The sequence below is a fragment of the Bufo gargarizans genome, chromosome 3 (assembly GCF_014858855.1).
Source record: "Bufo gargarizans isolate SCDJY-AF-19 chromosome 3, ASM1485885v1, whole genome shotgun sequence".
NCBI classification, from domain to species: Eukaryota; Metazoa; Chordata; class Amphibia; order Anura; family Bufonidae; genus Bufo; species Bufo gargarizans.
The window spans coordinates 411,188,562-411,260,650 of NC_058082.1; the positions used below are offsets into that span (position 1 = coordinate 411,188,562).

At 43.6% G+C, this 72,089-nt stretch overlaps 1 protein-coding gene across 2 annotated transcripts; it reads left to right on the forward strand.

The window, feature by feature from the left end:
• Positions 1–18,256: 18,256 nt before the first annotated feature.
• C3H1orf116 (chromosome 3 C1orf116 homolog) lies at positions 18,257–56,781 on the forward strand. Of its 2 annotated transcripts, none has more exons than XM_044288364.1 (4): positions 18,257–18,415; positions 42,856–43,011; positions 52,590–52,767; positions 53,948–56,781. In XM_044288364.1, exons 2-4 carry the CDS (start codon positions 42,898–42,900, stop codon positions 55,957–55,959), a joined length of 2,304 nt encoding a protein of 767 aa, XP_044144299.1. In that variant the 5' UTR covers positions 18,257–18,415; positions 42,856–42,897; the 3' UTR covers positions 55,960–56,781. The 2 variants fall into 2 exon arrangements, with proteins under 2 accessions (XP_044144299.1, XP_044144300.1); XM_044288365.1 differs by lacking the exon at positions 18,257–18,415 and adding an exon at positions 18,428–18,700.
• The last annotated feature ends 15,308 nt before the right edge of the window (positions 56,782–72,089 follow it).

Below are 72,089 nucleotides of genomic sequence, written 5' to 3' on the forward strand. Positions count from 1 at the left end.
GATCCAAAAGGCAGGTTAGTAAATTGTCATTATGTGATCACATTCGTCTCAAGTAATCTTTAGTGCCTTATCCAGTTGTGCGGTATATATCTCTGTCACTATCTGCATTCAAATAGAACATTTGATTTACTCACTGTTTTGCTGGGTTCACCGAACTTGCTACGTATGCCTTGGCGTCCTACGTGTTGCAGATTTGTGAGCAGTGGTCCAGGCTCCAGTGATCTCTACAGTGAGTATGTCCTGTATCGGGTTTGGAGATCCTCGGTGAGTGGATATAGATATGCCGATACTGTGGGTAGCTGTGAACGATTTTGTAAATTCAATCGCTTGTGCATAAGCCAAACCTCACTGAGTTGTTATCCCCCGGCGTTCTACGTGTTTGTAAATTCACCGATCCCTCTCCCCGTTATTTTTGGATATTACTGAAGCGCTCCAGTCTTTTAGGTTTTATTCAATAAAGTTGCCTGTTTGTTTCAGAGCTTATGTGCTCAAAATATCAGGGCCTCGGAATTTCTATCTTCTAATAATTGGTAGCGCTTGTTGGTGGAACGCATATGCGCTCTACGGTGCCATATCCGGTGTAAGGAACGCACATGCACTCCATGATGATACCTTCGGCAAGTGGAACGCACAGGAAAAGGGGAGGAGATTTCTTGCCTAAGTTAAAAATAAATCAATTATGGATTGTAAAACTATAAGGACGATTAAGAGAACAGAGACATTATTATGAAAAATATATATATATATAAAAAAAATATACCGTATATGAAAATGTATATATGTTATATAAAAAAAAATGGTATATGTGTTATTCAGAAAATTTTATTTATAGTGAAATGGGTTAAAAGTAAAATAATAACAATAAAAAAATCTAATAAATAATGAATAATATTAGATGAATGAAATACAGTAAAAAATATAGAAAAAAATAAAGATTCTTTCCTTAAATATTGATATAAAAGTATAAATTAAGGGGGGAAAATGACAATAATCAAGGTTATAGTTTTCACAGACAGTTAAGCTATATAAAAATTGGAAATACATGAAAATATCAATATATACAGTATATGTGTGCCTCCATCTACATTCTAAAATCCTAGGACCCGCAGATATAAATATTTCCATGTTACCGAGAAGCCCTTTTCTACAGCGTATTGACCTAGTACACTATAACAGCATTAAATCTATATTGATACTTCATATGAATTCTTAGTAATAGGCCACCTTATCACATCCCGCCATTGGCGCCTGTCACGGATGATCCGCGAGAATATTGAACTGTCCTCCCAATATTATCAATATTACTCTGCCTTATTAAACAGTAATTATTTCCCTAGGCCCCAGAACCTACAATTTGATTATTCAGAGCGTCTCCTTCTGTTGTACCCAGAGAACAACATAGTCCTTTTGTTCAAGTCAGTCAATAGATGCCCAGCAGATAACGCAATTACAGCTGGCTTCCTATGGTTGACAAAAGAACTTCTCTTCCTGAAGAGATATCACAGCTAGGTGTGAAGACTGCACCTGGGGGGGGAGACATTTGGTGTCGCTGCCATAAGGGGTCTGTAAGCCGGCTTGCTGCAGACAGTCCGGCACCAAGGTTTCCCAGATTGCAACATGAATCTGAGATATGATTTTTACCTTTTTAAGAGAGCCCATGCATCTTACGGACGTAAAAATTACATCATCGTGTCACTCAGAATTCACTGGACGTTTACATAGGACAAACATAACTCTAAGATGTACCCAGGTAAAGTTATGGTGTTACCCCATCATAGAACCAGTTATAATAGTAATATTTGGTATCCCTGAACTCCATATTTTGTGGGGAATGTGAATATGTGCTTGTTACTTGTGTACAGCGGAGACATCCCACGATATGGCACATGCCATATTTCAGAACTGACATTCACCTCAGGAATACAGCCTGCCCAGCAGGCGGACTCTCAATTCCCCGCCTTGATTCGGGGACCCTTTATAACAAAGACCTAGAATCTGTGGGCTGTAGGCATATTACACTGGACAAAGGCTTCTTGGACTTTATCCCTGCAACTGACTATTTCACCAACGGGCATCTTTTCTGCGGAAACTAAGTATTTTCTTTCTTTTCTCCCTTTTGTTTATTGGACTATACTTTCCTTGATTATTGTATTAATAATTACTGTGCATCGTGATAATTTGTATTGTATATAGATATATAATAAATGACCTCCAAGTCATTTCTCTAGCCATATGCCTGTTTTCAAACACTGCAAAAACTTACCCTAGCCCAGTGATGGCGAACCTATGGCACGGGTGCCAGAGGCGGCACTCAGAGCCCTCTCTGTGGGCACCCACACTGTGAAAAAAGTCTATGGTGTACCAATATGCCTTAGACTTTTCCTGCCATTTATCAGTGCAGGGTGCACTATGAACAGCACAGGCAGGGCACTGAATGTAGGCAGGCTTTAATAGCTAAATGATAAAGTACATGGAATATATACTATATTGAACTATAGTATTCAGGTTAAATTGCCGTGTCGGCACTTTACGATAAATAAGTGGGTTTTGGGTTGCAGTTTGGGCACTCGGCCTCTAAAAGGTTCGACATCACTGCCCTAGCCTCTCCGAAGGGAAAGCTACTCGGTTGTGTTATCTAGATAGTGGGTTCCTCGCTCCCATAAATTGTGAGGTGGTGGCAGTTAAACTACCCTGTGTGTAGTTCCGGTCGCAGTTCGTCGCACGCTTACTTGCGGTCAATCGGAGGTCCACTCCCTGCGCTTTCAGCCTATCGACTGTACGGACTCAAGTTAGACTGTCGGTGTGCTGAAAGTGGCTGGGAGGCCTGTTTGCGGATTGACCACTAGGGGCGCTGTGACGGTTTTGTGACGTATTGTGGCCGCGGCGGTCGCAGTTCGTCACAGCGCCTATTCTTGTATCCTTTCCCGGAATATTGAAGTATAACCCTCAATTTTTTTCCTTTTTTTCTCTTTGAGCCCTGAGCTTACACAGTTCTCAGTCAGGATGGTGTTTGATATTAGAGTTAAGACCCCTATGTTAATGTTAAGAGATATGAACCTAACCATTAGCGACTACAGCACCATATGAAGAGGGTCTTAATAGGGATACCAGAGAGGAAAGCTTCTCAAGGAGAGCTGTGTATATTAGGTAGGAAGAGAAGACAAAACAGACCATCAAAAATACATGAAAGACAACGCATACAACAACAAGTACAATAATATAGAACAACTAGTGGGTTGAACAATCAGAATCATGCCATGAAACCCATAGAGAAGAGCCCTTTTACCAAAGGATTTAGATAAATAACAATATACCACATTAAAGAAATGTGAAACATCAGAAAAAGGCCAAGACATCAGGGACCAGGCCAGATAGCAGCCAAATGATGCGTTCATATGCTGGGCATGAAAACTCACACCTTGGCATAAGTTTTACAGTGGGAAAATGGTAAAAGAATAGCTCAACAGTATAGGTAACAGTTAAAGCAAACCATAAATTATACTGTATGAAGGGCACATACATAATGCCCCATACATGTGCCCCTTATACAGTATCAAGTCCCCCTACATGTGATGCTCATACAGTATAATGCCCCCTACATGTATTATACTTTGAGGTGCGCATATAAGGGCTATTATACAGTATAATGCCCCATCATACAATAATACGCCTTAGGTGTCCTCGACATAGGGCATCATCACCCAGCCCATGTTGGCACGAGTAATGGAGAACATCTGTCACTGCAGAGGATATGCACAGCAGGGGCAAGGATGTCACTTTCTCAAGCCTACTGGCACCAAACCACTAGTCGCAGAGTGAATGGTGGAGCAGCCATGCGGCGTCACCATTGTATTCAACTGTGTCCATCTCCCAAGGACATGGATGCAGTTAAAATGGATGATTACTGCCAATAATATCCACCTCCCTGGGACAGCAGGAGGTCTCATGTTCACTGGATCCTCGCACAATGGCCAAAACCAACACTACTCTTTTAAAACGTTCAGAAGGGGTTGGATCGTGAGCCAGGAGAGATCCTGAAACAGCTGGACCTGGAAATCCACACGGTGCAATAAAAAAGGCGTTTGCCATTATCTCTTCTTTCAGTGTAAAGTCCATTATGCAGCATTTGTTATTTCGTGGGCAGCTCACTTCAGCAAGTGGCAATTATCATGTAGAGAAAGTTAATAGAAGGCACTTACTAATGTATTGTTATTATCCATATTGCTTCCTTTGCTGGCTGTGTTCATTTTTCTATCACATTATACACTGCTCATTTCCATGGTTACAGACCACCCTGCAATCCAGCTGTACAAGAGGTTGAGGCTTCTGGCTGTGGAATTCTCCCTTGGGGGGCCTGGAGACAGCTCAACCACAGATTGTGGGAGCCTCTCAACAGGGAAACCCAAAACTTGCTGCTGGCTCCTGTAGTAATCCATGGGCCGAGCGTCCTCTCCATTTCCCTGCTGGCCACGCCCTCTGCTGGTGCTGGGAGCCGATGTACAGCGAGAACCACCGCTCTGTACACGGCTCTCACTGATCCTGGGAGGTCCTCCCACTCTGCGCTGAAGATCTGCTGCTCCCTCTTCTGCCGCGTCGGCGCCCCACCTCTGGGGGAGGAGTATAAGTGCTCCGTACCCTTCTAGCTCTTTTGCGGGGAGAGCAGGCAACTCCTCCTCCTGGGGCAGGCTGGTAACTGGAACTCTGTCGCTTCTCCCCCGCCGGCCTCTTCTCTCAACTTCAGGCTCCCTCTCCTCTTCGGCCTCTGGCAGCGATGGCTTCCTCAGCGGCGAAGACTGTGGTGGCACAGGCATACTCCTCGGCGATCCAGGCGACGGCTGTAGTGGCATCTGGAGGCAGCTTCTCAGCCAGTCTTCTCCGCCGGCAGCCTCCGCTCTCTCAACAAGCTGTCTCAGCAGGTCTTCCATCCTGGTCCAGTGCCGATAAAATCATCTTCAACATCTTCAGAAACCTGGAAATCTCCCCGAGCAACGGATAGCAACCAATCAGATGATCAGCTTGACCCGCTGTATTTCTTCTACTGCCAGCCACCAGACCCAACACAAACTGGAACAAACTGGATCTTCAAATTACCTCAGGTAATACCTGTAAAATAAAGGCGGGAAGACAAACCACCAAAACGAAAAGGGGGGGAAATAGGGAGAACAAATGTAACATCCCGATCCCGAAGTATGTTACTAAACTCTCTTTCCCTGCTACAACATGTTAAGTGTAATTTTATTGTCCGTCTATATAATAATATTGTTATTAATGTCATTTAATGTATTTCTAGGCCTGTTTTATATTATGCTGTAACTTCCCTGTACACCAGCAGGTGGCAGCAATGTGTGATCAGGTCCACAGCCAGTTTAGTATTGCTAGACTGGAATAGTTCATTCCAGTTTTAGCTCCCCCTCCTCTGTGAGCAGAAGTGGGCTGGTCCCATGTCCTGTCTCATGGGGAGGAGAAGGAAGTTAAGTTAGTGTACCAGCTACCCCCGCTTGGGGAAGGCTGTGTTAGTAGGAGCTTCCAGAAACAGGGATCCCAAGACAGGATCTTGCCTCGGCTGGGGCCAAAGATCACTCTTCCCAGCCTGAGCCATCAGCCTAGGCTGGTTGACAAGCAGGCAGCCACCTCCAGCCTCCAGGAAGAAGCATTCCCTGCGAGCCAAGCTGTGAGTACATATCCAGATTCATCCTCAGCTAGTCAGGCCCATTACAAGCAGAAGACAGACAGAGCAGAAGATAAATACCTGCCAGATTCTCCAGGCACATAGTATAGAAGCAGAAGAGATACTGATCCCTGCCATACATTGCCAATACCTGCTGGGACCCAAGACTATTGCTGTAACTTGTATGGATTTAAAGCTGCCATTAAGTAAAGACAAGTTGGATTATATCTCCAGTCTGGATCTCATTTACTGCTACCAAAGTTCCTCCGTTACTCCTATTAACAACACTCATTTTATTGCAAGTGAGCCAGGATCCAGGAGTCCAGCTGTACTAAGGTAGGAGACACCGTTGACACTACCATATCTGCTATACAGAGCCATTATCCCCCTCTGGCATTCCTCACCTGGTATGTGAGCTATAACATCTTAACCACCTCCCGACCGCCTAACGCGCCGATGCGTCCGGGAGGTGGTTGATTTGTTCCTCCTGGACGCATCGGCGCGTCATCTCGCGAGACGCGAGATTTCGTCACAGCCGGCCCGCGCATGCGCATTGCGGGCCGGCATTTCGTAGCAAAGTATTTCGTCAGCAACCTGCTGGCCACGATCATTGGCTGGCAGGTTGCTGATTTTTTAAAAAACCAATCAGCAGCCATTTAACCCATCATATTAGTAAATATGATGGGGTTATATGGCTGCTGTGCTCCTCTGCTCCTTCTTTTGGTCGGTTGGTTCCAGCAGAGGAGCAGAGGAGCACACATCACTGTGAGTACCCACTACAACACACTTAGCCCCCAGATCACCCCTATTAACCCTTTGATCACCCTTTCTTGCCCCTGTCAATCACTAGTGAAAGGAAAAAAGTGATCAGTGCAAACTGTCACTTTTTTTTTTCACTGGTATTGACCGTTAGGTTTTAGGTATAGTTTAGGCCCCTTGGTTAGGTAGTTTAGGGATCATTTAGCTCCCAGCCCACCGCACCGCAGTCCGTTATTCGCTGATTAGCGTATCGCTAATCAGCATTTGTACTTTTATAGTATCTGGAAGTGATCAAAACTGATCACGGTCAGATCTATAATTGTATTAGTGTCACTTTAGTTCTCCCTCCACCCAAAACGCAGTGTTTGCCCGATCAGGCCTGATCGGTCGCCCACACGTGCGTTCGCCCACGCCCGCCCCACCGCAGTGACCCCCAAAAATTTTTTTTTGATCGCTGCACATTCACTTTACACGCACTGCGGCGATAAAAAAAATCTGTTTTGATATTTTTTATCAACCGCAGCGGCCTCCGGTACTTCGCTAGCCTCCCCTTTGTAAGACAGGCTTGCTTTTTTTTTCTTGGGTAGTCTCAGGGAATACCCATAAATTTAGTTGCCCACATGTCAAACAGGGGGTATTCTTCTGAAGAGGCCTACAGGCTTCTGACCCAGTCGGATGAGGAGTGGGAACCCTCATCTGATGAATCTAGCGGGTCAGAATACGAACCTGTAGAAAGCAGTGGCTCTCTGACCCAAAGTTCGGACGAGGAGGCTGAGGTCCCTGATAGCACCAGGCGTACCCGGCCCCGTGTCGCTAGACCGCAGGTTGCGCAGGATCCGCTTCAAGAGCAGCAGAGTGGGGCTGGTGCTGTCGGATTACGTGGTGAGGCATACACCAGCAGCCCAGCCCTTCCTGGACCTAGTACCAGCACTGCCGTAGAACATGGTGAAGTAGCGAGCACCAGAAGGGCAGTTAAAGCTGGTACGGTGGCACGTGCAGTAGTGACCCCGTTGCAGCCACCGCAAAGACGTGCCCGTAGAGCCCCTAGAATCCCAGATGTGCTGGCAAACCCTGATTGGCAGTCCCCAACTTCAGCCGCACCTGTAGTTCCCCCTTTCACCGCCCAGTCTGGAGTTCGGGTTGAGACAGCTCAGATCGGTTCGGCCCTGGGATTTTTTGAGCTGTTCTTGACTGCGGAGCTCTTAGACTTAGTTGTGGCAGAGACAAACCGGTATGCCACACAATTTATAACCGCTAACCCGGGAAGCTTTTATGCCCAGCCTTTCCGGTGGAAACCAGTCCAAGTTTCCGAAATTAAAACTTTTTTGGGCCTCCTCCTCAACATGGGTCTAACTAAAAAGCACGAATTGCAGTCATATTGGTCCACGAACCCAATTCATCACATGCCCATGTTCTCTGCTGCTATGTCCAGGACACGATTTGAGACCATCCTGCGTTTCCTGCACTTTAGTGATAACAGCACCTCCCGTCCCAGAGGCCACCCTGCTTTTGACCGGCTCCACAAAATTCGGCCCCTCATAGACCATTTCAACCTGAAATTTGCAGATATGTATACCCCAGAGCAAAACATCTGCGTAGACGCGTCCCTTATACATTTTACCGGGCGCCTTGGCTTCAAACAATACATCCCAAGCAAGCGCGCCCGGTATGGGGTCAAATTGTATAAGCTCTGTGAAAGGGCCACAGGCTATACACACAAATTTTGTGTCTATGAGGGAAAAGATCAGACCCTGGAGCCGGTCGGTTGCCCTGACTACCTGGGGAGCAGTGGGAAGATAGTCTGGGACTTGGTGTCACCCTTATTCGGCAAGGGGTACCATCTTTATGTGGACAATTTTTACACAAGTGTGGCCCTCTTTAGGCATTTGTTTCTAGAACGGATTGGCGCCTGTGGTACCGCGCGAACTAGTCGCGCGGGCTTCCCCCAACGGCTCGTTAGCACCCGTCTTGCAAGGGGGCAGAGGGCCGCACTGTGTAACGAAGAACTGCTCGCGGTGAAATGGAGAGACAAGCGTGACGTATACATGCTCTCCTCCATTCACGCAGACACGACAATCAAAATTGAGCGAGCAACCCGTGTCATTGAAAAACCCCTCTCAGTCCACGACTATAACCTTCACATGGGAGGGGTGGACTTCAATGACCAGATGTTGTCTCCGTATTTAGTTTCCCGCAGAACCAGACGCTGGTATAAGAAGGTGCCTGTATATTTAATTCAATTGGCTCTGTATAATAGTTTTGTTCTCTACAGTAAGGCTGGGAGAACTGGATCCTTCCTCAAATTTCAGGAAGAGATCATCGAGAACCTCCTGTACCCAGGAGGTTCCGTGGCCCCATCCACCAGTGTAGTTAGCCGTCTACACGAGCGACATTTCCCCAATGTCGTTGCTGGTACCTCAACCCACCCGTCACCCCGAAAAAGATGTCGTGTCTGTAGCAGGAGTGGAATAAGGCGTGACACCCGCTATTTCTGTCCTGACTGTCCTGACCACCCTGCCCTATGCTTAGGGGAGTGTGTCCGGAAGTATCACACACAGGTACACCTAGCATAGGGATCATCTCACCAGGACAGGCACACAGGGCTATTAGGGCCCATTCACTCACTGCTGCTGCAAACGTCTCCTTTCACCTGGGACAAAGTGCATAACGCACTTCGCCACATCTTTGGGCGATTTGCGCTTTGCACATTGACCCATGGGGAAGGAGAGGTTTGTTCTATAAAGGTAAAAAAAAACAAAAAAAACAAAAAAAAAACACCAGTAAGCAAACACGTTAATGTTTAGTTCAAAAAGTTAAAGTTTACATGTTCTGTTCCAAAGTTAATAAAATGATTGCGTTGCGGCCTGGTTTTTTCTTTTTCTTTTCTTTTTTTACCTTCCAGGTGGACCAACCGATCTACTAGCTGCAGCACTGATGTGCATTCTGACAGAAGCATTGCGCTGCTGTCAGATTACACGCAAGTCGGTGTTTGCGGCGCTGCAAGACGAGATTTTCTCCTCTACAGTAACAGATACGTTTGCCGAGGCATACGAGCTGAGGAGGAGGCGGCGTTTCTATGCTTTGGCAAACACTTTGTATATATATAAAAAAATAAAAAATCCCGGCAATGATTTATTCATCCACATCGATTGATGTGAATGGAGAAATCTGGTTTGCCAGGGCATACGAGCTAAGTGGGTATGGATGTTGGGCGGAGCTCCTATGTCCTGGCAGACGCCTTTCCCCTCCTTTTTTTTTTTTGGCAGAGATTTTTTCATCCACATTGATCGATGCGAATGAAGAAATCTGTGCCGTTCATTTTTTTCTTTCAGCCCAGAGGCTGAACGGAAAAAAAAATCTCATTACCTGTATGCTCAATATAAGGAGAATAGCAGAAACTCCTAATGCTGGCCATACATGTAATGATTGCGGAGACCCTCAAATGCCAGGGCAGTACAAACACCCCACAACTGACCCCATTTTGGAAAGAAGACACCCCAAGGTATTCCGTGAGGGGCATATTGAGTCCATGAAAGATTTTAATTTTTGTCCTAAGTTAGCGGAAAGTGAGACTTTGTGAGAAAAAAAAAATAAAAAATCAATTTCCGCTAACTTATGCGAAAAAAATAATAATTCTATGAACTTGCCAGGCCCCTCATTGGATACCTTGGGGTGTCTTCTTTCCAAAGTGGGGTCACATGTGGGGTATTTATACTGCCCTGGCTTTTTAGGGGCCCTAAAGCGTGAGAAGAAGTCTGGGATCCAAATGTCTAAAAATGCCCTCCTAAAAGGAATTTGGGCCCCTTTGCGCATCTAGGCTGCAAAAAAGTGTCACACATCTGGTATCGCCGTACTCAGGAGAAGTTGGGAAATGTGTTTTGGGGTGTCATTTTACATATACCATGCTGGGTGAGATAAATATCTTGGTCAAATGCCAACTTTGTATAAAAAAAATGGGAAAAGTTGTCTTTTGCCAGGATATTTCTCTCACCCAGCATGAACTCACTATGCCCATCAGCGAATACCTTAGGGTGTCTACTTTCCGAAATGGGTCATTTGTGGGGTTTTTCTACTGTTTGGGCATTGTAGAACCTCAGGAATCATGACAGGTGCTCAGAAAATCAGAGCTGTTTCAAAAAGCGGAAATTCACATTTTTGTACCATAGTGTGTAAACGCTATAACTTTTACCCAAACCATTTTTTTTTTTTGCCCAAACATTTTTTTTTTTATCAAAGACATGTAGAACAATAAATTTGGCGAAAAATTTATATATGGATGTCGTTTTTTGCAAAATTTTACAGCTGAAAGTGAAAAATGTCATTTTTTTGCCAAAAAATCGTTACATTTTGATTAATAACAAAAAAAGTAAAAATGTCAGCAGCAATAAAATACCACCAAATGAAAGCTCTATTAGTGAGAAGAAAAGGAGGTAAAATTCATTTGGGTGGTAAGTTGCATGACCGAGCGATAAACGTTGAAAGGAGTGTAGTGCCAAAGTGTAAAAAGTGCTCTGGTCATGAAGGGGGTTTCAGCTAGCGGGGCTGAAGTGGTTAAAGGGCCCTGCTACAGTACCTGCGCAAGCTGCAGTTGGCGTCACAAACTACTCATAAATATATATATACATATCCTGACCCACTGCATCATTGGCCACCGTACCAGTGTCCTGCTCATTGCACGAATATATTCACATACATTGAGGTGTCATTGCCCCCAGGCGCTTTATTTTTGTACACATTTTTGGCTGAAAAAAGGCCAGCTCCAGATGTTAGTTGAAAGTCTGTGGGAAACATAAAATGGGGGACATTTATCAAGACTGGTGTTCCCATACTTAGTCTTTACCTCCCTGTAATGGTGTGAGATGCGCCAATTTTAGTAAGAGTCAGATGTGTAACGCCCGAAAGTGGCATTATCACTTCTTCACCCCGCTACTGTCTTTAATGGGCTAATATAATGTAATCTATGCATTTTATTTCAGGTCCTATATACTGTGCATTTATAATGTTTGCAACTGTTATGTTAACGTGTAATGTGCCTGGTTCACCAGCAGGTGGCAGCATACACGACATACAGTTAAGTAGAATGGAGCTTTCCATTCCATTCTAACCCCTCCTCTGTGGAGGAGTGGGCGAGTCCCACTTCCTGCAGGAAGGGTGGGGACCAGTGAGAGTCAGTCTAGCTTACCCCCTGCTAAGGGAAGGGTGTGCAGGGGCATGTCTCTGCTGGATGTGCCCGAACCAGTCAGAGCACCCTTAGCTCTGCTGGCCATGGAGGCCAAAGCTTAAAGCCCCTGAAGCCAGGAGCATAGTTCCCTGGCATAACTTAAGAGTCAGACTACAGAGAGAAGGTGCAGCAGACAGAAGAATCTGAGTTATACAGTCAGCCTGTCAGTACAGGAGAGCCAGAGAGAAACAGATGTAGCAGAGACGAGTTTGCTTGACAGTTTTCATGCTAAAGCCTGCTGGGACCTAGACAAAGCTTGAAGATTGTTTCTGATGAACGTTTACCAAATTAAAGCTGCTGTTAGACTTCATCATCACAAGGTTTGCACTCAATTTTTCTTCCAATCCCTCAATTATTCCCCCTATTTATTGCTTCAGGGCCAAAGCCTGGGGTCCAGCTGTATCCAGGTAGGAGCACCGTGACACACATAAATTGGACATTTTAGGCCGCACTATACCACTCAGCATTTCCTATATCTGGGTCGCATTATAGAGGGCCCTAGGGGTAGGCGCCGGTTGCAGATGCCTGGCGTAGATTTCTGCTATAACTTGCACCACTTTCTGGTGAAAGTTATAGTAAATGCGGTGGGTGGTGCAAAGCCCCGCCCCTGCAGCTAAGCCTCTGCCCCTTTTCTCAGAACTTCGGAAAAGTGCTGAGAAGCTTAACAAGTCACAAATAAGGCTGCACATATGGCATGCACCATAATTTGCGACTTTTTAAGCCATCCATAATAATGGTGTAAAAGTGTTTAATAAATGTCCTCCAGAATGTTAAAGCAATCACACTTTTCAATCCCCTTATCTTTAGGGGGAAAAACCCTGAAAAAAACTTATGCTAAGGCCGGGTTCACATCACCGTTCATTTTTCCGTTTCCAGCAGAGAAATGTATTGGAAAACGTCTGAAAAAGATGCCATAACAGCAGCATACTGCAATAAAAAAAAAATGCCACTGACCCAAAAAAACACCCCGCAAATAAAGTCTGGGGTGTACTGTTTCATAATTCCCACAGACTTACAGCATCTGAAACAGTTGGCAAAATCCCTCAGAAATAAAATGTGTTAAACCAGCCTCAGGCCTCCCTCACATGTTCAGTGGTTCATCCATAGAGATGTCCATGAAGGATCCATGTTTAGTCCCTCCGTGTGTCATCTGTATGCCACGTACGTTGCTCAGCTGAAAATCTATTTCAAGAGCATTTTCTAACAATAATCCATGAAACATGGACGAAACATGGACGAAACATGGATGCCATCTGGGTTGTGTCCATGTGTTTTCACAGACCCATAGACTATAGTGGTGTGAGGGATCTGTTAACACAGACAAATATGGGGCATGCTTCCATGGTGTAACCCCGCACTCCTGGACCATGGTAAATAACCAGATTAAATGCATGCTTTTTTTTTTAGGGCACTTGCATATTTTTGTTGCCATTTTTAGGCTTTTTTGGGACATTTTTCAAAACTGGAGTAAAGGAAAACTGGCTTAGTTGCCCATAGCAACCAATCAGATTCCACTTTTCATTTTTCAGAGCTCCTTTGGAAAATGAAAGACGGAATCTGATTTGTTGCTATGTTCAACTAAGGGCTCATGAACATGAACGTATGTTCTTTCCGTGTCCGTTCTTTTTTTTTTTGCAGACCATATGCGGAACCATTCATTCCAATGGCTCTGCAAAAAAAGTTACCCCATGTGCATTCCGTTTTTGTTACCCCGTGTCCATTCCGCAAATAAATAGAACATGTCCAATTATTGTCCGCATCACAGATAAGCAGAGGACTGTTCTATTAGGGACCAGCTGTTCCATTCCGCAAAAATACAGAATGCACATGGATGTCATCCGTATTTTTTTTGCGGACTGCAAAACACATACGGTCGTGTGCATGAGCCTTAAGCCAGTTTTACTTTACACTAGTTTGATAAATCTCCTTCATTGTGTTTGACCAATTGCGTCAGTTGTTTTCCCCTGTACAGAAGATGTCGAAATGTCTGATTAAATGCCAAGAACTGTAGCATGCTGAGTTTTTGGGGGAAAAAACACACACAAAAGACAAAAAAACACCTAATTAACAAAATTGCCAGTACCAATACCAACTAAAACTCTTCTGTGACCTGCGGTCTCATATTTTACTATAGAACCTAAGCTAACATCTGTGGCTGAAGTTTTTACCACAAAAAACACCACTAATAAAAACCCAAAGGTGCAGTAAAACACCAGCAAAAACCTATGTGTGAACCCCAGGGCCTTCTTTAATATTGATTGGACCATGGGCAAGAATTTACTTGGGCCCCCTGGATCCCTCCTTCCCACGCCCTCCACCACAACACACACCCCGTAGAGTAGTAAACTTTAATAATGATGAGTGGCCACTAGAGGTGTTCCTTGGCAGTAATGTAAATACTGCCTTTTTTTCCTGAAAAGGCAGTGTTTGCAATACAAAGCTTGCAGAGACATGCTATAGACACCAGAACTACGACGTTTATCTGTTTTGGTTCTGGTGACTATAGTGTTCCTTAAGGCTACTTTCACACTAGCGTTCGGGTTTCCGTTCGTGAGCTCCGTTTGAAGGAGCTCACGAGCGGACCCGAACGCAGCCGTCCAGCCCTGATGCAGTCTGAATGGAGGCGGATCCGCTCAGACTGCATCAGTCTGGCGGCGTTCAGCCTCCGCTCCGCTCGCCTCCGCACGGACAGGCGGACAGCTGAACGCTGCTTGCAGCGTTCGGGTGGCCGCCTGGCCGTTCGGAGGCGTGCGGATCCGTCCAGACTTTCAATGTAAGTCAATGGGGACGGATCCGTTTGAAGATGCCACAATGTGGCTCAATCTTCAAGCGGATCCGTCCCCCATTGACTTTACATTGAAAGTCTGGACGGATCCGTACTAGGCTATTTTCACACTTAGCTTTTTTTTGCTAATATAATGCAGACGGATCCGTTCTGAACGGAGCCTCCGTCTGCATTATTATGGGCGGATCCGTTCAGAACGGATCCGCCCGAACGCTAGTGTGAAAGTAGCCTAATATAGAGGGGAAAAAAAGAATCAGCACAAAAGTATCAAATAAAATGGCTGTATCAGTATTCTAAAAATTATTAAAGCACAACTTCTGACACAAATATATAGTATTTTGCAGATTACTTTTTTTACAATGTGTAGATGGTACTGTACTACTAACCCCTCCATCCACCCCTACATACAGGGTAATACAGCGCCACATACCTCTTACATCCAGTGACGTCTCTTTGATGTAGATGTTCTCTTTCCTCATCTTCTCCTTTCAGACCTCCAGACCAGACCACCATTTTTCAGCCATTTCTCGTCTCTGCAGTTTGATAAACAAAATCTTAGTTTACTACTTTTCCATCATTCTCCCATCTTCTGGACAAATCATCCTACCACCCCCAATACTGTGCCACTGTGCTCCCCAATACTATACTGCAGAAACAGATAAACCCCCTGATAATAGTAGTACCATGCAGATAGTGCCCTTCAATAATTATTGGTACACGGTGCCTTAAAATAACTGCACCCAGCAAATAGTGCCCCTGACTCTAATAGTGTAAACACAAATTCCCCCCAAATAAAAGTGGTAAGCTGATACTGTGCCAAGGTGCCCCCACAGTAATAGTGCTCCCAAAAGTCCCACCAATAGGAATAATTATCTGCTAGAGCACACATGGTAGTAATAGTGCTCCTACAGTGCCCCCAACATGTCCCCACTGTGCCCCAGAAGTAATAATGCTCCCATAGTGCCCATACTAGTAATCATGTTCCCTATAGACCCCCAGTAGTAATAAAGCCCATCATAATGCCCCCCAGTAGCAATAATTCTCTTTCTAATGTGCCAGTGTAAAAAATACCCCCTTTAATGCCCCCAGTTGAGCTAATGTCCCCATAGTTCCCCCATAATGTGTCAGTACAAAATACCCTTATATAGTGCCCCCAGTAAATGCCCCCATAATGCTCCTCTCCCCCCCTTCTTCCTAGTGTCCCCATAATGTACCAGTCTGAAATGCCTCATATATAGTGCCCCAGTAGGTGCCCTCAGTTTCCCCCATAATTTGCAAGTATAAAATACCCCATCTTAGTGCTCCCCATAGATGAGCCCATAGTACTTCTCTCTCCCCTTCCCCATAGTACCCACGATAATGTGCCCCAGTATAAAATGCCTCTTTACAGAGCCCCCAATATAAAATACCCCTTCTTTGTGGCCTCAGTAGAAGCCCCTATAGAGTTCCTCTCCCCCTTCCCCCATATAAAATACCCCTTCTATGTGGCCTCAGTAGATGCCCCCATAGTGCCCCCTATAATGTGCCAGTAAGAAGTGCCCCCATAGATGCCCTCATAGTGCCACCCAATAATGTGCCAGTAAGAAGTGCCCCATAGATGCCCCCACAGTGCCCCCCAATAATGTGGCAGTAAGATGTGCCCCCATAGATGCTACCCGATAATGTGTCAGTAACAAGTGCCCCCATAGATGTCCCCCAATCATGTGCCAATAACAAATGCCCCCATAGATGCCCCCAAATCATGTGCCAGTAACAAGTGCCCCCATAGATGCCCCTCAATCATGTGCCAGTAACAAGTGCCCCCATAGATGCCCCCAATCATGTGCCAGTAACAAGTGCCCCATAGATTCCCCCCAATTATGTGCCAGTAACAAGTACGCCCATAGATGCCCCCCAATTATGTGCCAGTAACAAGTACGCCCATAGATGCCCCCAATCATGTGCCGGTAACAAGTACCCCCATAGATGCCCCCAATCATGTGCCAGTAACAAGTGCCCCATAGATGCCCCCAATCATGTGCCAGTAACAAGTGCCCCAATAGATGCCCCCAATTATGTGCCAGTAACAAGTGCCCCATAGATGCCCACAATCATGTGCCAGTAACAAGTGCCCCCATAGATCCCCCCAATCATGTGCTAGTAACAAGTGCCCCCAATCATGTGCCAATAACAAGTGCCCCATAGATGCCCCCTAACCATGTGCCAGTAACAAGTGCCCCCATAGATGCCCCCCAATCATGTGCCAGTAAGTAGTACCATATAAAAAAATAAACACTTGTACTTACCTCCATCAGGCTGGCGGCAGCAATGCGATACAGGCCTCTTCCGGCCTGTGTCCCGCGCTGTACGGCCTCTGATAGGCTTGCAGCCTATCAGAGGAACAGGAAAGGGAGACGCCTCTCCCTCCCCTGCACCGCCGCAGCACATCTATCTGTATCGCTGTCCTGAGGACGGCGATACAGATGACTATGGAGATAAGCTCTTCCATTGTGGAAGCGCTCATTTCCCTCTGCCCTGCTGCCGCCCCCTACTTGTCACAAGGGCCGCACCACCTGGGACCATCGCATCACTTTGCCTAATTGGCGGTGTGGCCCTGCTAGCGCCCACTGGAATTTTGCGCCCGGGGAAAACGCCCCTACCCCCCCACGCTACGCCACTGGCCAGTGGGGCTCAAGAGGCAGCTGCCTTGGGCCCCCCAGGAGCATCTGGGGCCAGGGCAGCTGCCCCTTTTGCCCCACATTAAAGACGGCCCTGGTGAACCCACCTTAGGACTTATGCACACGAGCATACTTGCTCAGTGTCCATCTTGCAGACAGCAAATTGCGGTCTGCAATGCACAGGCACAGGCCATGTGAACTCAGCTTACAGATGCAGACCTATTGATTTAAATGGGTCCGTGATTCTCAACATACGGCCAAAGATAGATCATGTTCTATCTTATAGGAATAGAAGCCCACGGAAGCGATTCGTAGTGCTCCCATGGGCCTCCGATCCGTGCCTCTGCACCGCAAAAAGATAGCACTTCACCTATCTTCGATCATATCTGCATGATGCGGACCCATTCAGGTCAATGGGTCCGCATCCGTGATACAGAGTGCACACACAAGTACGCTTGTGTGCATGAACCCTTTCATTTCAAGGGGGCTCCACATAGTATGGGGCCCAGCAGTAGGACCCCCACCGAATCTAATATTTATTCCCTATCCTACATATAGGCGATAATTTCAACCAACCGGAATATCCCTTTAAGACCACTTTCACATGATCAGTATCCTGACCCATAGATTTCTGTCACGGATGTGCCGCAGTTCGCGCTGCGGTTGCAGAAACCCAGTTCACATGCATGTGATGCAGACTTTATACGGATTTCACATTAATTTTGGCGCAGTTTCCATGACAATTCCATAGTGTGAACATTTCTTAACATAACTTCAGCTCTAGTTTAAAAATATCTCGGAATATGTGCAGGGAGGAGAGCTGTAATGTAATACACCACCTGTGAATTTTAGGAAGACAGTAAAGCCCACCTAACCTACCATATCCCACCACCTCACGTTCATGTCTGTGCTGAACTAGTGGAGTGGCAGGCGTCTTTATTAGGAGATTGTGGAAATGCTCAGTAACTGCAACGCCTCCTTGAACAGTATTCTAAGCTAGGATCTTCAGTGGCCTATTAAACCAGGTTCTGGGCTGCAAAGAGTTAACACCGTGTGGCATTCCTGATGTACCTGCACATGTAGCAGGTCCAGGCTGGAGTCATTTGATTGGCTGCAGGAACCTGTCTGGCCGCCCCTTCCATGACCAGGCACTGGGAGAGCGAGCAGGTTATATGGAGGGAGGGACAGACAGGTGAGTTTTAACCTGTGTTGTTGAGTTAGGAAGATCTCAGAAAGAACAGCCGGAGTTATAAGAAAGGATTAGATCTCCTGAGGATCCTGTCAAGGAACTTGAAGCCCTTTCTGGTTGAGGTTTTGTGGCTGTGGTAAGTTAATAAGCAACACTCTATCTGGAACCTGTAGGCACAGAATATGGGGGAGACCTTGGATTCTCCTCAGAGTTGTCCAGTCTGACTTATTGGAGAGGAAGATACCAGATTGCTTCATTTCTTAGCAGCAAAAAACATTTTCGAGAAGTGAAAATACAACGTCTCAGCATTTTATACTTCTACTTGAAGGAAGGAGAAAAAGTTCCTCCTGTCTATAGGGCAGACTATGCTTGTGAGAGCAGTCAGGGAGTTAACCTTATCTGTCCTGGAGCAACACTTCAGGTAAGATTTCAGACGGCGTAAAACTTGATAGCGCTTTCTGTACTTTAGTTCATGTGGAAGCCTAAAGTCCATCTCTCTAGATGACTGTAATCTATCGATCTCTGGAAGCAGCCAGCTGGGGACAGCCTCATAGTGTTCATTACTGACAGAAGGCTCAGAAAAGTGTCTCCAGCTGAGAAAGCACTACATTTTTATATGTCCTAATATGAATGTTATCTTTTTATAAGCTTATCAGTTTGCGGTTTCTGTTCCTTTTAATCATATTTCACTATAAATATCCCATTACACCTATAGCATTACAATTATAGGCTATGGTGTCCTTGTAGTCCACTGACGTATGTCGGCGGGAATACACCCTTTCCATTAGAATTCAGAATGCAGTCCTATGGAATGACTTGGAAACCTGTAGGTAGATATTGTGTAACCATATGGCAATAAGATAAATAAGGCGGGCCGCTGGATCCTTATCTTCCAGTAGGCTTGCCCACCAGGTGACTTTATAAGGCCAAGCACGTTTTCTTGAAACTTGATCACACATTATATTGTTAGAGGAGTACGCGAAAATTGTGTAATTATATGGGGAGCCTCTCGGCTACACATTACCATACTAAAATATATATATATAGTTTACATTACTCAATTTTCAGCCATCTGACACGTAATGCGCAGATTTACTAAGGCCTTGTTCACGTTTCCGTGCTCGTTTGACATCTGTGTTTGGTCAGTGTGTCCTTTTTGCCCTCTGTGTGTCCTCCCTATTCCATGGACACTGCTCACCCTGCTGACCCACCGTCCGTCACAAAAATACTGAGATGTGAACAGACATATTAAAATCAATGGGTACGTGTTTCCGTAGACCGTGTCGATGTAGATCTGTCACAGTGGCTCTTCCTGAGTGATACATTTGGTGTATGCTTAGAAACTCTTGTCTATACCACCCATTGTTGGCCTAGTTGACACTTCAGTGGATTTCCATCAGTGTGAGCAAAAATCAGGAGTGAAGCCTACACACAGATACGGTAAAATGGAAAGCTCTGCTCCTGTATTGTGAGCCAAAACCTGATCTATACAATCGCCTATGAAAATCACTGACCAGAACAGTGGGAACTAGGCCTTAGGGCTCATGCACACGACAGTATTTTGCGTTCAGTATACTGGCCGTTTTTTTTTTAGTTCAGTATGCGGTACATAAACTGAAGTGTCTCCATGTGCATTCCGTTTCAGTATTTCCATACCGTGAAAAGATAGAACATGTCCTATTCTTGTCCACAAATCAGGGTGCTTGGCTCCATTCAAGTCAATGGGTCCGCAAAAAAAAAAAACGGAACATGCATCCGTATGTCTTCCGTATCCATTCCGTTTTTGCTGAACCATCTATTGAAAATGTTATGCCCAGCCCAATTTTTTTTCTATGTAATTATTGTATACTTTATGTGGCAAACGGAAACAAAAAACGGAACAACGAATCCATAAAAAACGGACCGCAAAACACTGAAAAAGCCATACGATCATGTAGATGAGCCCTTACTTTGAGCCAGAATTCTGTGCCTCCCTTCTGCTAAGCCACACCTCTTTGATGATCAATTGATTTTGCCAAAAGCTAGATGTGTCAAATTTTGGAAATGAGGGCCATTGTTTCTATAGAGCCTGCCGGGCAGGGTCACAAAGTCCACATTCCATGCAGCTCAGTCAGTTTTGCTACCAATGTACGTATTGGGCCTGAGCTATTTTAAAGTACTTCTGTCACCCCCCCCCCCCTAAAGTTTTTATATATATATATATATATATATATATATATATATATATACACACATTTTTTAGGCTAATTAAAATCCTTATACTGCGATTTTTCAATATATAGTGCTCTTACCCTTTTCTGTTCGCTAGTTTCTTTAAAAACGGCACTTTTATAATATGTAAATTACCTCTCTACCAGCAAGTAGGGCGTCTACTTGCTGGTAGCAGCAGCATCCTCCTTTCAAAAAAACGCCCCCTCCTCCTTCTGATTGACAGGGCCAGCGAGTACTCTCCTCCTCAGAGTGGCCCTGTCTGCAATTCAAATCCCGCGCCTGCACCTTACGGGTCTTCATTCGGCGCAGGAGCTCTGATAGAAGGACGCGCACTGAGGAAGCGAGCGTCCTTCTCTCAGAGCGCCTGCGCCGAATGAGGTGCAGGCGTGGGATTTGAACGCAGACAGGTCCAGCCGGAGGAGGAGAGCACTCACTGGCCCTGTCAATCAGCAGGAGGAGGGGGCGTTTTTTTTTTTTTTGAAAGGAGGATGCGAGAGGTAATTAACATATTATAAAAGTGCGGTTTTTAAAGAAACTAGCCAACAGAAAAGGGTAAGAGCCCTATATATTGAAGAATCGCAGTTTAAGGATTTTAATTAGCCCTAAAAAAAAAAAGAAGACTTTTGGGGGGTGACAGAAGCCCTTTAAGGCTGTAAAGGGCTTCTGTCACCCCCAAAAGTCTTTTTTTTTTATTTTTTATTTTTTTAGGCTAATTAAAATCCTTATACTGCGATTCTTCAATGCGTTATGATCTACTTATTTCCTAAGGTCATGCTCTGACTGCTAGGAGTACCTGCTGTATGGCTTTTATACTACATGTATGTACTTTGTATGTTCTTGTCAGCAGGTATCGTCAAATGCTTATCACAAGGCTTTCAGGCCGCCTGCCGTATGCTTGTGCACAGGCCACGTCACTTGTGGCGCTCTTCTTCATGTTCAGTTATCACCGGGCTTAGCACTGAGCAAACTTACAGGTGGGGAACATAGAAAGGTCATTAAGCCCTGAAAGGAGCTGAGGAGTTAATAACTATTTTACTTAAAGAGGTTATGCTATGATTAATGTAAAAAATGAGAATCAGACATCATATAGTCCATGAGTATCTATTTGTAACAAAGCTGGAGCCAGCCCTGTGCCTCGCATGGATTCAGAGATCTTGCATTCATTGCTCTGCTATATTTTTGTGTGGTGTTTTTTTATTTTTATTTTTAAACTGACCACTCGGGGGTGTGTGTCCTTTTCTGCTGCAGCTCTCTTCCTATCACAGCTCAGAGGGGTGTGTCCTTTCTGCTGCAGCTCTCTTTCTATCACAGCTCAGCAGGGTGTGTCCTTTCTGCTGCAGCTCTCTTCCTATCACAGCTCAGCGGGGTGTGTCCTTTCTGCTGCAGCTCACTCCCTGGAAAAGCTTCTAACAGTAGATAGGGTTGGTAGAAGGTGAAGGGTGGAACTGTGGATGTGTCCTTCTCAGCTATGGTGCTGAGGTGGATGGAGAATATGGAAAAGAAAAAAACAGCAGGTGTTGCTATACAGATTGTATGGAATAACTGAAACATTTTTAATTACATGCAATTACAAAAGCATTCAGATCCAAAGTAGAATATTTTCCATGGCACAACCCCTCTAATACTACAAGAAAATGTAGGCTAGCACATTCATATTCATAGTCACGGGTGCATATCCATCAAGCAAACATGGCTGATAATAAAATGGCTGCACAACATTTCACATACAAACAATAGAGCTGAGAAATGGGGCTCATTCTAAATGATTATTGTTTGTATGTGAAATGTTGTGCAGCCATTTTATTAACAACCCCTTTAATATTAAGGGGCTGAGAATGCAATGGATTTTTTATTTTTATTCAGATGCCCTTTTTAAACCAGTAGTGGCAGCATTATTTGTTGCTATGGGCACAGCCTTCACTGCTCCTTTCCACTGCTTCTCATGGATATCCCTCAAACGTTGCTTTCATGCATCCCAGAGGTGTAACATGGCACTAACAGCAAGATTTGTTAATAGTGCCTCCACCTACATGGTGCATTCATAATTCTGATGTGTTCTCATAGGGCCTCTTGCACACGACCGTATGGTTTTAAACAGATCGTTTTTTATTTATTTTTTTAGTAGTGTTTCGTTTTGCCATTGTGTGTTTGTTTTTTTTTGTTTTTGTTTTTTTTTCCCATTTGGTTGCCGTTTGTGATCTGTTTTTTGCGGATCGGAAATGGAAGCGTACAATAATGTTTAAACAGTAAGTACAGAAAAAAATTGGGCTGGGCATAACATTTTCAATAGATGGTTCTGCAAAAATGGTACGGATACAGAAGACATACTGATGTATTTATTTAATTTATTTTTTGCGGAACCATTGAAATGAATGGTTCCGCAAAAACGAAATGGAAATGGAAAAAATAAAAGTTTGTGTGCAAGAGGCCTAAGGCCTAGTTCACATGAACGTATGGCTTTTATAGTTTTTTGCGGTCCATTTTTCACGGTTCCGTTGTGTTTCCGTTCGGTGTATACAGTAATTACATAGAAAAAATTGGGCTGGGCATAACATTTTCAATAGATGGTTCCGCAAAAAATAAAACGGACAAGGAAGACATACGGATGCATTTCCGGAAACGGAATGCTTACGGAACACATTCTGTTTTTAATGCGGAATCATTGAAATGAATGGTTCCGTGTATAGAACACAAAAAAACGGCCCGTACACTTGCAAAAAAAACGATCGTGTGAACTAGGCCTAAGGCAGAGGGAACTTTGGGCCCCCTTAGGCACTGCCGCCCGTCTCAGTTTTTGCAAGCACAATTTACTTTTTGTTTTTGATGCTTTATGCTATGGTCACCACTTGGTTAAAAGTGGATGGGAAGTTGTGTAGCCTTATGAATTTAAAGGGGGTTTCCAAGATGTTAATTCTCTGGATGGGTTATCAGTATCTGAACAGTGGGGGTCCGACACCTGGGACCTGCACTAATCGACTTTTTGAGAAGGCACCAGCACCTTCTGACAGCTTTTTCTAGGCCAAGTAATGACACATGGCCTAGGTGCATCTCTGTATCATAGAAGTGAATGGGGCTGAGCTGTGATACTAAGTACAGCCGCTATACAATGTACAGCACTGCTTGGTCAGCTGCGAGAAGGCCGCGGTGCTCACAGGGGCGCCAGTGCCTTCTAAAATAGCTGATCTGATGGTGTCACAGGTGTCAGACTCCCACCAACCAAATACTGGTGACAGTTTTAATGACACCGTCTTGCGTACAAGAATAGGCAGTTATATCAATGGCTGTCCATGCCGTTCCACAAATTGCGTAACGTAAAACGCACAACAGTCGTGTGCATGTAGCCTTAGACTGTAGACTACTGCAAAATTGCAATCTGTAACCTGCTTTTAGGCTCAGAAGGAATTTATTGCTGGTGTTCTGGGGCGAGTAGGAAACAGGAGGAAGAGGGATGACCTGCTTTACAGGGTATGTCCCTTTCTCTGAATGTGCGGTTGGAACGTGTAGCACCCAGCAGCACATTCAGTTGCACAACTACCGTGACCCTCAGTTTTGTAGCCTTACTATTTTGTGACTGGATAAGGCGCAATGGCCTTGGTACGTCCATTACCTAGAGTGGTTGAGTAGAGCGCGCCGTCCAGTGTTTGCGGATACAGTCATGTGTTCTGTTGAGTCACAGATAAGGTGCCACACAGTTTATTCCTCTCGATGGGTCTGGAGCTGAAGGGACCGGGCCTCTTCCACAAAATATTATATTTCTGCCTTCATCTAAGAATAATCCACCAGCTAGGCCTTGTAAAAGCTGCTTCATTCAACCTTCACTAAGTAAACCTTTTGTTATCGGGCTAGATTTTTCCAAGTGCTGTATCTCTAAGTTTGAAAGCACATGTAGGTATTTTGCTCAGCTTTTTTCAGCATGCGGTTTTTGGGGCAAAAACACCAGTGTAAACTGAAAGGGGCAGGGCAGAAAAAATTATTTTTTGCCTAGTGGTTTGTGTGTAAAATATATAACTTTTTTTTAAATTTTTTTTTTTGTCTCTGGAATTTACTTAAAAAGAATAAAGAATGCAGCATAACCTCATCCACATGCAAAAAAAAAAAAAAAGCGTCATGGATCTGCAAAAAACGGATCAATTACTATAATACAACCGCATGCATCAGTCATGAATGGATCCGTTTGTATTATCTGTTACATAGCCAAGATGGATCCGTCATGAACTCCATTGAAGGTCAATGGGAGACGGATCAGTTTTCTATTGTGCCAGATTGTATCAGGGAAAACGGATCCGTCCCTATTGACTTCTGTGTGCCAGGACGGATGCGTTTGGCTCAGTTTCGTCAGACGGACACCAAAACGCTGCAGGCAGAGTTTTGGTGTCCGCCTCCAAAGCGGAATGGAGACTGATCTGAGGCAAACTGATGCATTCTGAGCGGATCCTTTTCCATTCAGAATGCATTAGGGCAAAACTGATCAGTTTTGGACCGCTTGTGAGAGCCCATGACAGATCTCACTAACGGAAAGCCAAAACGCGAGTGTTAAAGTAGCCTTAGCTGTTAAGACCATGTGGGCACCACTGTTGATTCCTCATAGTTGGCAAAGTTAAGACTCCTCCACCCTAAGCAAGCTTTTTATACCATTGTACCTAGTCTGGTGTCCTCTGCTGAACTGCAGCTGGTATTCTCTGATGGTGAAAACCTGAACTAGAGATCGAAGATCTCCTGATGGGCTTTCCACTTTTCATTCATAGTACACTATAAGGGCTGTTTCACACGAGCCGATGCCGTGCGTGACATCCGCTGCGTGAATGACAGCCAAGACCCGATGCGGACAGCAGAGGCATGGAGCAGTAACATGACTGATAATGCTCCATGCCTCTCTGTGATCCCTTTACTACGAAATCACAGTGTCAACTTTATCTCACTGTGATTTAGTAGTATTGAGGTCACAGAGAGGCACGGAGCATTATCAGTCATGTTACTGCGCCGTGCTTCTGCTGTCCGCATCGGGTCTTGGCTGTCATTCACGGAGCGGATGTCACGCACTGCATCCGCTCGTGTGAAACAGCCCTAACTGTTTGATAAGGTTGTGCAGTATCTGGATGTGCACAAATTCCCTGCCCAATAGTTTTGGGAATATGCAGTTGCATTGAGCTGTTACTTGTACGTGGAGGAAATATGTCACCAGGTTGCCCTCCCATCATTGATTGACAGATTTCTCCCAGCATGGGTGACGTGTATACCCTGCTTATCTAACATCTGACGGCTATATTGAGCTGTATTACCACAATGTACCATTATTGCTGAGAAGGAGTGGTAAATCCTGATTAGTTTCTAGACTTAGATTAGACCCAATAGCCTGTTCTACAGAGTTCTGACCCTTCTAAGGTCAGAGGAAGGTGGTGGCTAGAGAAGCTCCAGTGAGCCTGACACCTGTGGTGGTGCACAGCTTGCTGCTGGAGTATCAGCACCCACCTTCAGCTTATTCCAACATACAAGACCACCAGATAGTGAGGGCTTCTGTCAACTGGAGCGAGACAGGAGTGTGGAGAAAGGACCAAGATTGTGAGTAAGTAGTACACTACCTCCCCACTGTGACAACATTGGTCTAGGGCAGGGATGCTCAACCTGCGGCCCTCCAAAACTACAACTCCCAGAATGCCCTAGTAGATGTAGACTACCCAGGCATGCTGGGAAGTGTAGTTTTGCAACAGCTGGAGGGCCGCAGGTTGGGCATCCCTGGTCTAGGGCCTGTGAGACCAAGGCAGTGACATCGCAGCCACCATCTTGGAGCCTAGTCACTGCCCCGGGTCACTGTATCCCTATGCACAGTAATGGAGTGAAGCTGCCAATCGGTAGGAGGGCACATAGCGGTAATGCAGTTGTAGAAAAGCGGATAAGCTTTAATCCATCTCATGCTGCATAAAGAATCCATGGCCTAAACCGACGACATACCGTCAAACTGAATTGTCAATTTTATCTGCGGATTTTGCCCTTTATGATGCATGATATAAAATCCAGAGCAGAATGTGCGCCTACAGGTTATCATAGACATGCTGCTAAAATCGGGGCGTCTGTCACTACTTCGTGCTGCCCTCACATACAGCAGCATAAACCTGGTAATGGTGCCACAGAGAATGAGAAAGGCTTAGTTTTTTTATTTCTGTGGTCTAACCTGATTTGACTGCCACTTGGAAAGAGCAAGTCATTCTGCGACCAGATGTGACCCCATTGCTTCTCTATGCATTTATGGATCATGTTTATTTTGCAGAAATTCTCCATAATTTAGACACCATAAGGGTCCATTCACACGTCCGCAAAATGGGTAAATTTTGCGAAACGGGTGCAGACCCATTCCTTTTCAATGGTGCAGTCTCTCTCTCACACTCTCTCACACTCTCTCACACTCTCAGTTTTGCAACAGCTGGAGGGCCACAGTTTGAGATCCCTGGTCTTGATTGATTTATTTTCTTTCCATCAGTAACCTCCCTTCTTGCTTCTGGGCCAATGAGAAGGCTGCAATGTCTTTATTCTGAGCTTAGCAACATCCCGAGCAACCTATAGGAAAGCTGCCTACCCCTTACTATATAAGAACCTCCCCAGCAGCCCTTGTATGCAGTATTTTGCAGATCTGGGAGAGACAGCAGTGTTATTGCTGAGCTCTCTGCTTTCCTGTGTCATTACATTAGTTAGCTTATATATAATACAGATAGTCAGTCAGTGTATGGTTAGTGATATAGGTTCTGCTGTCCATATATACATGGTGCTGTATGTATGCTAAAAACATACATACATCTGTGATGTCACAAGTTCATGACAATACTTAGTGCACCAATCACTAATAAGTAGTCAGACCTGTTAAAATGTGAAGTTGCACGTATTGCACCAAAATATTTGTATCATTGGTGCCGATTTCACAATCGCGAATATACAGGAGTACTCATATAAAGCTATTGTATTGTTCTGCCGTGCCAACCATTTTCTCCAGTCTCAGGAAACTTCAAGTAACATGAAAAATTTAGCTATAGTGACCCACGCCTTTACTTCACGGACATTGCGCAAATATTACATTGCTGATCTTTCGCGATCAAGAAAATAATCTCGAATTCATGAATAGATGACGAATATTCTACCAAATATTTGCGAAATATCGTGAATTCGAATATTTCCCCTGCTGCTCATCACTAGCATCCTTGCAAAAGTCTTGGCCATAAAATGGCTGCTGACGACGGGACATGTGACCAGGGAAATCACCTCCATGTGACGCCTCCTCCATTCAGATACACTGCACCAGCTACCTGCACTTGTTCTGTTTGGAGTTTAGTGCAAATGCGGTGTATTTGAATGGAGGAGACATCACATGGAGGTGATTTGCCTGGTCACATGACCCTCCATCAGCCGCCATTTTATAGACAGTACAACATTGTCATATAATCGTCTTATATACACATTGGTCAACAATAATCAGAAAGTGGCCAACCCCTTTAATGCTATATCCACATGATGCATATTATGCACAGCTTTTCCGCATGTGTTTTTGTGTCAAAAATCTACAGTAGATGAGATTTTCAAAATCTACACGGTGTGGAATTTTTCAGCACAGAAATTGAGCCGTAGTGTGGATTTTGAAGATCAATAGTTTTCGGTTCATATATCGCCCTTTGCAATGCAGTACGGTTCCATACTGTGGTCCCTGCAGTCATGTGCTTAGGACCTTAGCCATGCAATGTATGCATACAATGTCTTCTGATATGAGGAATGTCACTCCATGTATGCTGGCTATTACTACTTACTAGACCTACATGCTATAAGGTTTATGACACCCAATGAATAACGGCTCTTGTCATGTGTCCTGTCATAGGTGACAGAACAACGTACAGAATGTCCCAAATTGCTTTACAGAGATGGCAAGAGAAGCCTATATGTCTTGGTAGACCATCAGACTGTACGGGCTGTTTTTGGGGTTGTTTATTATAACAGGGTTGTCTGGGTCTTTCCAAATATTTGCTAAGTGACATGCAATGTCCTAAAATGAAAAATTACCATTATGCGCTAGCTAAAATCCCTGCAGCTTCAGTGGTCGCCTTGATGCAGCAGTGACATGCTGTCCGTTCCTATGACCGCTGCAGCCAATCAATGGACTCTGCAGTGATGTATCTATGGCACAAGACCACTGAGGCCAGTGATTGGTTACATTGGTCACAGTTGGGGCTCATGCACACGATCTGCTTTTTTTGCAGGCCCGTTCAGTGATTGTGAGCTAAAAACGAGGGATGGGAAGAAACACAGAACAGGAGCAGAGCTTTTCATTACACCTTATATCTGTGGAGGCTCCAATCCTGGTTCTGGCTCTCAATCACTGATGGAAATCGCTGACCAAAACACTGACGTGTGAACTAGGTCTGAACGGAATTATGTTCTCTGTCATTTAGAAAGAATTGTCTTTCCATGTTCATATCCACTGAGCCAATCCTAATGCACTTTCCAGGAGGAAAATACATGACTTCAATCCTGTGCGTTAAATGCTCTGACCATTTGGTGTGTTTGTATGATAACTGCTGCTTCGTTACATTTCGGTTAGATCTTACCAGGATACTGTGGTGTTTCAGTGTTATATGCTCCATTTACCTCTATGGCAATTCTGAGGACAGTCAAGCAAGTGTGCATGCTGGGGGTCAGTTTCACCACACCTGGAGTGCCAAAGATTGCTAATCCCTGGAACAGATAGGACCAGGCTCGGACTGGCTTACAGGGGTACAGGTGAATCCCCCAGTGGGCCCCTAGTCTCCCACCCCCTGCACAAGTGGCACATAACACAGTAGACTTACTGCACCCATATAGTCAATGTACAGCACCTCAACCAGCCTATGTTCATATAAAAAACACTTGATAGATTATTAAAGAAACTGCCCATAATAATAATAATATTAATAATATTATTATTATTATTATTATTATTGACACAATCAGAGCTGAGATTACTTCTACGTATAGAGGAAAGCTACCAGAGTCCTTTTCCCCAGGACCTACCTTCTCAAAGATGCTGCAGGGACCCCCATATTTAATCATCTGGCAGAATCTTGCTGCTGTGTGAGCAGGTTAGGCTACTTTCACACTAGCGTTCGGGCGGATCCGTTCTGAACGGATCCGCCCATAATAATGCAGACGGAGGCTCCGTTCAGAACGGATCCGTCTGCATTATATTAGCTAAAAAAAGCTAAGTGTGAAAATAGCCTGGGACGGATCCGTCCAGACTTTCAATGTAAAGTCAATGGGGGACGGATCCGCTTGAAGATTGAGCCACATTGTGGCATCTTCAAACGGATCCGTCCCCATTGACTTACATTGTAAGTCTGGACGGATCCGCACGCCTCCGCACGGCCAGGCGGACACCCGAACGCTGCAAGCAGCGTTCAGCTGTCCGCCTGTCCGTGCGGAGGCGAGCGGAGCGGAGGCTGAACGCCGCCAGACTGATGCAGTCTGAGCGGATCCGCCTCCATTCAGACTGCATCAGGGCTGGACGGCTGCGTTCGGGTCCGCTCGTGAGCTCCTTCAAACGGAGCTCACGAACGGAAACCCGAACGCTAGTGTGAAAGCAGCCTTATATTTGAATGTATCCGCACAGTGGGCCCCCAAAATAAATTTCACTGGGCCCTGATCAGATATTGATATCCTATCCTGAGAATAGGCCATCAAAATACAATACTGGAAAATCCCATTTGAGAAATTACCTCTATACACCTCTGTAGATGCATATATCAAACTGAGAATATTTCCCATTAAAGGGGTTGTCAGTTTGTGTTTTTTTTTTTTTTTTTTTAAAGGCAGGGATGCTATTAGAATGATGATGATAATAATAATAAAATAAAAAATAAAAAAAGTACTTTTACACAACATCCCGAATCCCCTCTTTTCCAAGGTTGCTGCTTTGTCCTCTCTTCCGGGCTTTGTTTTCCTGACTCCATGTTAATGTGCCCATATACCACATGTCACCACTGCAGCTGTCACTGGCCTCAGTGGTCTTGAGCCATATACCACTGAGGCCAGTGATTGGCTGCAGTGGTCACGTGAGGTATATGCAGCCAAAACATGACCTCAAGGCTGCAGCAGTGGTTCTGGACAGGAGGAGATTCTGAATCGCGAGTATAAGCTTTATTATCCAATTGGCATCCCTGCCTTTTTGAAAAAAAATAAAAAAATAATTCCGATAACCCATTATAAGTTCCAAACTTGACATCTGTTTACCATTTCTACTCTTTCTCAATCTCTGCTGGGGAGTGTGGTTTCTGCGGGTGAATCATTTGTCTTCCTATATATAATGTACTGTATATCCTGTGCTCGGACAAGCAAGGAGAGTTCATAAGGTGGTTGTCACCGAGAGCTCTGCAGGATGAGTAATGGATACACGTGACTGTCAATTGTACATTGAGCTCTTGGAAATACAGTAACTGGTATTTTCCATCAGTCGCATTACTAGGGTATTGTAGAGTACTTGGACACACAGTCCAAGTTCCCCCTACCCCAGAATAAAACACTAGATGCTATGTGATGACAGCCTCTTTCTAACATGGAAAAATAAATATAACTTTTCCATTCATATCAACAAAACAGATGAATACCATAAACATTTTATGCCATGAGAAGGATTGCCTAAAATATCCCCAGTCACACTCTGCAGCTCAGTGGTCACAAATTGACTAGGCCCTGATGTGTTGCAGGTTCAAGCTCGACAGAGGGAATGAAGGCTTCTCGTATCCTGTAACTGTCTTCTTCTCCCTAATGTTACCATCGGCTTAGTTCTTGCCAAGTAGATAGTTTCCTTCCCATCCACATAGCCATTTTTGTTTTAAATTAACCCCTTAACTGTCTTCCCACTGCAACCCCTGCCATCTCAGGCCTTCATCAGCTGCGCCTATTTCCCTTTGACAAGTTTAGGTTGGTTGCACTTTTTGTAAAAATCCAATTTACAATTTTGATGCACCTTCTGAAGTTTCAAGGGGTTCTATACTTAAGTAAACAGTGTACTCTCTTTTGCATGTCCTATGTAGGTCCCCGTATAGAGAACAGTGACCCTTCCACCAACCTTACCCCCTTCACATCCATTGAAGGTTCATTCATACTAATTAGGCTGAGTTCACACGGGTGAAATAACATGGTTATAAGGGAAAATAATATCATCATTCTTTAATACAGAATGCTTAGTAGAAGGTCAATTCAGGGTTAAAAAATAATTAACTCGCCTTCTCCTCTTGATGGATCATGTGTCTGGACCATGTGATATGACGTCACCACAGGTCCTTTAGCCGGCAGCTCATGATTAAAGAAGTAAGAACAGACCGGCAGCTACGCGATCAAGAGGAGAAGGTGAGTTAATTTTTTATTTTATTTTTTAACCCTCAATTGACCACCTACTAAGCATTCTGTATTAAAGAATGCTATTATTTTCCCTTATAACCATGTTATAAGGGAAAATAATTTAAATCTACACAACCTTGAACCCAAACCTGAACTTTAGTGAAGAAGTTCGGGTCTAGGTACCACAGTCAGTGTTTTTTATCATGCGCGTGCAAAACGCATTGCACCCGCGCGATAAAAACTTAACGGAACGCAATCGCAGTCAAAACTGACTGCAATTGGGTACCTACTCGCACGACCTTATCCGGACACGCTCTGTGTGAACTCGGCCTTAGGTTAGCAAAAACAGAAAGGAGCCCCTTTATATTGTGATCATTCGGCTCTTTACAAGCCTGTGCCAGTTAGTAACCTAGCCTACTTTCACACCTGCGGCATGGATTCTGGCAGGCTGTTTCGGATGCAGCTGTAATGTCCGCTAGCCATGGGGTCCGGCAGAGATCCAGCCGCAATCCGGCAAATATGCCAAGAATCGGCCGGACACAAACTGCTGCAGACTGCAGTTTGTGTCTGGTTGATTCCTGGCATTCTGTCGGAACCGGCAGCTGAATCGTAGTGCCGCAGATGTGAAAGTAGGCTGACAGAGTTTATAAGGCAAAAAAAAATATCCGTCCATCAAGTTCAGCCTGTTATCCTGCAAGTTGATCCAGAGGAAGGCAAAAAAAACACATAAGGTGGAAGCTAAATTTAGGGGAATAAATTCCTTCCCAACTCCAATCAGGCAATCGGAATAACTCCCTGGATCAGTGACCCACCTCCATAAATCTAATAACTATAACCTGTAATATTACTACACTCCAGAAATACATCCAGGCCCCTCTTGAATTCCGTTATTGTACTCACCATCAGCACCTCCTCAGGCAGAGAGTTCCATGGTCTCACTGCTCTTACCGTAAAGAATCCTCTTCTATGTTTGTGTACAAATCTACTTTCCTCCAGACTCAGAGGATGTCCCCTCGTCACAGTCACAGTCCTGGGGATAAATAGATGATGGGATAGATCTCTGTACTGACCCCTGATATATTTATACATAGTAATTAGATCTCCCCTCAGTCGTCTTTTTTTCTAAAGTGAATAGCCCTAATGTTGAGAGTCTTTCAGGGTACTGTAGTTGCCCCATTCCAGTTATTACTTTATTTGCCCTCCTCTGAACCCTCTCCAGCTCTGCTATGTCTGCCTTCTTCACAGGAGCCCAGAACTGTACACAGTACTCCATGTGTGGTCTGACTAGTGATATGTAAAGTGGCAGGACCATGTTCTCATTACAGGCATCTATGCCCCTTTTGATGCAACCTGTAATCTTATTGGCCTTGGCAATAAGCTGCCTGACACTAGTTTCTACAGTTGTGAATTCTACGATATATCAAATTTAAGTCTTTATCCATGTCAGTTTAACTATTTAGTATGTACGGGTGACTTGCATTATTCCTTCCCATGTGCATAACTTTAGATTTGTCAGTGTTAAACCTCATCTGCCACTTCTCTGTCCAAGCCTCCAATCTATCCAGATCCCTCTGTAGTAGTATACTGTCCTCTTCCGTGTTAATTACTTTACACAGTTTAGTGTCCTCTTCAAAAATTGACATTTTACTGTGCAAGCCTTCTATAATTTACTTATACGTGTATTTCCATTTTGCATAGTCTACACACTGGCTATGTACCAGATATTGACTAACGTGAGAGAACCTAGACCTTTTGTAAATTGTTTTTAGAACAATTCAACTACTCCTAGTTCAATGAAGGGTTGTGACTTTTAATGGGAAAGGGTATGCCTTAACAAAGATTTGGGCAGGGCCGAACATGACGTAAAATTCAGTGTCAAAGCAAGTGGTATGAAGTTAGACAAGTGTCTAGCCATGCACCAAATCGTCCAGCTTGAGCCACTGCGATAAATTTGGTGCAAGTCTACGGCCTAAGTTTATGCCGTCTACGGGATTAGTAAATCTGGTCCACTATTTGTGCAAAATGAATGCGTAGAATTCACAGCATTTTTATGTAAGGTTTTAAAATGCATTTATTGGGTTTGCCACTTTTAACCTGTATTTAAATGTCCTAACTACATAGTCCAACCCCAAGGGCGTAAACCGAGAACTTATAACTTGTAAATCCAGTTATCCTCAGTTAAGATGTGCATACAGTAATGCTTGTTTATACCCTTTCCATGTGTGCACAGAGGTTAAGTAACTAGTTCCATGAAGTAAAACTGAAATATTTAGAAAATTCTAATCATTAGGGCTCGTTCACACGAATGTGTGATGCCCGTTGCCATATTGCGGACCGCATATGCGGATCCACAATACACGGGCACCGTTCCGTGGCCATTCCGCATCACGGATGCGGACCCATTCATTTCAATGGGTCCACAAATTCGGAGATGCGGAACGGAACACTACGGAGTGCTTTCTGGGGTTCCGTTCCATGCTTCTGCACCGCAAAAAGATAGAACTTGCTCTATCTTTTTGCAGAACGGAAGTATCGTGGAACCATTTAAGTGAATGGGTCTGTGATCCTCATGTGCCTGCCCCAGGGATGGTGCACGTGCATTGCGGACCGTGTGAAAGAGCCCTTACTTTGGTGGTCCAAAGACTAACATTGGTGTATACCTAAGGCCCCTTTATAGATTTACCAGAAACTGTGGCCCTATATCTAGCACTACAGTCACGCACGACGAATGGAAAAGAGTGGCCCCTTTTTTGTAAAACCATGACTAGGACTATGAGTGACATGGCCTCTTAGTCCTCAGGATTGGTGAGGGTCATCCCCGGAATTACATTTTTAGTAAATACCCTGGTTTATGATTGCATAACTGTGGAATATTTTATGGAAAGTAAACCTAAAATTATGATATTGGATATGGCTTGGCCTTAGGTTTCTACCGTCATGTAGGCCAGTGGTTCCCAACCTTTTCTGTTACAAGATCCACATTACAATAATACCTTTTAATCTATGGGTACATTTACACATTGCAGATTCTGCATCATACAATGAATGTGAATGAAGTATTGAAAAAAATTATCCACATGCAGTGGCCAAAAAATCTGCATGGAATTCCAGGCAAGCTACAGATTTTCAAATGTAGAATCAGTGATGGTCACTGGTGGAGATTTCCTTAGCTGAATGCACCAGACTTCTGGCGTGATTGCGCCACAAAAATGGTATACAAGCTTTGCACCATATTTATTATATGATTTAGGCTCCATTCACACGTCTGTGATGTGTTGCGGGTCCACAACACACCAGCCCGGCACCCCCATAGAAATGCCTATTCTTGTCTGCAAGCTGCGGACAAGAATAGGACATGTTCTATCTTTTGCGGCGCTGCGGACCCGAAGATCGGGGCCGCACTCCGCAATTGCGGATGCAGACAGCACACTGCGTGCTGTCCACAGCCATTCCGTCCCCATAGAGAATGAATGGGTCCCCACCAGTTCCGCAAAATTGCGGAATGGATGCGGACACATTCTGCGGACGTGTGAATGGAGCCTTAGACACCTTTCTTGGTGCCTTGTTCAACAAAGTGTGTGAAAAATGTACCAGATTTCTCATACAGCATGAACCACCTTGATACCTTTTTTACATCTTTAGGGTCCATTTACACATCTGCAAAAACGGATGCAGACCCATTTTGCGTTTTTGCGGAACAGGTGCAAACCCATTAATTTTCAATGGGGCTGGAATGTGCTGTCTGTATTTGCAGATCCGCACTTCCGTTTCCGCAAAAATATAGAACATGTCCTATTCTTGTCGGCAATTGCGGACAAGATTAGGCATTTTCTATTGCAGTGTCTGTGATGTGCGGTCCGCAAATTGTGGCATGCACATTGCCAGTGTCCGTGTTTTGCGGATCCGCAAAACACTTACGGACGTGTGAATGGACCCTTAGATGGCTAGTGTAAGTTTACTCTGCCTGAATTTTAGAGAACCCCCCCCCCCTCCTTCCCCTCCTTCTGGAATAAAGATGATCTGATACTAATACAGTGGGGTCACAAATAACCAGTAACCTACCTGTCCCTATTGATGATATGTCCTGTGTGGGCAGTACTAAAGATTATGATGAGATTAGTAGGGGGTGTGCGCATGTTCTGTATGAATGGATTGCCCCAAAGAACCCCAGTTTGATGCTGATTGAATTCTGTTTTAAATTAGTTATTAGATGTTTTTCGAGCAAAATCATATTCGGGGACCGAGAGATGCAATGGGATACAGGTAGATGACACTTAAAACTTCTAGATGGTCACATACAAACTATGTCAGGCATCTAGAGGGGAGCAGCTAAAATGGGTCATACATGGGGCTTCCTGTCTCCACTGAAGCTATAGTCATCTGGCTGTGATGCAGCAATTTAAGATTAAAGTAAAAAGATACTGCTGCTGGTAACAGGACCAGATTCTTCATATTTTTTTGGCACTGCTCACAAGTGGCAACATGAAACCAGAGAAAGCATGCTTTACTGGTGGTCAGGAAGCTGAAGTTCAGGTTAAATATTAACCTAGGATCATGATCTCTGTCATAGGTACAGAAGACTTGATTGCCTAATGTTCTACTTCCTGCTGAGTAGACGGCACATGAGGCTTTTTCATATTTACTCACTGGAGATTCTGATCTTATGATTTCATTGTCATGCCATACGCATACTGCAGGTATATACTGTGAGATACATTTAAATGGATATTAGATGGCACTTGTGAAGTACTCTGCTAAATCTAAAATGCCAGACAAGCAGTGTAGACCTCTAATGAAACATTCGGAATATCGGCATATCTCATACAGTCTGACTTTATGTAGAAGACTGTATAAGTTCCCTGCCCCACAGGCCCAGAATACCGCACCTCTACGAATCTATGGATCCATACTGTGAGTCTTATTGTAGCCCTAAGTAACTTGATGCTTCGTGTTACAACAAAACTCACAAACTATTCTGGACTTTTCTGACGGGGATCTCAAATACAGCCATGTAATGCTTTTCCAATTCAGTGCTTTTGGAGGAACCATACTGTGTCACATCACATTTAGAACTCTATCATAAAAAGCGCAATCAAGATATATTAAGAACGGTATTCGGATCTCAGAATGGCCCCCCCCAACCTCCTGCCTGGATGTGGTGGCCAGAGATGGTCAGAACAATGGAAAAAGCCAATAAGGTTTTTCTAGGCTTTTTTTTATTTTATTTTTTATAGCTCCCCTACATTTCAATGGGGCTTATGGAAATGATTTGGCACTCCCGCTCCACTGTTTCTGTATGCCCTAACCCCTTTGACTGCCGCATACAGGCCGAACCAGCTTTGGGAGGAGTTTGCTATAGATAGTTGTAAGTCCTCTTACTGGGACCATTCCATTCTAACCCCCCTCTGGAGAGAAGTGGGCGAGTCCTATTTCCTGGAGGAAGGGTGAGGATCAGTTAGAACTGGTGCAACACGCCAGACCTGCAGGGTATAGCGAAGTGAGGTCACGGTTATGGGCAATCGAGGGTTACTCACTGTATTGGAGAACCCTGGGCAGGCATGTGGCAGTGAAGGAGAGGTAGACACGGTTCCTCTGGGGCACACTCTGTATGTAGGGACCAGGCCTGATGGTGGATGAGGTGCCCTGGATGTTACGGGTATTTTGAGTGCCTGGGGCAAGGTCCCTTTAAGGTTCGTGATGCCAGTCCCTTTGACTGTGGCACACCGGTTGATAGTTGGAATAAGTGAGGTACACAGGTGGTATAGTGAACCAAACGTTGCTTTACTTAACAGTCCAACTTTGTACATACAGATAGTAACACAGTCTCTTAGATCACAGCTTTACAAGCAGGCTTATTCCACAAGATGGCAGGTATTGATTATGCAAGATACACAGAGGGTAAATTCACAATGCACTCAGAATCAGGTTGTACCTTTCCTCAGAAATAGCGTACACTGTCCTTTCTAGAACTCCTGTCTGGCTTCCTATCCCAAGGCCCGGATGCCTAAATGGTGGCTTAAATCCTTGGTAAAAATATCTTCCTCTTGTATTAAATCCTTGCTTTACTTTCTAATGCATCTGCCCATCAGGGTTACTTATCTTTGCCTGTGATATCCTTACTTGTCTAGTGAATGACCGTGGGTTTCTCCCAGGAGGTTCTGTCCTGCTACTGGGGTGACTTCAGAGCTAACTAAGGCTCTCTTGGCTTCAGGCAGGCTAGGTCTCCTCACTAGCCTCCTGGTCATAGCTAGCAGCCAGGGCTATCAAGCTGCATGTCAGGAGGAGGCCCTCGGCATATCTCGGGCTGGTGCCTTCTCACTTCTGTCTCCACAGACTCCTGACTCTGCACTCACTCTCCCTGTCTAGACCTGGACATTTATACTAGGGGCTCCCTATCTCCCTCTAGTGTCTGGGATGTCTAACTACACCCAACTAGGCCTGCTATTGCATCATACAGGGGAACATTGCATATAAAAACACATTAGAAAATACATTAAATGCACAATTAAATATAACATTTCTGTCCCTTGTGAGTAGGAGTAACGCGCACACCAATTGACCCTTGTGTAGTGCCCACCCCTACCTAGTGGGACACTACACTGGTTCTAGTGGTAGTGTGTGTGTGTGTGTGTGTGTGTGTGTGCGCGCTGGTAGGGACTCCATGTTGGAGCTCACTGGATTCTACCACATCCCTTGGCTGAACATAAGCCCGATCAAAGAGTGAAGCACAGCATCACGAAGAAAGCAAAGACACTAATTAAGCTTGTCAGGACAGCAGAGTCAGATATAGCAGAGCTGAGTTTTACTGCCATTTTAATGCTAAAGCTTGCTGGAACCAAGATGAAGCCTGAAATATGCTTCGGAAAAAAATGTTTTTATCAAGTAAAGCTGCCATTGAACTTCATCTTAAGGTCTGGACTCAAGTTCTTCCTTAATCCCTCAATGATTCCCTTTATTTATTGCTTCAGAGCCAAAGCCCGGGAACCAACAGTATCCAGGTAGGAGCACCATGACACATATAGTGACGTTCGGGCCATGCCATTGCACCACTCGGCATTTTCTACACCTGGGATGCACGATATACAGGGCCCTGGGGTGCCCCCGCCCATTGCAGATATGCCATAAATATCCAGATGGGACAACCCCTTATAAAAGTCTTTCCCTTTATGTCATGACATTACACTACCAGGAATGTTACGAGATTGGACCAAGTACCAGGAAAGCTTCCAGTTGCTCCACATATACAGTATTTCTCATCCTGCTTTAAGTTTCATTACCTCAGCTTATGTCACACCCAGGATAATGTGTCTGTACACATGGCAGCAGTAATATACAGTGGCAGATTGTGCTATTTATTTGAGCTTGTCACCTTGCATCCTGTAGGTTTATTCCTTTATCCCGGTTGGACTTTTGGACTTACATAAGGGAGGATATTGTAACTTTGACTTGCAATACTTTTGTACCTTTAATAACTGGAAGTCATTTATATACAAGTCACTTGTACACACCCATCTGTGTGAGTATAAGTCTCTTCTGTCCCCCCCCCCCCCTTATTCTGCATGGGTAATTGAGTTTGTAGTTAAGTAGGGTGAGCTGCACTGATGTAAGTAGGTATTCTGTAGTGATTCAGGACTCCACCTCACTCAATCTGTTATTTCAAGACAACAAGGAGCTATTCACCTAAATGTATTTTTAAAAAACTATGATTACTATTACAGTGGGATGTATGACCGTAATGGATCCTTTCTCTTCTCATTATATGGCAAATTTGTCCTTTTTTAAAGGGGTTGTCTTATCTCAGACACATAGTGGCATATAAGCACTAGGGTGTACAATCAATGTCAGGCATATGCCACCTCTGGGACCTTTTATCTGCAGTGCGGCCTACCCCCCCCCCCCCCCCTCCTCAAACTGGATGGGAGTGCACATGACAAGTGCAGCCACCTTTCATTTCACCTCTACGGGAAAAGAACTGAGCAATGGCGCTGATATTTTCGGCAGCCCAACACTGGTGAATGGAGAGGTGGCTGTGCATGCGTAGTGCGCTCACTGTTATGGGACATCCAAAAATAGCCAAGTGCTTGCTTGGCTATTTTCATAACTCGCATAGAAGTCAATGCGCTCTCCTTCTCTTCAGGGGTCTTGTTCTGTAGATTGGTGCGGGTCCCACCTCTGGCATTGGTGGCATAGCCTAGTAAATGCCATCAATGTCTGGGATGACCTTTTAAAGGGTAACTGACATGTTTTCATAACAAATAAACAATTTTAGCATATGTTACTGCTGCAGCATTATGCATAAAGCAATCTTTAGTTTCTTCACTTACCACTGGTTTCCTTGAGTTTTTACCTTAGTTACGGCTGTTTAAACATTTACAATATGAGGACCTTCTCAAGATGGCTCCTCTGCCAGTTCTCTGAGGCCAAAACTGCTTTCCCTCACTTCCCATACATACTTGCTGTAGCCAGCAGCTCCCTGCCAGCCAATCGGATTGGATTACTGAGAGACATGCCTCCTCACTCTGAAGCCTAATGCAGGCATGCAGTATGAAGGACCGCCCCTCTGTCTTCTGTTTATACTAAAAGGAAGACAGACAAGCCCTATCAATGGTCTTTTAAGGGAGCAGTGGAAAGGGACAGGGGACATTAATAAAAGCTGTTCTTAGAAGGTAACTACAGATATTTTCACACTCGTTGACAGACTATCATATTATTTATTTATTTTTGCTAGCTTATTAGAGCTAGTCACCCTTTAAAGTGATCATTTATACTTGAGCCATTTTTTTATCTAAATAAATCTAAAGTTACGTAAACATGGAGTCCAATGATGCCTTTCTGGTTGCCTGCAGTCACCACTAGGGGAGCATACTGTCTCAATAATAAAAAAGTCTGCGGTAAGCTTCTTATTGCTACCCTTTGGGGGTTGCTGGCAGTCAGAACTGTACTATGTAACTGTTCACACAATGGATTTTGGTGTGTATTTTATAATATGCCTCTTGTTGTTAATGGTATGAACTATGGCGTGGCACTAAACTGATGAGCTCATTCTTGCTCCGGTTTTCACATTGAAGCCATGGTGAGTGGCAACATGCCTGCTGTGGTTGCGGAGTAGGCTCAGCATGGACAGCTACAAGTCAGTGACAGAAAGGGTCAGCCTTGGATATCTGCAGCAGATTTTCTTTAAAATTCACTATCCTACAGTACTAGCTAGATTATTTTATTATGGAAATGCGATACGTTTATTGAATAATTGGCACTTCTAAAGTCCAAGAAATGTGAATTCAAAATGAGAAGCTTTTAAGATTAAATAAAAAAATAACCACACAGCAAATACAGATAAAGCAAGTCACATGTAGATGGCAATGCAATCCATGCTGCAGTACAGGTAGATAGCGGTGCAGAACATGCAGTACAGATAGGACGTCGGGGGAGAAATGGCATATGTCAAACCTGCGCAACTGCATAATTACCCAGAGGGAAAGGGAGCACACCACCTTAAAGGGGATGTCCCATTACAAACAATAATTGTCTGATTTAGTGATTGTCTGACCACGAGGGTTTGGATGGAGCGGCGGACATACAGATGTAGCAGGGTTAGCACTCCAGCTCTTAACTCAAATTTCTTAACTCATCTCGTTATCTTGAGACAAATGCCATTGAAAAGCAATTGAAGGTGTTTGCTTAGATTAGATAACACAACTCAGAAATCTCAGAAAACAGGAGTGTTAACTCTATTCCATCCGTAAATGCATTCTGCCACTCCTTTCAAGTCTCTGGGACTCCCTGAGATAGCTGAGTACAACTGCTCTGCTATCTCCGACAGACCCATGGAGTTATAGAGTGCCAGCACGCATGCGTGTCCACCATTCAAACAAGGGCCTCCGTTCTAGTGATCAGCAGGTCCCCCAGAGGTCAGACTCCTATTGTTGTAATAGGAGACCTCTTTAAGATACCCTCCTATTGTGCCTTAGATTGCATGCAAAAGACAGACTTTCATAGTAAAATATTCCATGTACTCTTAATCATGGGGCTCACCGCTGTTTGTGCTCCCCTTGAGTGCAATACCTATAACACTACAGTGAAGTGCGACCGTACAGCCAGTGAATCCATCATTTCATTCCACGTAATGGATCTACTTGTCCACAATGACTCCTGAGTATTTTGCCACCATTGATTGGATCTTCTACATTGGCACTTAACTGTGATACTGTATGAGGTTTCAAGTTACAATGGCCCGGTGGAACAACATTGTAATTATGAGAATATTGCATTTCGACCTCTGTATTAGAAATGGATGTAAAATGCAGTTTCTGAGGATTCTGCTTGCTATAATTTAACTTTCTTTTTACCATAATGTTATAATTCAAGGATTTGTTTTTTATTGGCAGCTTTTGTAGATTCTTTGTTTACAACTGAACTTGTCATTAACTGTTTCTGGTTGAAACCTATAATAGTGCCTGTAGGTAGTTGGGCAAGTCATAACCATTTGGTGGAGGATGCCAGTCTAGCGGGGATGTAACTATCAGTCACAGGGGGTGCTACTATGACCTGGCTAAGAGGTGAAAGAGGGCTTGGGCCCACCCCAAACCATGCCTAGGGGCTGCTTACAACTGTCCCATATCTTCAGGATGCAGATCCAAAACTACGGTGAGCAGGGAGCCTTTTGCCCCCTGCCCAGTCACTTATTGGTCAGGTAAGCCAGAGCCTGCTTTAGGCCTGTGCCCTACTAGCGGTGAATACTCTACATAACCTCAATAAACTATGTTACTCCACATACACAGATCTGGGGGGAGGTCCAAAATTTATCCTGGGGCTCTTAGGCCTCTAGTTACACCGCTGAGGTCTGGGATACCCTGGCAAATATACGTACAGTAGTTCATGGGCAATCGAAAAATGTTGATTGGTGCTGCACTGTATAAATTGAAATCTCAATGAGCCCCTCTAATATTTATGCTGGATATTGTGTTGCTTTTCTGTATAATCAAGTTTTATAATTTTTTTTTATTTTTTTCCCTCCAGCATTCGGGAATAAAATCGCTCAAATCTTCTGTGTTTTGGGTAATGCCTGAAAAAACCCTTTCGACACGGCATGTAGGGATGGAAGCCTTGAATAGTGTGGGCAGCACTGGAAGCTGTGACAGCATGGAAAGCATTTCTTCCAACCATTCAGCATTTGTAAGTATTCTTCGGAGATCCCTTTGTTCTGATTGTAGCTTATAATTTCCACTAAAAATGGTCATAGCCTTAAGACAGGGATGTCAAACTCGTGGCCCTCCAGCTGTTGCAAAACTACAACTCCCATCATGCCTGGGCATACTACAGCTATCAGGGAATGATGGGAGTTGTAGTTTTGCAACATCTGGAGGGCCATGAGTTTGACATCCATGCCTTAAGAGGATGGCACACTCCTTGGATCTGCATGAGGAGGGCAGATATATAGGTTAGTGGGCTAAAACTGGGTGACAATCAGTATGGGTGACAACAATTCCCAAAAGAGACTGTAACTAGCTTTCCTAGACTACTGGATGAAAAACTTGATCTAGGTCTGCGTTGATGTTGGAAGCTAGGAAGAAGAAGGTCAAATTACTCCATAACTAGACACGGGAGCAGTGGCGTACACACAATCCACGGGGCCCCGGTGCGAAACTGATCCATGGGCCCCCCCCCCCCAAACCCGCTGCCGCGTGTGTATGCATGTGCGTGTGTGTGTATGCGTGTGTGTGTATGTATATATATATATATATATATATATATATATATATATATATACACTGTATATTACTATATACAAGAGGATGATATTCGGTATAACCCACGGTATTCCCACGTAAAACCAGCTCTGCTACATTATGTAGCAGTGCTGGTTTTGTCATGCATTTCTTTTGCCTTCATATAGTAAAATACTTTATTGGCCTATCAATGGCTTTATAACTAACTCTGCTATATTTCTGTAGCCTACAACCTCTGACTGCCCAGTTGAAACTACTACACCCAACATGTTCTGGCAGCAATAGTAAATGGATATTGGTGCAATTCTGAGCTACTAGTCTATATAATAAATATGTAGGCTACATATGTATTATATAGACTAGTAGCTCAGAATTGCACCATTATCCATTTACTATTACTGCCAGAACATGTTGGGTGTAGTAGTTTCAACTGGGCAGTCAGAGGTTGTAGGTTACAGAAATATAGCAGAGTTAGTTATAAAGCCATTGATAGGCCAATGAAGTATTTTACCATATGAAGGCAAAAGAAATGCATGACAAAACCAGCTCTGCTACATCCAAGCATATACTAGAAGCTCAATAGAAGCGCCTACACAAAAGAGCTGCACCCCAAGACAACAGAAAAAAAAACATAACTTCATAGCACAAGTCACCGGTCATAACTTTACATACATTGCCCAACTCTCAGCCCCCATCAGACCTCACTCTGAAAGCCAGACCGGCTTCTTTGCGCAGCGCTCTCCCTCTCCCTTTCTTTTCCGGCGCCTTCTCCCTGTCCCTGCATCTCAACGTCATGTCCGGCACGCCGCACTGCCGGCCGGGGAGGAGACTCAGGGGCAGGAGCGTACATAAAAATCACTGGGGCCCATAGCAGGAATCTAAATTGGGCCCCCATTCCCCTTTAATAGCCCCTCCCTTTGTTCCATGAACTATTCTTGCTGCTGCGTTTTATAATTTATGCCATCAGGGCCGGATTGGGATTACAAAACAGCCCTGGCACACAAAAGAGGTATAATAGATGCAGTGTGTACAGATGTATATTATATACAGCGGTGTACAGTCATATGAGGAACGCGGTATAATATATGCAGTGTGTACAGGTATATAGTATATACAGCAGTGTACTGATATGTGAGGTACGGGGTATAAAATATGCAGTGTATACAGTATATACAGTAGTGTAATATGTGAGGTATAATAGATGCAGTGTGTACAGATATATAGTATATACAGCAGTGTACTGATATGTGAGGTACAGGGTATAATATATGCAGTGTGTACAGGTATATAGTATATACAGCAGTGTACTGATATGTGAGGTACAGGGTATAATATATGCAGTGTGTACAGGTATATAGTATATACAGCAGTGTACTGATATGTGAGGTACGGGGTATAAAATATGCAGTGTATACAGTATATACAGTAGTGTAATATGTGAGGTATAATAGATGCAGTGTGTACAGGTATATAGTAAATACAGCAGTGTATTGACACCTCATACCTCACATATCAGTACACCGCTGTATATACTATATATCTGTACACACTGCATCTATTATACCTCATACCTCACATATATAGTATATACAGCAGTGTACTGATATCTGTACACACAGCATCTATTATACCTCATACCTCACATATCAGTACACTGCTGTATATACTATATATCTGTACACACTGCATCTATTATACCTCGTACCTCACATATATAGTATATACAGCAGTGTACTGATATCTCTACACACAGCATCTATTATACCTTGTACCTCACATATCAGTGCACTGCGGTATATACTATATACAGACGTGGACAAAATTGTTGGTACCCTTTGGTCAATGAAAGAAAAAGTCACAATGGTCACAGAAATAACTTTAATCTGACAAAAGTAATAATAAATTAAAATTCTATAAATGTTAACCAATGAAAGTCAGACATTGTTTTTCAACCATGCTTCAACAGAATTATGTAAAAAAATAAACTCCTGAAACAGGCATGGACAAAAATGATGGTACCCCTAACTTAATATTTTGTTGCGCAACCTTTTGAGGCAATCACTGCAATCAAACGCTTCCTGTAACTGTCAATGAGACATCTGCACCTCTCAGCAGGTATTTTGGCCCACTCCTCATGAGCAAACTGCTCCAGTTGTGTCCGGTTTGAAGGGTGCCTTTTCCAGACTGCATGTTTCAGCTCCTTCCAAAGATGCTCAATAGGATTGAGGTCAGGGCTCATAGAAGGCCACTTTAGAATAGTCCAATTTTTTCCTCTTAGCCATTCTTGGGTGTTTTTAGCGGTGTGTTTTGGGTCATTGTCCTGTTGCAAGACCCATGACCTGCGACTGAGACCAAGCTTTCTGACACTGGCTAGTACATTTCTCTCTAGAATTCCTTGATAGTCTTGAGATTTCATTGTACCCTGCACAGATTCAAGACACCCTGTGCCAGACGCAGCAAAGCAGCCCCAGAACATAACAGAGCCTCCTCCATGTTTCACAGTAGGGACAGTGTTCTTTTCTTGATATGCTTCATTTTTTCGTCTGTGAACATACAGCTGATGTGCCTTGGCAAAAACTTCGATTTTTGTCTCATCTGTCCACAGGACATTCTCCCAGAAGCTTTGTGGCTTGTCAACATGTAGTTTGGCATATTCCAGTCTTGCTTTTTTATGATTCGTTTTCAACAATGGTGTCCTCCTTGGTCGTCTCCCATGTAGTCCACTTTGGCTCAAACAACGACGGATGGTGCGATCTGACACTGATGTTCCTTGAGCATGAAGTTCACCTTGAATCTCTTTAGAAGTCTTTCTAGGCTCTTTTGTTACCATTCGGATTATCCGTCTCTTAGATTTGTCATCAATTTTCCTCCTGCGGCCACGTCCAGGGAGGTTGGCTACAGTCCCATGGATCTTAAACTTATGAATAATATGTGCAACTGTACTCACAGGAACATCTAGTTGCTTGGAGATGGTCTTATAGCCTTTACCTTTAACATGCTTGTCTATAATTTTCTTTCTGATCTCTTGAGACAGCTCTTTCCTTTGCTTCCTCTGGTCCATGTCGAGTGTGGTACACACCATATCACCAAACAACACAGTGATTACCTGGAGCCATATATATAGGCCCAATGGCTGATTACAAGGTTGTAGACACCTGTGATGCTAATTAGTGGACACACCTTGAATTAACATGTCCCTTTGGTCACATTATGTTCTGTGTTTTCTAGGGGTACCATCATTTTTGTCCATGCCTGTTTCATGAGTTTATTTTTTTACATAATTCTGTTGAAGCATGGTTGAAAAACAATGTCTGACTTTCATTGGTTAACATTTATAGAATTTTAATTTATTATTACTTTTGTCAGATTAAAGTTATTTCTGTGACCATTGTGACTTTTTCTTTCATTGACCAAAGGGTACCAACAATTTTGTCCACGTCTGTATCTGTACATATTGCATGTATAATACTGTGTAATATATGCAGTGTGTGTGTGTATGCGTGTATATATATATACACACAAACACACACACACAGCAGTGTATTGATGTGAGACATAGAAGGTATAATACTGTAGCTGCAGTGTTTACAGATATATGTGGTCAGTTATACATTATGGTCACTGTGTGTGTGAGGTATATGAGGTAGTGGTCACTGTAAGGCTACTTTCACACCTGCGTTCAGGTGTCCGCTCGTGAGCTCCGTTTGAAGGGGCTCACAAGCGGCCCTGAACGCAGCCGTCTGGCCCTAATGCATTCTCAGTGGAGGCGGATCCACTGAGAATGCATCCGTCTGCCAGCGCTCAGCCTCCACCTCCGCTCAGTGAGCGGACACCTGAACGCTGCTTGCAGCGTTCGGGTGTCCGCCTGGCTGTGCGGAGGCGAGCGGATCCGTTCCGACTTACAATGTAAGTCAATGGGGACGGATCCGCTTGAAGATGACACCATATGGCTCAATCTTCAAGCGGATCCGTCCCCCATTGACTTTCAATGTAAAGTCGGAACGGATCCGCTCAGGCTACTTTCAGACTTAGAAAATTTTTCTAAGTTCTAATGCAGAAGGATCCGTTCTGAACGGATGCAAACGTCTGCATTATAGGAGCGGATCCGTTCAGAACGGATCCGATCGAACGCAGGTGTGAAAGTAGCCTTACTGTCTGAAGTATTATATATGAGTGAGCAATGAGTAAAAACAGGGCATGGAGGGGGGGTAAATGATGAAAAGTGGAGGACCTCCTCTTACCACTCCAGTCCAGTCTGTATGAATTAACGCAGAGCTGATTGTGAACTTCTAATACTTGCTGTTAGGGGTTGAAGGACCTGGGATGATGTCATCACAGGTCCTGGCAGATATACCTTTGAAACCTAGGAACTACACCATTTTTGGTGCAGTTCCTTTGCTAGATTCTGCAGGACCTGTGATGTTGAATATGATGTCATCACAGGTCCTGGCAGATGCACTGTTCTAACCTGGGAACTACACTTTACACTGTGCAGTTCCCTTACAGGACCTCTGATGACATCATCAAAGGTCCTTTAGCTTTAGAAAGATAAATAGGAGCAATTAGGGGGCGGGGCCTCTCCTCCACTTCGGGGCCCGTCTGCCTATATGGTAGGTAGCCACTGCTCAGGGGGAGGAGACTCAAGGGAGGGTAGGGCTGGTAGCAAGGAAACAACACTGGGGGGGGCGGGCCCCGGGCCGGCCACCCGGGTTATACAGGCACAGCACTACTGCAGGGCGGGTCCACAGGCGGCCGGGGAGGAGACTTAGGGGGAGGAGACTCAAGGGAGGGTAGGGCTGGCAGCAGGGAAACTCAACACTGGGGGGCGGGCCCCGGCCGGCCGCCCGGGTTATACAGGCACAGTACTACTGCAGGGCAGGTCCACAGGCGGCCGGGCCCCCTGGAGTGCCGGGCCCGGTCGCAAGTGCGACCCCTGCGACCCCTGTATGTACGCCACTGCACGGGAGAGTCTTGGTAATGGAAGGTTGTCCATATTGGTTGTAACTCGGGTTTCCTGGAAATGAAATAAAAACTGTGCTAAAAAAATTCATAAAGAAGTAAACTGTTGCTCTGTTTACGTCTCTGAAACCTATGAGAACATTTAAAATATACATGTATGTACTCCATATTTTCTTTTTTTTTTTTTTTTTTTTTTGGGGATACTTTAATTTTGCCTAAGATTTCTTATGAGTAGAACCTTATCATCTTAGACAAGGATAGGCTATCAATATTTATCTCCTGAAAATGCCTCTAAGTGGCGCGGCCCCTTCAAACAGCTGAATGGGGGGGCCTTGGTAGTCAGACTCTCGATCAGATATTGATGACCTACCGTATCCTGAAGAAAGGTCATAAATATTTAACTACCAGAAAACCCTTTTAATTTCCTCTGTGTTGTAAATGGCACTGAACCAGAGCCACAGATGTGTTTTCTCTGCCTACAGCAGCCAAGCACAAGCTTTGCTGTTCAATGATTTAACCTGTTCTGCGGAAGAAATTATCATATAATAAAGTTCAATATCTTAAATATTTTTCTACAGCAATCTTTAATATTTACACAGAGTAATGGAAGTAAAAAAATGGATTTGGTTACTAAAAATAATCTTTGCCCTTTGTTTGCATTAGTATATCTGTAGATATGGCTTGGTGTTTACTTTCAGCGATTGGGTCATCTGCTATAAGTGTGCCACTTCATAAAAATGTTAAATTGGTGGAACATTGGATGAGAATAGACTATGCCAGGGTTTGCTTTAAGGCTAGATTCACAACAAATTTTTCCCATAAAGTTGATGCAAAATTATTTATATATATATAATATATATATTTTATTTTTATTTTTATTTTTTAATAATTGACATACATTTTGTAATCCACAATCAGTAGAAAATAAGAAAAGTGCAATTTGCCGGCTCCATTAAAATGAGATTTATTCCACATTTGACAAACTTGGCATAAGCTGGTGAAGAAAGATACACCTAGTGGAGCCAACCACTTTGGGTGTAACTGCGTTTTCCTTGCGATTACAAACAATTATGGTGGCAGTATCGCCAGATATTAACATGTCTGCATCGGTGCCATGACAAAAGTATAAATAATATGAAGAACTCACAATTTATTTCTGTCTACATGTCCCGGAGGCTCTAAGCATGGGGATCTAACTTCTTTTTTTTTTCTAACATTCTTTATACCTACTTGTAGAAATATTCACAGGGCAAAACATAAGGGCACATTTATTAAGATCAACGTTTTAGACACCGGTCATAATAAAGCCCCATAGCTGTCGGAGGATCCGCCACCGGTATGAAGAGGAGCAGGCCTCTCCATAACTTCACCACATTCAGCGCCAATTCTAAATGTAAGCCAGCTTCCGAGCTGTCTTACGTTTAGGCCATTTTCCACGCCTACCGGCCCGTCATCTTCCCCTGCCTATGCCACACCTAATTTAGGCGGCGGTACTTCTCGGAGTGCTCTGCCCCTTTTGAGTTTCTTCAGCTTTGCTCGTCTTTTCCAGCATGCAAAGAAAGTCTACAGAAAGTATATTGGATCTGTACTCTGCAGGATTAAAAAGCTGAGCAAAGTCCATGAAACCCAAAGGTTCAGAGCACTCTGAGAAGTGCTGCTAGACCTTTGTGGTTTAAGCAAAAGCTTTGAGACACCTTTTTCTTCTAGCTAAGAAATTGGAGGCCTATTTCTCACCGATGTGCCCCTTATTAAAGTATTACTATGTTTAAAGGTGACTTGCAGTTTTGGACTTGCCACTTCTCTTAAATGGGGTTTTCTGGGAGTAGATTGATGACCTACCCTTAGCATAGGCCCTTAATATGAGATTGGTGGGGTCCAACTCCTGCCAATCAGCTGTTTGAGGAAGACATGATGCTCTAGTGAGCACAGCAGCCTATTCATAGGCCAATGACATTACATTCAATAGTCGCTTGGTCTAGTCGCACTAAAATCCAGTTGGGCCTATACAATGAATGTGCTGTGCTTGGTATGCGTAACACAGAGGTGGTGCTGGGTGTCAGAACCCCACCAGATATTGATGATCTATCTTGAGGATAGATCGTTAATATTTTACTACTGGAAAACTCCTTTGAAGAGGACCTTTCACCACTCCTGACATTCCTGTTTTAGTAATGGTACAGAGGGGAGGCAACCAGTTGGGGGTGTGTACCTGCAAAACTGAAAATGTCAGCACTGATTGGATAGAGTGAGTCTGTGCAGGTACCCCCCCCCCCCCACCCCCCAACTGGTTACCTCCCCTCTGTACCCTTACTGCAGACTGCTAGCAATTCATTCATTCTTTCTGGTAGAAATGGCAAAACATAGTCATAACAAGTCTGGGACAATATTCTTATTACATGGGGAATGCATGAAGCTATTAAAACAGACATGTCAGGAGTAGTGAAAGGTCCTCTTTAAAATTCTCATTCATATGCCAATTCTTAAACATAGCTTTCACTATTAGATCCACTAACTGGTTACGTTTAAAAGAGAAATTAAACCGCTAATCTATTATTCTGGCACTTGGGAGCGGCTCAACTTGCTTTGTTCTTTGCCTCATGTAGTAATTTATCAGGATATCCTTTCTGTAATAGTCACGTCTTACATGAGTGAAATCGCGAAGATGGATTCATTCAGCAAGCAACTGAATGAAACCTAAAACTGTCCGTAAGCTTTCTTTGTATGATGGGTGTGGAAGCTAGCGTATTGTAAAAATGTATTGGTAGCTATAGGCTTCCTATAACTGGAAGTAATGCTCAGGAATTCAGTTAAGTGCTCAATTATGAAGAGGTGAATTTCATGTTTATTATTTGTGGCACATATTAACAAGGATTCAACAATGGAAAGCGTATGTTAATGTTGTTGTACTTGATCATATATGATTCAAAGTCTTCTTGGTCCTGGACCAGAGGCAACGGGTGTACCGATCTGTCTTCTGTGCACCACTGGTTTCCTTATGGGCCCCATGTGGAATCCTGAGTAATAGGCCTTATGGACACATCAGTATTTTTTTGCAGTCCGCAAAAAGGGGTTCCATTGTTCCGTGATCCGTTTCCATTTTTGTTTCCGTGTGTCTTCCTTTTATTTTTGGAGGATCACCAGACATAAAGGAAAGTAAAAAAAAAAAGGCAAGTTTGCCATGCAAATGATAGGAAAAAAACTGATGCGGATGACAATCTTGTGTGCCTCCGCTGTTTTTCACGGACCCATTGACTTGAATGGGTCCGCGAACCGTTTTCCGTGAAAAAAATAGGACAGGTTATATTTTTTTTGACAGACTGGAACCACGGATCACGGACGCGGATGACAAACGGTGCATTAGCCGAGTTTTCAACAGACCCATTGAAAGTCAGTGGGTCCGCAGAAAAACGGAACAACGGACACTGAATGAAACAACGGTCGTGTACATGAGGCCATACTTGTAGAGCTGTTCCGGTTATCTTCTATAGACTATTGAAAAAAACATAAGGGGGCAGATTTACTAATTATGTCTATATAAAATGCTCCAAATTTATCAAAGTAGCTGATGGTGGATGATAAATCTGGTACACATCTAGACTGTCTAGTCTGTCCAGAAACAAAAATTTATGCGCCTGCACTGATGACCATTTCACCCGATTTAAATGAGCGTTTCGCTCATTCATCAGGTGTTCAGCAGCACCTTTACACGGGCAGATTGTTGGGACGAGTGTTTGCAGGTACCTTCTGACCTTTCAGCAGTTTTAATCTCCACAATGTAGTCTACATTTTTTTCATGCTTGCCTAGGAAGGAATGCACCAATATAGAAAAAGTATAATATATCTGACATGTTGCTTGTACAAAAGAAATATCGCAACTCTCCAGGAGTAGTCAGTTTTTTTTCTGCAAGCCAGCTTTACTTTGCCTTTGCTCCTGCAGTGCTGAGACTTTTTTTCTTTGTGTATTCAGCTGGACCTCTGTATATGCGCCCTATTCGTTGGCACCCTGCTACTACCTGGAAGTGCTGCTTCCTTGGACTTATTTGGTCATTACTTTTTGTTTTACAGAGTGGAGATGGATATGATCATCTTTCAGCTGAAGAACGGGAATGCTTGATGTTTCTGGAGGAAACCATAGACTCTCTGGACAATGAAGATGATAGTGGGGTATCCAATGATGAACTGGAAACGACTGAAAAATCCACCAGTCATGTAACAGAACCGCCAAAGGTTCCAACTTCAGGTGGTAAGGCTATGCAAGAGTTTTTTTAACATATATCATCCCGTATAAGATATCTTTGCCCAATGTATTTGTCCAGTGCTAGCCCCTGACCTTAAAAAGTGTCTTAAGAGCTGTAATGCAGCCATACAGTACTGTGAGCACTGCTATATATTAATATAGGCAATAGATAATTTAGTGTGTGGGTCATGATGGTATAGAAAATTCCATATGCATGTTACTGTACTGGCTCTACCTTTTTGTTTAAGATTTAATTGTGCTAGCACATTTATCAGCCTTATTACAGATGCAAATCCCATCCCAAATTTGGGTCTAATGACCCAAACTAATAGTAGTAAAGATCCATAAGATGCATTTTATTTGGGTCAATATTTTATATTTATATATTGAAATATATTTTTTTTTATTTGTTACCCGAAGAACAGAGTACCCACTGAAGTAGTTGAGTAGTGATGAGGAATTACTATAATAAATAGTGTTGATTGTACAGGAGCTTCCTAAGGGGTGTGGCAGCTGTACAAAAGCTTTGATTCTTAAGCCATATGAGCATTCTCTGTAAAAGTTAAGCTCTTTCACATTATTATATGGCTGAGAAGTCTTGCATAAGGCATACATCATGTAATTATCAGCAGGTCTGTATGACACATTTCAGAGGTATGAGATATCTAAATATATCTGCAAGGGTGTGATTAAACACCCAAAAATTTCATTTGCCATCATAGCAAGAGGATCCTCCCTTGCTTTAATGCAATGTTCTGTGCTGTTGGGAACACTGGGTTCTGGGAACAAATCCATGATATGTTAACATTTTAATTTTGTACATATTTACTATTGTTAAGTAGAAGTAATACCCGTCCACTGGATATGCAATATTTGCTGGTTTAATGTCCCATCCCCCTGTATAAGTGGAGCGCTGTTGCTCCATTCATCTTTAAGACTGCTAGAGATAGCAGAGTATAGCGCTTAGATATCTATGACAGTCTCATAGACTTTGGAAACAGATATGGATTTGGTGTGCATACTTGACCATCCCTTCATTCAAACAGAGGGCATGGGACTCATATTCTTGTGATTGGTGGGGGACCTGTTTAAAATGGAATCCCCCTTTTAATAACATTTGAAGTGATGACATGTATGTAACTATTAAAAAGGGGGGAAAAGTACTAATTAAGCTTTATTTTCATAGGTAATGACAAAACAAGACCTATTGCAACTCCATTCCCAAAATTAGAGGAATGGGCCTCTGGTCCCAAAATTCCACAGGGATATCACAGTTTCCCAAGGATAATACAAGCATCTCGGGAGGAAACCACAAAGCCTAGCACTGAATCAAAAGTTCCAGATTCTAACTTGGATCAAACTAAGCCATGGTATGGGAAACCAAAAAGCATGTCTTCAATTAACAGACCACAAACAGGGGAACCTTCCATATCAGACTTGCTGATTATACCACCACCTGAACCATTCAGAGATCCCCAGAGTAATATAGACAAGAGACGTTCTGTTACTGATCCCACAGATGCACGTGAAGTAAGATATGACAAAGCACTATTAAGACCATCTACAATCTCAGAATATAAAGAGATTCAGCCTGTAGTAAAGCCAATGCCTTCACTGTTCCCAAGGGTCTCCTCACCAAAGACTGCCACAACTTCACAAGAAACTATAAGCCAGACTGAAGCAAAATTTGTGGACAGCAAGCAAGGCCCACCAACAGCACCAAAGCCACGCACACTGCCACCACACATAATTATTAAGTCAAGCTCAGGAGTGGTATCCAATCTAGATCCACAGAAAAGACCAAGAACATTTTCAGCACATGAGAGGATCATGGACAAAGCTCATGAACCTACAATCTCAAAAGTTCCTCATTCTAAGGAAAAAGAACGTGCTAGGTTTGAAGCACTACAAAAATTAGGTTTGGATGGTAAGTCAAGTTCACAGGAGAATCTTTCAATTAGGTCTTCAAAAACTGATCTCTCTATGTCACCAGGTGTTGGTGACCAAGGCTACAAAGATGTTAACAGAAAAAGTGATGTTGATCTGCCAAATAGACCAGATTTAATCGGGTCTGTCCCTTCACAACCTTCAATTATTATTCATAAGACAGATGATAGTCATGTAAGAGTTGAAAGCCTGAGCAAGAACAGATTGAGCATGAAATCAAACCCTCTAGAAAAAGATGAGCCTGTGAGCGGAAAAGATCCTAAAGCTGTAGAAGTACCTCCACAGCATCATATTAAAAGTAGTATTTTCGGAAGGAACAGGCCCAGCATGAAGGTCAATGCACAAGAAAAAGCAGATAATGTAGTAATTCAGACGCCCAAACCTTTAAATGAGGTCCACACGGTAACTGATTGCTCTCCTAAAAACACTGAAGCAGACACCACAAAACACATGTCGCCATCCCATGTAGATAGCAAATCTGATAAAACTGGATTTGCAGCTAATGAATTACATACTGGATCAGGCGTACTTTTAAGAAGTCCAAAACAAGATCGGGATAGATCCTCAACTTTGATAAAAAACCCAGCTGAAAAAAAAACTGGTGTCCCAGAAATTAACCCTACACCAGTCAAACCATCTGAACGTTTATCCATAGGTGAGAAGCATCAGGAAAACTTGGGTTCCTATGAAAATATTTACCAAATCAGTACCAGTCCTGGAAAAACCTATAATATTCCTCGACCAAAGGACATTGTGGTCACTCACAACAGTTCAGACATAATTAGAGTTAAAACAAATGATAAAGTCCTTGATAAGAGCAACAGGCACAGCACTCATTTTGAACCTTCCAATGAACCTTATTTGCACTTTCCTCAAGGGTCAGTTCCTGGCATCAGACAAATAAACATTAAGGCAAACACATTGGAAAGGTCTGGTGTGGGCCTCAGTGGATCCATGTCTAGCATTGAAAAAGAACCTCAAAAAGGAAACAATTCGTTCTTCAAAAAATCACTGTTTTCTGGTAATTTCTTGCGTAACAGCAGGCCTAGGCCAGCATCCCTTGGTACTGGAAAAGACTTTGCTGGCCTGGAGCCATCTACAACAGACGGCGAAACTAGTGAAAAGCGCTCTATCTTTTCAAGACCGTCTCGCCCATCTGCTCCCGTTACTAGTGTTAAGATTACTCCTAAAGGTGCTTCAGAAGAGCACAGAAAAGAAGCCTTAATAAAACTTGGCATTCTAAAGGAATAAGCAATGGCAGAAAACATAACCTGTAAATTGACTGACTAGTAATGTGCCATTACAGAGCACTCTTAGTGATAATGTGATCGTATTTTAGTCATGGGATCTTTGATCCTGACACTTTTCCTTGTTAAAATGGCAATTCATTATCTACACCTAAAGGAATCTTGGTATATCCTATAAAAACTTTTTAAACTCTATTAATCCTGAAGCTGAAATTCAAAATTAAATATAATTGATGGTAAGAAATGTTGCTATTACATACAGCTGAATCTTTGTACATAACTATAATACCCATGGCACATATTAATAGGGATTCAACATTGTAAAGCACTTGTTAATTTTCTACTTGGACTTATGTGCGGTCTAGTTAATGTATGGTAATATTTAACACTTGACAAAAAGGCATAAAAATACCCCCTTTTTTTTTCTCCTCTAATGTATCCCGATTCCGCATTAAGCATTTTATTTAACTTGTTACTAACCAGTTGTTGGTACAAGGGTAATGTACAGTCCTAACGCATGAATGTAAATATATTAAATGTTAACCCTTTATGTTAAAGAAAGACTGAGAAAATGGTTTTGTTTCGAGAGGTGATATGGAATGAGAATTTAAGTGTGACTCATGTAAACAGGTAAATGTAGACTTTCATCTGCCAATTCACTTGGAACTGTGAAAGCCTTTAACATTTTTGCTTGTATGTAGGCTGTAGAAAAGCCTGTTCTATACAGTATAATTCTGAGATGCTCTTGGTTTATGTATGTTTTGTTTTTATTGCACACTGTATTTACCTGTACATTGCCTCATTAATAAAAATTTTATTAAACCTTTCTGAATTTGTTTTATTTTTAAATTCCGCATTTGCCCACTCTGCAACTGCTACCTATATCCATGGATTTCTGCAAGATCCATAATATAGTATGCAGTGCCATCTACCAAACATTGTTCTTACTCGGTTAGTGCCAGTAACAGTGGTAGTTCAAGCTAAAGTACAGCTAAGGCTACTTTCACACTAGCGTTCGATCGGATCCGTTCTGAATGGATCCGATCATATTAATGCAGACGGAGGCTCCGTTCAGAACGGATCCGTCTGCATTATATTGGCAAAAAAAAGCTAAGTGTGAAAATAGCCTCGGACGGATCCGTCCAGACTTTCAATGTAAAGTCAATGGGGGACGGATCCGCTTGAAGATTGAGCCATATTGTGGCATCTTCAAACGGATCCGTCCCCATTGACTTACATTGTAAGTCTGGACGGATCCGCACGCCTCCGCACGGCCAGGCGGACACCCGAACGCTGCAAGCAGCGTTCAGCTGTCCGCCTGTCCGTGCGGAGGCGAGCGGAGCGGAGGCTGAACGCCGCCAGACTGATGCAGTCTGAGCGGATCCGCTCCATTCAGACTGCATCAGGGCTGGACGGCTGCGTTCGGGTCCGCTCGTGAGCCCCTTCAAACGGAGCTCACGAGCGGACACCCGAACGCTAGTGTGAAAGCAGCCTAATGCCGAGATTGCCCACTTCTCATTATGAGACGTTACAATGGTGTAATATGTTTTTCTTGGATAATACTGAAAATTTTAATTTAAAAATCTAATTGACCTATAGTATATAACAGTCTACTTTTTATAATTATGGCACTTCATCATGCGTTCTTACCCTGTTGTAGATTGGTCACTGCTGTGATTGTTGTGGCTCGGTCAAGTAAAACTGAGGGGTTCCCTAGGTTATATACAGTGTGGAAGTTCTATAGCAGCCACTGATGTAATTTGAAAGACAATTTGTTTGGTTCTATCCAGTAGCACGTTTTTTTTACAAATTTTCAATTATACCAATTAAACCCAGAAATAAATAATCTTCATAAATATTTATATGGATAGGTCACATCTCTTTATGCGATTTAATAATCTTCAAAATTATAACAATATTGCAGCCACACCATAAATATCGCACAATGATGTGCCCCCCTCCCCCCTTGCCGTCATGGGGAACCAAAAGGGAAAGTTGTCTTCTCATTGATAGTTACATCATACTGTTGGTACCCACCAAGCTAGAAATTTTTAGGATTTTCTATCCTTTTCATATAAAAGGGGTCTGCAGCAATCAATGGTCCTCATTTACTATTGTGAGTGCACCTGAAGTCTGGCATAAATTGCACCAAAATGTTTTTGATTTTAGCATCAGGATTGTGCCACTATTCTGGAGTAAACTTCTATCTCAAACTAAACCAACCAATAGTTGGTATACAGTTAGACAAGTGTCTAGCCCTGCACCAAATTTATCATCCATCCTCCGGCACTCTAATAAATTGGTTCATGTCTAGACAGCCTGAAGTACCTATTAGTCTTAACAATTTTTAAATCGTCAGGAACAAGCTTTCATATGCGCACTCATTCCTGATAACTGGACTGTATAATCTATGCTGCCAATAAATTAGTAAATGCTTGTTTGTTGATTTGATTTGCATCTTTGATCAGAATGAAAGATGCCCCATTATTCGAAAATACAAGAAAAGGTACATGTCAAAATACGGTGTGCACCATGAATAAATTCATTAGATACGTATAGCTTAATTGGACAAGGAATTTTTGAAAAAACAAGTTCAAGGCACAGGGTGTTCCTATACAAAATCATAAACCAGGGAACCACTCTCCACAGCACTAGCCTCAAAAAGACCATATAAATAGTACAAGGTCACAGTTCATCCAATTAATATATTACAAATAAATACATTAACAAATCAGTGATATAAAGAAAAATACACATCAACAGAATAATGTGACATCACATAAGACAAAGTGCATAATGTGCAAGTGCTAAAATATGCCAGGTGAATAAATGTAAATATTAATACGACCTCCAAATACAAAGGATTTAGGAGTGCTGTGGGAAAGAAGCCCACATATATTGTTACCCCTCACATGCAGCTTCCTCAGGGGTGAAATGGAAGAGAAAGACAGACAGACGGACAAACTTGTAATTATAAACAGTTATCTCTAACTTAGATAATCAATAATGGAGGCATCTGCGTTAGGAAAGAAACCGCCGTGCATGTCCTAGATGGAGCTTTGGCGGCAGAGTACAGTTACGGTAATGAGTATAATAGTGCGCAGTACTTACTGAGTCCTCAGTGCATACAGATAATGGAGCCCAAGAGGTAAAGAGAATATATTATCAGTAGCACATTTCTCCGTGTAATCGGGTATTTGCTGCCAGTAATCAGTAAAACTGAATACGGTAAGAACAACTCGGGTACCAGTTATTTCTCCCCCATTCATTTTCCATCGACTTGTGCAATAGGGTGATGCAAATGAGCACTGATCAAAATGTTTATCATCAACTAGTGCTCGTCTGTCCGAACATCGGCAGTGTAATGGGGCCTTTAGTTTATGCCAGCACAACCCAATTCAAATGAATGTGACTGGTTGGTTATAAAGGGAACTTGTCCGCACCAAAATTACTCATAAACTACAGTAAATAGCATTAGGGAAGCATAATAGGAATCTATCTTTTATCTTTATACTCAACTGAGATCCCCCGCTGTATGCTTGCAAGAGAGGACTGCCAAATGCACATGTATAAAGACGAGGACTCAGTCTGTGGGTGCACAGTGGGGGGGGGGGGGGTAGTTTTTTAGCTACATGCAAATGAGGTGCTCTGAGCACTGAGGGGCTTGCCTAGCCCCTTGTAGCACCGCTTCACCTCTGCCTCTCCGCAACTCCTTATTCAGTGAGCTTGACAGGGCCAGACAGCCTCACTGCTCCAATGTCTGCCCCTGAAATCTTGTGCATGCATTGGAACAGTGAAGATCTCTGAGGGGTTGTCTTCACTCAGATCTTCACTGCACATGTACTTATGGTAGGTAATCAGCAAATGCACATGATTCAAGGGCCAGATATCTAGCCCTGTCGCTCTCACTGGCAAGGAGAGCCGGGGGTGAGACGTTGCTCTGAGGGGCTAGGCCAGCCACTTGGCGCTCTGAGCACCTCGCTTGCATATAGCTAAAGATGAGAATTAAAAAAGGAAAGAAGGCCAGCAGCACTCCAAAAATATCAAAGAAAACGTGTGGTTTATTAACCCAGAGTCAACAGCAGTTGACTCTGGGTTAATAAACCACACTGTTTCTTTTGATATTTTTGGAGTGCTGCTGGCCTTCTTTCCTTTTTTAGTTCATTGGACCTAGGTGCTGGACAACACTGGCCGGACTTGCACCCATTTGTTACAGTGTGCTGCATTCTCATTTTTACAAGGTCTAAAGATAAGAATGTCTTTTCATCTGTAATTGTAGAGAAAAAAACAAAAACAAATTTTAGTCACTGCAAAAAAGAACATGTCCTGTTCTTGTGGACAAGAATAGGCATTGTTACAATGGGTCTGCAAAATACATACAGTCATGTGAATGCACTCCAAGTTTAGTAATTTCTGAAACAAATCTGCCTATGGGAGACTAGTACTTAACTTGAAAATTTCTTTAAGATCCAAGTGATGGGGTATGTAATTACTTTACTAGTTATTGTGCACTAATTACTTTACTAGTTATTGTGCACTGGACATATCCATTTATAAGAAAAGTTTTAGGCTATTTTTACTTTTTAACAGTTTGAGGTCACATTTATATGTGCATAAAAATGTGTAAAATGCAGACACTGAAAATATGAATGGCAAGATGTTTCTTTGCAAAGATATTGCTCAGTTTATTTCCAGACAGAAATGGGTTAAGGCCTAATTAAATACTTCTATTTAGAGCTTTTACTTTACCTCTACCTTTCGTACATATGTGTTTGAAAGGAGGAAACGCCTTCATTAAATATGCATTATGGATGGAATTTTACTGACGTGCCCCTAGGGTAAGAAACTCTGGCTAAACTGCTTTGGCTGGTCTCAAGTGAATGTTGTGTAGCTGAGATTTTACATGAGTGTCGTCATAGCATACGCACATAGTCATTGCATAGTTTTCTGCTTAACCCTGCCGCGTTTTATTTTTATTGGCAGATGTATCTAGATTATTGTAAACCTGTACAGAGCTACCTCTGGTTATAGACGCATAATCTAATATTACAGAAAGTGTATACGTATGGTATAGAATGGCAAGCAAAAGTCATAGGTGTAAATAAGAGAGGAGGGCTTTGTCATTTGCCGTTTCCTAAACAAGTTTTGCTTGCCACAAAAACATCAAGTAGTAGGAGCATTATTTTTTGGGGAATAGAGGATTGTCAGAACTGTAAACCCCCTCAACCACCTCCTAAAAGCACCACAAAAGTAAACATAAAAGGATGAGATTAAAGCAAATTCCAGCTAAAACAAATTGTGTAAATTAAAAATGGAGTAAATCAAAATACCATAAAATAATCTAAACCGCCCAATGGACTGAAGTAGATCAGTAGGTGGTAGCGCATTCAGTGCTGCAGAATAAACATTATTCTGCAGCACTGATGTTATACAGGAACTTGCCATGGAGCCAGGTGCTTGATTGACTCCACGGTCTAGAATAAGGGCACATCACTTGGCTCCTGAGAGCTGCGGCCTGCACCACACTGCTAAAGGCAATATGGAACAGAAGTTGGGTGAGTATTGCTTTTACTTTTTCACACTGTTAATATTGTGGTTATTATAGGGGTTGTATTACTAATGGGACTCTATGGCACGGTTACTTACTTTTGGGGTTACCCTGGTACAGTTATTCTTGTGTGCACTGTGCTTGACAGTGGCACTTGCTGTTACTGCTACGGGGCCACCTAAATGTTGTCTTGGCAGTGTTTGCTGGGACCAATTCTTTTTTAGGGTGAATTATCACTGCACAACAATGATTTTGCAGCTGAGATAAAAACGTGATTTATACTAAAATGAGCGCGCTGATTCCAAATATGAACTCAGAATTTGCCTGACACGTCTAGATTTTAAGTTATACATGCAAAGCCTATTCAGTTATAATATTAATGCATTGTATTGGAGGTATTCCGATGGATGTGTCCAGACCTGTCTGGACGCACTCAGGCTGATCTCAGAGATCTGTCCAGCAAGGCAAGCTGGACAGATTTTGATAAAGTGATCTGTTATAGTGCTATCAGTTTTGAAGCTTAAGATGGATAAACTCAAATGTGTTAATGATCCAGACCATTCCTGCTACATCTGTGGCAAATACACTACTTATGATCAGCGCAAGAATCTGACGAGGCGAGTGCGTCTTGCAGCTTGGGATGCATTTGTGCTAGTAGTGCAGAACTTCCTTGGGAACAGACGAGCTGCAAACTATGCTGAATTAGTAGACAACCTGCTTACAGCATATGAACAACTTGGCTGCCGAATGTCATTGAAAGTGCATTTCTTACATTCCCATCTCAACTTTTTTCCACCCAATTTGGGACATATAAGTGACGAACATGGAGAGCGGTTCCATAAAGATATTTCTACAATGGAGATTAGGTATCAAGGCCGCTGGAATCCCAACATGATGGGGGGACTATTCACAAATGCAAAAGCAGATGCCTGAAGCACTTTTAACAGTACTGGGCCTTGCTTAAGTAAGACTTTTAAACTAAAAAACAAGACTTTTTGAAATTGTTATTCCATTACATTTTCATACACTGTTTACTACGTAAACCTGTTGTAGATCAGGTAATTGTTGGAGTAAAACTCGTTCTGTTCAAAATTATTCAGTGCTTTCCAAGTGCTTAATTCATTTAGGCATACCTATGCATAGCAAAATTTTGTGACGTGTTACAACAATTCTGACTTCGGATTTGTAATCCGCACACTCGATTTAGTACAGGTAAAAAATGTGCCAGATTATTTATATTTTGTTGTTCTGCTTGCTTGTTCATAATATGGTTGAAGATGGAGGGGCATGTGACTAAATGCAGGGCTCTGTGCTTCAATGGAGGATGCATAATGATGTTTGGTCAAATGTCCCTCAGTTTGTAGCCATCTTAGGGATGGAAGCACCATCCAAATGAAACAGTGGGCTAACCAAGTGAGGATGGGACTGATGACCTCATTAATTTCAAATTGGGATCACACATTGAATTAAAGATATGAGTAAATACCATATAATTACATTTAAAGACCTTGAGAAGTACATCTCTACCACTCTCTAGTTTGCATATCGATTTTTTTTAAATAATCTAGTCATTGATGAAAAAAAAATGGTTCTTTCTAAGGATGAGCAAACCAGTTCGAACCTGAATATTTTCAGGTTTGTTTCCGACAAATGCACTAAAACTGCATGTAGCTCCATTTTAGTGCACATGTCGGTGGGAAAAAAAACCTAGGGAAGATGAAAGGTTCTCACATAGCCCTGAGAGGAAATGGGGAGGAGGGCTTGCCATGATTGGCTAATCCAGAAGGTCTGTCAGCCGGGGAGGCAATCGGTGCTGCTGCAGCAGGCAGGGAGGTGCCCTAGCAGTTGAGTAGAACTCCATTCTGTGCTGGGCTGTGAATGAGGGTGGTTGACTGGTTGGGTCTTAGTTTTTATGGCAGATACGATCTTAGGGAGTCAGGGAGTGTAAAAAAAAAAAAAAAACAGGGACAGTCGGGGTTCTGTTACACGTACACACGGTGTGCAGTCTGACATGCAGCATAAACAATTCCTGTCTTCCAAATAACAGGACTGTTCTTTGTAGTCTAACTTGTTTTTTGTTCAACAGGCTGTACTCTCTGCACGATACGTGTGATTGGTAAAACTACAAGAATACAAATAGCATGTATAAGTTTTAAGTGTAGGACAAGGACAGCATGTACTAGTGTTGGGTGAGCATGCTTGGCCGAACACTAATTTTACTCTAGCATCGCGATGCTCAGCACATGGCGATGTTAGGCTGAACACAGCTTGTGTTCGAGCGCGATGCTAGAGTCTCCTCCCCGCACGTTTGTTGGCTGCTACGCAGCCAATAAATGTGCAGGTAAGTACTGCCATTCACTGTAATGCTGTAGTCATGTTGTATAGCACCTGATTAAAAAAGTGTTTGGCGAAGTGTTAGTGTGGTAGAGCTGTGCTGAAGAATGGTCAGATAGGGTAGGGAGTGAAATACTAATATATTTTTATTGAAAAAACTTTTTAGAGACCCAAAAGTCCTTTTTAAGGACTATTTCTGTATCTGGCAGCAATATAATAATTAGCGCAGGTTTCGCTAATATTCGTGGAATTGTTTAGCCGCTGCAGACAGCGACATTATCTGCCGTCTTACGTGTGCACAGCCTAAAAATATCTGTGACATCCAGTGTACTTTTTCCCTAGATGGTGTCTGCTGTGGACAGTTACATTACCTGCGCTATATCTCCTATATAACATTTGCCCATCCTAAATATCAGTGACATTAATTCAGTGTCATTTTTTTTATTATTAGCCGCTGGTGATGGCAACATTAGTTGCGCTATACCTCCTGTATAACGTTTGTGCATCCTAAATATCAGTGACATTCATTCAGTGTCCTTTTTTATTAGCCGGTGGTGACAGCGACATTACTTGCGCTATACCTTCTGTTTACGTGTGCGCATCCTAAAAATATCTGACATTCTGTGTACTTTATTTGCACATACACTTACAAAGCCTGCACTACTATACGTGTGACATACTTGCAAGCATATGTACCATTAAATATGCGCAAGGCAAGCAGTAAGGGATGGGGAAGTGGCCGTGCTGCTGATGGTGCACGCAGAGGCCGTGGTGAAACTGTGCCTGCTGAGCACAAGAAACACACTCATCCATGATACCTAGCTTCATGTCCCAGTTTTCAGGGTGGCGCAGGACACCACTCTGTAAGTCGAACCAGTGCGACCAGGTGGTCGGTTGGATTGCAGCAGATAATGGCTTCCAGTCGGTTAAGCACCACCCTGTATTCCACAAAGTCCAGTCTTAGTAGCCAAGAGTCTGGTCAACAGCATCCTCCCCCTCACCCTGATCCTCCTTCCTCCAACCATGGAGTCTCTTGGCAAACAAGTGATCCCACATTCGGATATACTGAGGAGCTCTTTTCAGCGCCATTCCTTGATTTGGCCCTCTTGCCAAGGCCGCTTGAAGAGGGACATGAGGAGATCTTGTGCCCTGATTCCTAAACTGTTGGGCATCCACAGTCACAAGAAAATGACAGTGGGGAATGGCAATTAGTGGTTCACGAGGTGGATGATCAGACACAGTTGCCAATAAGTCAACTGCAATTAGTGTCTTAAGAGGTTGAGGATGAGATACAGTTGTCAATAACGGAGTTTGTTGTTAGGTCAACAAGTCAGGAGGATGACCAGAGTGAGGAAGAGGAGGTGTTGGACGATGAAGTCACTGACCCAACTTGGGAAGGTGGCAAGCCAAGCGAGGACAGCAGTACAGAGGGAGAGGGATCTGCAGCACAGCAGCAGGCTGGAAGAGGCAGTTTTAGGAAAGTGCAGACGATAAAAGAATTGACATTTGCAATATTTGCGAATTTTGTCTAAATCGAATATGGCACCTGCCGCTCATCACTATTCTCATACTGGAGAGCAAATCGCAGCATGCTGTGGTTTTGCTTTTCGTCCTGGGATGCGGAGCAAAACGGATCCATTATGACCCACAATGCAAGTCAATGGGGACAGATCCTTTTTCTCAGACACAATAGAAAACGGATCCTTCCCCTATTTACTTTCAATAGAGTTGATGATGAATCCGTCTTGGGTATGTTAAGCTAATACAACCGGATCAATTCATAACGGATGGTTGTATTATCAGTAATGGAAGTGTTTCTGCTGAGCCCTGCTGGATCTAGCAAAAATGTTAGTGTGAAAGTAGCCTTAGTCTAACTATAAAGTAACAGATTAACTATGAATGTCGCAGCAGTTGAGATATTTGACTGCCCTTTAATACGGAGTCTGATGCAGAGTAAGTCTGTTTATATAATAACAGATTATGGGCTCTTTCAGACAACTATATGAATGGGTGCGCATCCAGTTCCCCAATTTTGCAGAACGGGTGCAAATCCATTTATTTTAATGGGCCACAAAAGATGTCTGCATCCGTAGTTTCGTTCTGCAGCTCTGCAAGAAAGATAGAGCAAGCCCTATTCTTGTCCACAATCGCGGACAAGGATAGTAATTTCTATCATAGGGCTGCCCATATGCGGTCCGCAAAATGTGAAACTAACACTGGCGGTATCCGTGTTTTGCTGATCTGCAATGCGCAGACCACAAAATACTACGGCCGTCTGAATGAGCCCTAACTATGAATGTCGCAGCAGTTGAAAAAGATGCAGTTGACAATTATATTCAAACTGCAGTCTCGCTCTGCTCTCTCTACAGTCTAAAAAAACTCTCCCTGCGGTCTCTTTGCACTGTCCCTGCACTCTCCCTATCAATATTACTTTTTAAACAGTTTTTAGAAACCTTGTCCCTTGCACATGAGCGCTTGTCACATCACTCCCTATGCTCAGCTGGCAGTGAAATGGCGGAGACCGTGCAGGATGGGGCTTTTCTAGGGCTGTGACATCACAGGGGATGGGCTGACTGCACAGCATTATTGGTGATCTCGCATTCCCGGGCTTCTTACTTTCACTTTGTAACATGTGCAGCCACCACTTTACAAAAAAAAGCATGGAAATTCGGATTCGTGGTGAATACATTTTTTTTTCTAAACTTCGGATCGAATTTCACTTAGGATTCTTCCCAAGTGACAGGTCTCCACTCAAGGCTGGTTGAACTGACAAGAAAAACAGATAAGCCATCCAAGAGGCTTGTGGGGTATATTTTATTTTCCCTCACTGGCAATCAAGAACAAAATACAGAACAATACCAGTTAATGAAGTTTTACAATACCACCTTGACCTTTATGTTGTCGATGGTAGGTATGTTATCATGCAAAGAGTAAAACATATGGCAAATCTTCAGCTAATTTGCAGCCAAATCCACTATGTAATTTTTTTTTTGTCAGGTGGCTTATTACTTATTTAACCACCTCCCGACCGCCGTACGCGTATATGCGTCCGGGAGGTGGTTGCTTTATTCCTCCTGGACGCATATACGCGTCTTCTTGCGAGACGCGAGATTTCCTGTGAACGCGCGCGCACAGGAACAGAAGGTAAGCGAGTGGATCTCCAGCCTGCCAGCGGCGATCGCTCGCTGGCAGGCTGGAGATCCGAATTTTTTAACCCCTAACAGGTATATTAGACGCTGTTTTCATAACAGCGTCTAATATACCTCCTACCTGGTCCTCTGGTGGTCCCTTTTGTTAGGATCGACCACCAGAGGACTCAGGTAGGTCAGTACAGTCCCACCAAACACCACACTACACTACACTACACCCCCCCCCCCCCCGTCACTTATAAACCCCTGATCACCCCATATAAACTCCCTGATCACCCCCCTGTCATTGATCACCACCCTGTCATTGATCACCCCCCTGTCAGGCTCCGTTCAGACGTCCGCATGATTTTTACGGATCCGATCCATGTATCCATAAAAATCATGCGGACGTCTGAATGGAGCCTTACAGGGGGGTGATCAATGACAGGCGGGTGATCACCCATATACACTCCCTGATCACCCCCTGTCATTGATCACCGCCCTGTCAGGCTCCATTCAGACGTCCGCATGATTTTTACGGATCCGATTCATGTATCCATGGATCCGTAAAAATCATGCGGACGTCTGAATGGAGCCTTACAGGGGGGTGATCAATGACAGGCGGGTGATCACCCATATACACTCCCTGATCACCCCCTGTTATTGATCACCGCCCTGTCAGGCTCCATTCAGACGTCCGCATGATTTTTACGGATCCGATCCATGTATCCATGGATCCGTAAAAATCATGCGGATGTCTGAATGGAGCCTTACAGGGGGGGGTGATCAGTGACAGGGGGGTGATCACCCTGATTACCCTGATCACCCGCCTGTCATTGATAACCCCCCTGTCAGGCTCCATTCAGACGTCCGCATGATTTTTACGGATCCGATCCATGTATCCATGGATCCGTAAAAATCATGCGGATGTCTGAATGGAGCCTTACAGGGGGGGTGATCAGTGACAGGGGGGTGATCACCCTGATTACCCTGATCACCCCCTGTCATTGATAACCCCCCTGTAAGGCTCCATTCAGACGTCCGCATGCGTTCTGTGGATCCGATCCATGTATCCATGGATCCGTAAAAAATCATGCGGATGTCTGAATGGAGCCTTACAGGGGGGGTGATCAGTGACAGGGGGGTGATTACCCTGATCACCCCCTGTCATTGATAACCCCCCTGTAAGGCTCCATTCAGACGTCCGCATGCGTTCTGTGGATCCGATCCATGTATCCATGAATCCGTAAAAAATCATGCGGATGTCTGAATGGAGCCTTACAGGGGGGGTGATCAGTGACAGGGGGGTGATCACCCTGATTACCCTGATCACCCCCTGTCATTGATAACCCCCCTGTAAGGCTCCATTCAGACGTCCGCATGCGTTCTGTGGATCCGATCCATGTATCCATGGATCCGTAAAAATCATGCGGACGTCTGAATGGAGCCTTACAGGGGGGTGATCAGTGACAGGGGGGTGATCACCCTGATTACCCTGATCACCCCCTGTCATTGATAACCCCCCTGTAAGGCTCCATTCAGACGTCCGCATGCGTTCTGTGGATCCGATCCATGGATCCGTAAAAATCATGCGGACGTCTGAATGGAGCCTTACAGGGGGGGTGATCAATGACAGGGGGGTGATCAGGGAGTCTATATGGGTGATCACCCCCCTGTCATTGATCACCCCCCTGTCATTGATCACCCCCCCCTGTAAGGCTCCATTCAGCCATTTTTTTTGTCACAAGTTAGCGGACATTTTTTGTTTGTTTTTGTTTTTTCTTACAAAGTCTCATATTCCATTAACTTGTGTCAAAAAATAAAATCTCACATGGACGCACCATACCCCTCACGGAATCCAAATGCGTAAACATTTTTAGACATTTATATTCCAGACTTCTCACGCTTTAGGGCCCCTAAAAAGCCAGGGCAGTATAAATACCCCACATGTGACCCCATTTCGGAAAGAAGACACCCCAAGGTATTCCGTGAGGGGCATATTGAGTCCATGAAAGATTGAAATTTTTGTCCTAAGTTAGCGGAAAGTGAGACTTTGTGAGAAAAAAAACAAAAAAAATCAATATCCGCTAACTTATGCAAAAAAAATAAAAATTCTAGGAACTCGCCAGGCCCCTCATTGAATACCTTGGGGTGTCTTCTTTCCAAAGTGGGGTCACATGTGGGGTATTTATACTGCCCTGGCTTTTTAGGGGCCCGAAAGTGTGAGAAGAAGTCTGGGATCCAAATGTTTGGATTCTTCCCAAGTGACAGGTCTCCACTCAAGGCTGGTTGAACTGACAAGAAAAACAGATAAGCCATCCAAGAGGCTTGTGGGGTATATTTTATTTTCCCTCACTGGCAATCAAGAACAAAATACAGAACAATACCAGTTAATGAAGTTTTACAATACCACCTTGACCTTTATGTTGTCGATGGTAGGTATGTTATCATGCAAAGAGTAAAACATATGGCAAATCTTCAGCTAATTTGCAGCCAAATCCACTATGTAATTTTTTTTTTGTCAGGTGGCTTATTACTTATTTAACCACCTCCCGACCGCCGTACGCGTATATGCGTCCGGGAGGTGGTTGCTTTATTCCTCCTGGACGCATATACGCGTCTTCTCGCGAGACGCGAGATTTCCTGTGAACGCGCGCGCACAGGAACAGAAGGTAAGCGAGTGGATCTCCAGCCTGCCAGCGGCGATCGCTCGCTGGCAGGCTGGAGATCCGAATTTTTTAACCCCTAACAGGTATATTAGACGCTGTTTTCATAACAGCGTCTAATATACCTCCTACCTGGTCCTCTGGTGGTCCCTTTTGTTAGGATCGACCACCAGAGGACTCAGGTAGGTCAGTACAGTCCCACCAAACACCACACTACACTACACTACACCCCCCCCCCCCGTCACTTATAAACCCCTGATCACCCCATATAAACTCCCTGATCACCCCCCTGTCATTGATCACCGCCCTGTCATTGATCACCCCCCTGTCAGGCTCCGTTCAGACGTCCGCATGATTTTTACGGATCCGATCCATGTATCCATGGATCCGTAAAATCATGCGGACGTCTGAATGGAGCCTTACAGGGGGGTGATCAATGACAGGCGGGTGATCACCCATATACACTCCCTGATCACCCCCTGTCATTGATCACCGCCCTGTCAGGCTCCATTCAGACGTCCGCATGATTTTTACGGATCCGATCCATGTATCCATGGATCCGTAAAATCATGCGGACGTCTGAATGGAGCCTTACAGGGGGGTGATCAATGACAGGCGGGTGATCACCCATATACACTCCCTGATCACCCCCTGTTATTGATCACCGCCCTGTCAGGCTCCATTCAGACGTCCGCATGATTTTTACGGATCCGATCCATGGATCCGTTCATTGATCGTGTCATTGATCACCGCCCTGTCAGGCTCCATTCAGACGTCCGCATGATTTTTACGGATCCGATCCATGTATCCATGGATCCGTAAAAATCATGCGGACGTCTGATGGAGCCTTACAGGGGGGTGATCAATGACAGGCGGGTGATCACCCATATACACTCCCTGATCACCCCCTGTTATTGATCACCGCCCTGTCAGGCTCCATTCAGACGTCCGCATGATTTTTACGGATCCGATCCATGGCTCCGTTCAGACGTCCGCATGATTTTTACGGATCCGATCCATGTATCCATGGATCCGTAAAAATCATGCGGACGTCTGAATGGAGTCCTTACAGGGGTTATACTGCCCTGGCAATTTAGGGGCCCAAATGTGTGAGAAGTAGTTTGCAATCAAAATGTGTAAAAAATGCCCTGCAAAATCCGAAAGGTGCACTTTGGAATATGTGCCCCTTTGCCCACCTTGGCAGCAAAAAAGTGTGACACATCTGGTATCGCCGTACTCAGGAGAAGTTGGGGAATGTGTTTTGGGGTGTCATTTTACATATACCCATGCTGGGTGAGAAAAATATCTTGGTCAAATGCCAACTTTGTATAAAAAAATTGGAAAAGTTGTCTTTTGCCAAGATATTTCTCTCACCCAGCATGGGTATATGTAAAATGACACCCCAAAACACATTCCCCAACTTCTCCTGAGTACGGCGATACCAGATGTGACACTTTTTTGATGCCAAGGTGGGCAAAGGGGCACATATTCCAAAGTGCACCTTTCGGATTTCACCGGTCATTTTTTACAGATTTTGATTGCAAAGTACTTCTCACACATATGGGCCCCTAAATTGCCAGGGCAGTATAACTACGCCACAAGTGACCCCATTTTGGAAAGAAGACACCCCAAGGTATTCCGTGAGGAGCATGGCGAGTTCCTAGAATTTTTTATTTTTTGTCGCAAGTTAGTGGAATATGAGACTTTGTAAGGAAAAAAGAGAAAAAAAAAAAATCATCATTTTCCGCTAACTTGTGACAAAAAATAAAAAATTCTAGGAACTCGCAGTGCCCCTCACGGAATACCTTAGGGTGTCTTCTTTCCAAAATGGGGTCACTTGTGGCGTAGTTATACTGCCCTGGCAATTTAGGGGCCCAAATGTGTGAGAAGAACTTTGCAATCAAAATGTGTAAAAAATGCCCTGCAAAATCCGAAAGGTGCACTTTGGAATATGTGCCCCTTTGCCCACCTTGGCAGCAAAAAAGTGTGACACATCTGGTATCGCCGTACTCAGGAGAAGTTGGGCAATGTGTTTTGGGGTGTCATTTTACATATACCCATGCTGGGTGAGAAAAATATCTTGGTCAAATGCCAACTTTGTATAAAAAAATGGGAAAAGTTGTCTTTTGCCAAGATATTTCTCTCACCCAGCATGGGTATATGTAAAATAACACCCCAAAACACATTCCCCAACTTCTCCTGAGTACGGCGATACCACATGTGTGACACTTTTTTGCTGCCAAGGTGGGCAAAGGGGCGCATATTCCAAAGTGCACCTTTCGGATTTCACCGGTCATTTCTTACACATTTTGATTGCAAAGTTCTTCTCACACATTTGGGCCTCTAAATTGCCAGGGCAGTATAACTACCCCACAAGTGACCCCATTTTGGAAAGAAGACACCCCAAGGTATTCTGTGAGGGGCATGGTGAGTTCCTAGAATTTTTTGTCGCAAGTTA

Bases quoted from the DNA above. Each gene is read 5' to 3' on its own strand.
- C3H1orf116 (XM_044288364.1), top strand. From the start codon at position 42,898: ATGCCTGAAAAAACCCTTTCGACACGGCATGTAGGGATGGAAGCCTTG. The intron at 43,012-52,589 runs GTAAGTATTCTT...TTTGTTTTACAG, and splicing joins CTTCCAACCATTCAGCATTT to AGTGGAGATGGATATGATCA. The intron at 52,768-53,947 runs GTAAGGCTATGC...TTATTTTCATAG, and splicing joins AAAGGTTCCAACTTCAGGTG to GTAATGACAAAACAAGACCT.